Raw genomic sequence first — 72,089 nt, forward strand, 5'->3', positions numbered from 1 at the left:
TTGAAATGGGGGCCTAATATTTTGGTCAGGCCCTGTCTTTCCAGTATTAAGGTTTTGGTTCTTCCTGAAATTTGGATTTCTCCCAGTATTGCTTGGTTGACCATCCCAAGGGGATTTTCTCTCGATTGTTTCTACTCTATCTCCAAGTCTATCCATTCCTTTAATAATAGCATCTAATTTTTGTTCAAAGGCAGAAGGTTATTCTTTGAAAGGTGTCCTCCTTTCAGCTCTGGCTCTAGATCGTTTAGATATCAGGTTGGCCTCAACACTGATAGCTATACTTTACATCTCTTCTAAGTTTCGAGGAGCTCTTTCCCTAAGTTGGTATGCCATATCAGAATCAAATGCACCAGGGAATTTGATCAAGGCCAAATCTAGAGGAGGTATGAGATTTTGAGGAATATCATTATAGACATTATCGAATCTGGTACAGTAATCTTGGACAGTTTCTTATGTGCATCTTCTTAGGTTTTCATATTCTGATAAAATGTGGAGAGGATCTTTCTTCTTTTCCCATCTATTCAGGAAGGTCTGATAAAGATCTTGTGGGTCATTGATACTGTTTGTAGGGAGGGCTCTAAACCAGGTTCTAACATCTCCAGTTAAACTTTGCACAAATACTTTCATTCTAACATCATCAACATCAACCTCATATATTTCAAAATAGTCGGTCATTTTCTTGGCATGTTGTTGACCTGTGTAAGTGACAGTACCTTCAAAAGAAGTGATTTGACTTTGATAGTCTTGGGGCATAGCCTCTGGATTGGCATGTAAGTGCAAGGGAGTATATCGGTTTGCCATAGCTGCAGAAATAGATGTGACAATTGGAGGAGTAGGGATAACAATGGGAACGTGTGTTGTAGATGGAGGAGTGGAAGGGGTGGCTGATGGTGAACTTGGAGAAGTTGTAGTAATCAAGGAAAGGTTTGGTGTTCTTTCAGAGGTAAGCTCAGATTGAAGGGAGTTCTGCAAATGTCTGTCAAGGTGTGAAGTAACACCTTCAGTCTGCAAATTTTCAATGAATATTGGATCTTGAACTATGTGGGTTAACCCAAATTCTAAAAAGGTCTCAAATAAAGAGTTTTCAAAATACTCATCAAAAGGCTCGTCCTCAGGGTAGATCCACTTCATAGGACAAGATCTTGATCTGTATAGAGGCCAAGAACTAGCAGAATTTTCTTAGCTCTCTTGTCTTCTAAGAATCCTAGGAATTAGATTAGGATTTTCAAACACAAGTGGTGGATTTGGATCAGGATTTGATCTGGTGTAATGAATCCTTTCTGAAGCCAGGTTTCTAGGTGTAGTTTTGGTTTTTCCTTGAAATAGATTTGATAATACAACTTTAACAGTCTCTTTAAGAGGTTTTAGATGTGGGAGTTTTGAACTTTCTTAAAGACTTATTTGAAAAAAGGAGCTGATCAAGTATTGAAACCAACTGTCCAATCTATAAGATAGACCGGAGATAGACTGAAGTAGAATTCATTTACTTCTGCAATTGCAAAGCAAAAGAATTTCAAAGGCTACCTGGCTAACTTCAGGCTCTGTCTATAGCTTAGATAGAAAACAGTAGTAACAAACAAATTATTCAGGTCCTCAGTGGAGTCGCCATTGATGTTATCACTCAGGTTTTCCCAAAAGTTGTAAGAAAGGGAAAGGAAGCTGAGGTAACCTCAGAAAAATATTTTAGATACAAAATCTAGCCAATCTGTATCCAGAGAGGGCTCTCTCTTTATGATTTAGCTTTATTTTTAAAGGTATTAGGCTAGTTATGAAGTTCAAGGGTTTTGTTTGAGTTTGGGTGGTGAGATTCAATTGAGCAAAGAGGTAAGACATAGTAGTTCAGTCCATTGGGCTAATGGAGTCAAAGAAGATGGCTTTCTAGATTTGGTTTCTTAACAGAGGATGGTTTCACAGAGCAAGGTGGCCAAACAAGGAACAAATAAAGACTTGAAACAGATGGAATGGGCTTAAATTGGGTGAAGGGCAGTTAAGGATCCTTCAACCTATTTAAAGAGGGAAATTGGATGATTACTGATAAGGAGTAGTTAAGTATTCTTTAACAAATAATCAACATGAAAGAGTTAGGAAATAGGAGCAACTAAGATTTCACTGCTTATCCTAATTCTGAAGAAAACACAGAGAACAATAATGACTTGAAAACAGAGTGCAATCAAGCATATTCTAAAATTAAATCTTTTCTTTATCATTCAGATTGTGAAACACAGATAATATAATAAACTAAGAAAACTTTAAAACACAGGATATAGAGGACTTATTGATCCAGTAGTTGATTCAAGAAGTCTGTGACAAGTCCTCTGCTTCAATTCTTCATCCAGTAAGCCATGCAACAGTTGATTCTGACAGCTCTTTATTCCAAAAAATCAATATTATAGCAAACTCTAGGAATCCACCCACAATACTCCTTTTGAGGGGGTATTTATGCAGAAAATTATACACAAATATCTCAGTGAGTTAATATCTAGAATGACTAAAAATAGTTTACAAAAATAGAAACAGCTAGCCTTGAAAATAGGGAAAAGATGAACTGATGTTGTGTTGGTCCTGTTTTTGTTGAATGTGCTAGAGGCAGGCCCTAGGATTTGGCTTGCAGCTGTCTTCCTCAGTTACTTTGTGTTGGCTGCCTTGTCTTTTACTGATACTCTTCGACTATGATTTGATACTCTTTGACCGGTTTTGACCCCTGTTCATCCTGCTCTGGTAAAAAAACTCAATCTGGTAAATAGCTCCATTCGGTAGAATTTTCAGCCGAGAACGAAATTGTAGGGTTTCATGGCAGACTGGGTAAATACCTACGTAAAAGAAGAAAACCATACAAATGTAGGTCGAATGGATGGCTGTGGAGCTCATGCTGTAGTCTTTCTGGTCAGGTGGCAGTTTGAGACTGAACTCCTAGCCCGGAAGTTTATTATTATGCCCAGATCCCTATATGTAGAAAACTAGAGCGAAAATGGCAATTTTTTCAGTTTTATTTGACAAAATGAAGTTTTGGCGGGAATTTTTTGATTTGATTGGGTGGATGACGTAAGCGGAACCGGAGTGATGTCAGTTGGGTGGAGTGACGTGGCGGATGATGTGGTGGGTGACATGGCGGATGACGTCAGCAGATGACAGATGATGTAAGTGGTTTCTCGCAATGTGGAGGGTGGTAAGCGGTTTACCCCACACCGCTTTTGGGGTTGGGTGGTATTGAGCAAAGGGCGAGCGAGCAGGTTGGATGAGCGACGCGTGGCAGAGGTACGGGTGGAAAACTGCCGGCGATCGGGAGTTAACGCGTGGTCAAAAGGTGGTCGCGATATCGTTTTCCACTGTTGGATGTGAAGGCAGAGATCGGATGGTGGACAGGAAGTGAAGTAGGGCGGGGGTTTAATTGTGCGAGCTCGGCACGATATAACACGTTTTAATTATTTCGGGGTTATTTTGATTTGTCGGGATTCGTTGTTAATTAACCCAAATGGCTAATTAACTCCATGGTTGCACCGCGGGAAGGTTATTAACAGGTTTCGAATAAACCTATTAATCCATGTTTAATAGCGTTTAGGGTTATATTTAACCGAGGCGGGGATACATAATAAATCGGGGTCTTTTAATGTATTTACATGGGAAAGGGTAATAGGGCAGGAGTTATATAATAATAGTTAGAGTTAATATGAATTATGAAAATGAAAGAGCTACGTTATAATGTTAGGAATTATACATTAAAACTTAGGCTAAAGGGAAAAAGGGGTTTATATGAGAAATATGGCCATTTTCCTAAGTAAAATAGGGTTTTACTTAAAAGTGATCTTTATGAAATGGAATAAGTGGTTTAATGAGTGATATTAAGAACATATCTTAATATTTTAGGGGGAATTAGTGAATGACTAGGGAAAAGTATGAAGGGGAGTTAGTTATTTAACCTTGCCTCGCTTGAGCTGTATCAAGTATAATGTCTACCTGGCACTTGTGACAGAGATAAAGATTAACACATTTAGAGACATAATCAATCACAAGTATCATTCTGCAACACCATCTACCTACCCTGCCTACTTTGGCCTAGCATGTTTTCTTCTTTATTTGGGTGCACTTAGACTGGCAAGCCCTTTACAACTTTCCTTTTTTTTTCATGGTAAGCCTACCTAAGTCTGCAATTATAACATCCAAGGGCTTAGATTAAACTGTTGATCTGTTTTTTATTTACTCTACCTATCTACTTATCTGCCAAGATTAAACAGTTTGGTCAGATTTTATTCTCTATCTCTAAAACAGGAAATTCAAATATGAACTAGCCAGAATTAGGCTGTTTGGTCATTCATTAATTGTGGCATAAATTAACAAGCTACACATAATGCTTATTACAGAAAATGAAAAAGTAGTGGAATTTTGGACTTGCACACTTTCCTGGTCTTTCTTTGTTTGGGGTTCATTTCTTTCACTTTTTTGACCATTTTATTTATTTTCACCCTTTGATTTTTCTTTTAGGGTATACCCTCTTTACATTTTTTACATTTTTTTATTTTTTTGATAATATGGAAAACCTTTGCAACAAGGAAAGGAATGAACATATTACAGATCTCAACAAGTCAATCATGAAATATGACACCTATTGTTATAGGAGTATAACATGCAGAAGGAGCATCATCAGATCCCTTTCCTTTATCAGGAGCTTTAGATTTAGAGTCCCTTTTGTAGTGCCCTTCCTTTCTGCATTTCCAGCACACCACCTTTACAGGTTTTCCTGGAGATTTAGATCTCCCTCTAGATTTAGATCTTCCACTCAATGACTTATTTTTGTTTCTATTCTGGGACCGTCCTCATACATATAAGGCATCACCATTTTGGCTCTCCATATTTTTCTGTCTCATCTCCTCCTCTAGCCAGGATGAGACTATTTCATCAAACTGAAAGGCAGTTGCATTGCTACCTATTGCAATAACCAAACTATCCCACGAATTTGGTAGAGAACACAACAAGTTGATGCATGTATATTCATCTGAAATTTTAATATCAATAGATGCTAACTGACTTACCATAATATTAAATGCATTCAGGTGCTCTGTCACTGAGTCTCCATCTTTCATCCTCATATTATACCGCTTTTTCTGCAGGAACAGTTTATTCACCAGAGACTTAGATTGGTACAAAGTCCCTAACTTGTCCCACAAAGCCTTCATCGTAGCTTCCCCTGATACATTCAACAATACTAAATCTGAGACACACAATCGTATTGTGCTCTTTGCCTTCCAATCCAACTTCTTCCATTCTTCATCGGACACTCCCGTTGGTTTAGTACCTGGATCTATCGTGATCCACTGATATTTATCCACCAACAGATCCTCCATCTTGAATTTCCACAACTCAAAAATCTGACCATTAAATTTCTCGATCTCTATCTTTCCACTGCTCACCATCTTCTTTCACCACCAGAATCGATCTTGCAGATCTCCCACTGAACAGGGTCTACCATAGGCCCAAGCGAAACCCCTCAACAACAAAGGCGTCCCCTTGAAGCTAAAGCTACTCTGATACCAAATGTAGGTTTTAACCATATACAAAAATTACTTGCATAAAAATTCTAAAACACAGAAAATAAACAATGCGAGAGCATAACACATAAAACACATATACACAGAGATTTTCCCATGGATCCCAAAACCGGGACTACCAGCTTAATTTTTCATTATATTCCTTTCAATGTTACAATACATATTTATACATGTTGAAGCATCCAATACCATGGACTGAAAAACCATAGCGTCCAAAACCATAGACCGAAAACCATCACATCCAAAACCATGTGCGAAAATCATGCAGAAAACCATAGGTGGGTCCGCCCAACCTAACATATGGTCCAAAACCAAAATTTTCTGGGGCGCTGCCCCAGACCCCATAGAGTGGGGTTATGGGTACCCCTCAAACCCCCTATGACCCCCCCAGTTAACTATGTGGGCTAGTCGTGGAAAGAATATAACACAACCCAACAAGAAGTTTTAAGGTGAAGTAATCAGAGCATAATGGAAAAGGGCACAAGCCATATTTTTATAAGGGGCCTGACCTCCACTTATTTTTATCAAAGACATTGAAGCTGTATGGGATGGGCATGTTTACTCTAAGTGAGCAAACTCCTTCCTGGATGTGATCGATAGAGATCATCATCTCATTAACTGACCTTGGAAAATCTAAAGATCTGTCTCAGATCAGAAGGGATCTGCGGAAGTTCAATAGAGAAATGTCATTCGCATCAAATGCTTCAATGATCTGAAGTAGGACTTAGAGCTCACAACACTCATCCCTCTCTACAGAACCTCAGTGAAGCAGAGGATGTCTTCCTAGTGCTTTCAGCTAAATTCCACCTTGATAATCGCCCTGTCACTAGTGCAAATGATATGAAGATCAAAATTATGTTGATCGCTCTAGATTCGATGATCAATAGTCTGAATCAATATGAATCTAATTGAAGGAGTTATGCGCTGATGAAAACCTATGAGTAGCTCACGCAAGGAGAAAATCGCTCAGTCAAATCACACCTTCTAGCAACAACTATTCCAGGAAAAGAGGAACGATTCACCAGAATTGTTCCCTCTTTCGACACTCAGTTCAAACTAATTCTTAATTCGGCAGATTGTTAAAACTAATAATCTTCCCTCTTGTATTTTAATTGGCTATTGAAAAGCCCCAATTTGTAAATCAATGCCTATATAAACTGCCTAGAGCGATAGTTAGAAATTAATCAATTAATTACAGTAAGGAAGGAAATCGACCCAGCCAGGGATAGTGCACATCAGAGGAAGGTGCAAAAGGGAAGAGGAGTTGTCCCAATGTAGCCTCACATAATTCATCAGCTGTGGATCACTCCTCTGGTCTTGCTAGAGTTGAGGGATGTCTGCATAATGTAAACGTTGTTTCAGTAATTAATTGAAGCAATTTCCTAGCATGTTCCATTTATCTACTTGTTGTGTCTAATGATTTCTATTTCTGTGTGAACCAGGCACTCAAAGAGGGTGCAAGCTAGCTGGGTTGGCCTCTAGACCAACTCGACACTGCTCTCATCTTTTAAACTAGATAGCATTTCAATTCTTGTTTGTTTGCTGTGTGAATTTGATTTATTTACAGTTTCTTTCTACCTTCAATTAATGTCATTTAATTTGCTGCAATGTTTCCCTTCAGCTTTAAACTTCATTGATTTGTTGCATTAAGAAATTATTCCTATTTGTGCTTATGCTTGGGATATTCCTCCAGTTGTTCTTATTGACAAGATCTGCTTATGTGTTGATGAGCTGCAATTGATTTATACTCCAGAATATGAAAACGATGTGAGTGGGTGTGGTTTTGAGGCACTAACAGATCCATTTAAAACTCTTCTTACAAAAACCATATATTATTTGGATGTCACAAAGACAATATTAATGAAGGTAAATTGTGTCATTTACTTTCCATTAAACTTCTCGAGAGTTTGCAAGATTTATTTTTAGGGCAAGGAAGGCGAGATATTTACATTAATTTAATTTCTTTCATAAGCTATTTATGCAACATATTTACTTGACGATGATTTCAATTTAACCTTACACAAAATTAGTGCAAGCAGAATGGTTTTGAATTGCTTTTGAATTTATTCCAGCATTTACAATCTTTTTGTTATTATGTCGACATTGCTTGATTTCTAGTTTAGTTTTCCTTCTATTCAATTAGAATTTCCTTTCGCATTGCTAATTTCCTGTTATTTCCCACATGATTTAATTGTGTGGATTGATGTTTTCTTGAATTCTCTTTAGTGCAGGATTTCATTTATTGATGAGATTAAAACGCAAGAAAGACTAGCATTTATTTTGAAGGTTGTCAAGGGATTTCTTTGTCATTTCCAGTGCTATGTCTCAAAGTTCGTGAACTATCCGGATTGACAAATTAAATGTTCGTACATTTATAGACCCTATACTGCACCCAACATTTTGGTGCCATTGCTGGGGAGGAACTTAGTGGATTGACCTTGGTAACCTGCTGCAGTTTGGTTTTCTCTTTTTTCTTTTTGTAAATTTTATTTACTTTGAATTTGTTTCTTTCCTACATTATTTTCAAGTTGTTTCATTTCTTGGGTGCTATAAGAACCACCCCTTTATCTATTCAACCACGTGCTAACAATATATACCAACTAGCTTGTAAAGATAAAGACATGGTATTTCGAGGAATTTTTTTTTAATGAAGAGTTTTTAGGCTAATATGAATCATTCAATGAACCTATTTCACTTATTAGTTTCCAGGAACATTCAAAGAAGGAGTCTCGAATTGGTACATAGATAACCTCTTTTAGTTTGGTAAGAAATGGAATACATTGTTACTTTTGAATTTCCTATCAAAGATATAGAAGTGAATGAAATGCATAATATTTCCCCATCCGCACTACCAAAATTTCATGGTTTGGAAAATGAAGACCCGGATACATTATTGTTTGAATTTGAAGTACTTTGTAGAGGATATGGTTATTGTACTAATTCTCTGAGGTTGCAAGTGTTTCCTCTTACTCTTAAAGGAGCAGATATCCAATGGTTCATAAGCCTTGGTGGTAGCTACATTCAAACATGGGAAGACATGAAGACTTTATTCTTGGAGAAATATCATCACTATTGCCAGGCCGATGAAGATATTTTTGGAATCAAACAAAGGGAAAATGAGATCTTGGAGGATTATGTGGACCGATTTAGATACAACATCCAAAATAAAAACATAAGAATTTGGTAAAAGAGACCTTGAAAACACTCCTACTCAAAGGAATCAAAGATGAATTTTTAGAACCTTTAAATTTGATAGGAGCAGGTGATGTTTCTCACTTACCATATGATGATGTTTGTAAATTATGCATTAGTTATTCAAGAGGAATCTCCAATATTGGTAAGAATTCTAGAGAAATTTCTTCTCAATTTTTGGAATCTACTACAAAAATAAGAGCTATAAAATCTTTTCTAAATTTACAGTTGGATGACTTACAAGAAGAACAGAAGTAGTGTAAGGAGGATCATTCAAGAAATTATTTCCCATCACTTTCGGGGTTTCAATAGGTATTTAAGGAATCAAGTAAGGAAATAAATGGACTGCCAGGTATAACAAAAAACTCTTCATCATTTCATACTTGGAGTAATATTTATTGTCCCCAATGGGTTCCTAAACACAACTACAATCCCACAGTTCCATGGAATACTTATAATCCTCCTTTGATTCAATACCCCACCATATTCCCCCAATGGCCCTCTCCCTGGAGCTAGATATTCCCGCAACCTCAAGGATGGTTTGAAGCCTCCTGTCTAGGAAACTTTCCCATGCAAATTCCATTACCTGAGCCACAACAGTTGCAATTCCCATCCAATGTACCACCATGTTATCCCTCTCTATGGTCCCAAACATTTGTGCAACCAAACCATAATTTAAACAATCAAGTTGCATATCAATTTAAAACACCTGTTTTTCCTACTCACTCCCCTATCAAATGTAATGTTATATCTTTTAGAGAGGGGAGAGGAGTAAATGTAGAAGCTTCCCCTATTACCACACAACATTTACCTCGGGAAGAAACTTTAATCCATAAACCATTAGAGAAGCAATCCATGATTGGAACTTGTTCGGAAACTGTTGTTGAAACTCACAAAGAAGAAAACCCTAGAGTTTCCCTTAACCATCCTTGTCAATCTAAAGAGAGAAATCTTCAAGTTGTGGAAGACCTATACAAGTTGGAGAACCATGAATATGTGTGTCCTATTGAATCATGGTTCCAAACAATTTTTAGTACACCCCATTCCCTCATCATTCAAAAACTCTTGGTACCATATCAAGTAAGTAAGTTGGTTTCTCATACTCTGATATGGGTTAAAGTTTACATTTTAAACCTGAGTGTGAGTATATTTAGTATTTTGTTATGCACATGGCTTCATTGGAAGTATGCCTTCACTTAAAGGTGATATTTCTTTCTTTAAAAATAGGGTAGGATAATAGGATAATAATGAATAAAGATGCATAATAACACTCTCGAACTTGTGATTCTCTAAAAGCACAACTTTTGAAATTTCTATTATCATACACTCTCATGGTAAGAGTTGTCAGAATTTTTTTTTACACTTAATACCTCATCTCTTAAAGTGACTTTGATTGTTGATCAATATGTCAGTGAAGTATTGTTATAAGTTACATGTAATATTTTTTTCCTATTCTAACAAACTATCATCCAGAAAATCTTTTTAAGTTCCTCTTCGAAGGGACCAATGAAAAACCTCCTATGGTGGACCACGCCTACAAAACTCTAATAAGCTTTCATAAATAACCCTGGCATGATCCACTCAAGGAATATTTTTGGTCATTATCCGAGATGTCTTTTAAATAAGTTCTTAGGGTAGCATGACCAACCAGTAAATAATAGTAATTAAAAACTTTTCATGCCATCCTGCACTCTTAAAGAGTATATTTTCTTCCCCACCTATTAAGTAACCCATCTAAGGTTAATCATAATCAGAGTTTTTTTAAAAATTAATTGAGGGATAGGAGGTCTCATTGTGAGCCGACCTACTATGATCATGGGTCCTAAGGAGAATGACATTACCGCACTGGTCACCAAGCCAGGGTAATGGCTTTCAGTTGAAAAACTAGAAGACGAGAGGTCTCACCATGAGCCAACTCATTCATTCTTGTTAGTTCTCATGAATGGCACTGTCGATAACTGGTAACCAAGCTAAGATGACGACCTTCAATTAACTTCTAAAAAGAGAAAATGTAAAATGTTCTTAAGCGACTCTAAATCTATATCTAATAGGTGGGACAAAAGCATTTCATAAGGTTAAAAGGTACCCCTATCAAGGCTACGGATGCCTGCTAGCTGTAGGACCATGCTCGTGGTATTAAAGTTAACTCTACACTATAATTTACTTGGTTTTTTTTGCTTTCCGTGAACTCACTATCAATTTCTTTGAGAATGGCTTTAAAATCCTTTTGTTGTGATACCTTGGAGTTCTATCTTTTTAGAATGATTTTTATGGGCGTGGGGACCCTTAGTGCAGGTAATTCATTATGCCCAAGAAAGAGGAGCTTCAACTATACATGGATAATGGTAAAATGGTCACTATGGGAAGATATTACTATGTCTACTTTTAACACCATGCTTTTAAATCATGTCACTCATATTTACAATGAGGATTTTAAAGTGTAACTTCTGATCAAGGATGCCTGCAAGATATTCTTTTGGAAATTTGGAAAGTTAGCTATTTAATCAAACTAATAACACCATCCATGCAATTTAGTTTTTATAACAGTTTTCGTTTTAGGTTTTCTTGAAATTAGTTTAAGAAAATAAAGAGTCCAACAGACACTCTATTTTAGAGCAAGCTTTATCTAGCACAGGAAATGTGATCACAAAAAATTGTAGGAACATCATTTTGAACACCTACAAATATTCTAATTTTGTTTTTTGTGAGGAAGTAACAACACCGGATTTCCTTGCATGAGGACATGCAAGATGGTTAGCATGGGGGGATGTTGGGTCTCCATTTTGTCCTATTTTTTATCTATTTCTCTCATGCTATCGATTGGCTAAATTATTATTTTTGAAGATTATTTGCTACTTCTTTGTTTTAACATGATTAAAATAGCATTACTGTGAGTTTAATTAAGGTTTGTACGTTGTATGATTAAAGTTGGTTTTATTATACTTTGAGATGTGTCTGCACCAGTGCATTCACATGCCTGCACCATTGCAGTCACCTTCTTGCACCATGCATTGGGATTCTCACACTAGTTAGAGTGGGCTTCTTGCACTATGAAGAATTCCTTAACTACATTCAAATTCCTGCACTATGAGTCCAATGATTCTGCATTACTGCTCTTAATTTCTTCACCAGAACATCCTTCATTTTATTGAAGTTTCTTTTATCATGAATTGTATCTTCGGTGATGAAGTGATTTGGGTAGTAATATGTCTATGTATTGTTAGTTTGAAACAAGTGACAGTTATGTGGGATGGAAGTCTGGTTGTAGCTACAAATAATCATGGAACATGCTATGTTTGGAGGTTGATGCATGGAACATAGACAATGATGAACTTCGAGCCATTGCATGAGCTTCAAGCACATAATTCATACATTTTGTTGATGGAGCTTTCCTTGTTACTGATTCAGCTCCAAGACCATGTGGGCAAAGTAAGATCAGAGGTTCAATTCCATGGGCATTGTCGAGCCTGAGATTTATATTCAAGGAGCAGCATCTGGCTCTGCTCAACTGCACCTTGTGGGTGTTATACAACTTATTGGGATAATCCGCATTATATGCATTAATAAAAGTTTTAAGGTGAAGTAGCCGGAGCATAATGGAAAAGGGCACAAGCCATACATTTACAAGGGGCCCGACCTCCACTTATTTTTAACAAAGATGTTGAAGCTGTATAGGATGGGCATGCTCACTCTGAGCGAGCGAACTCCATCCTAGACATGATCGATAGAGATCGTCAACTCATCAACCAACCCTAGAAATCTAAAGATTTATCTCGGCTTGGAAGGGATCTGCGCAAAGTTCAATAGAGAAATGCCATTTGCAACAATTTATTCAATGAGCTGAAGTTGAACTCAGAGCTCACAGTGCTCATGCCTCTCTACAGAACCTCAGTGAAGTGGAGGACGTCTTCCCAGTGCTTTAGGCTAAATTCCACGTTGATAATCGCCCTATCACTAGTGTGAATGATATGAAGATCGGAATTATGGTGATCTCTCTAGCCCTGGCACATCAGAGGAAGGCGCAAAAGGGAATAGGAGTTGTCCCAATGTAGCCTCACACAATTCATCAGTTATGGATTGTTCCTCTAGTTTTTCTGGAGTTGAGGGATGTCTGCATAATGTAAACATTGTTTCAGTAATTAATTAAATCAATTTCCTAGCATGTTTCATTTATCTACTTGCTGTGTCTAGTGATTTATATATCTATGTGAACCAGGCACTCAATGAGGGTATGAGTTGGCTGGGTTGGCAACCAGACCAGATCGACACCGCTCTCATCTTTTAAACTAGATAGCATTTCAATTCTTGTTTGTTTGTTGTGTGAATTTGATTTATTTGCAGTTTCTTTCTGCTTTTAATTAATGTCATTTAATTTGCTGCAACGTTTCCCTTCAGCTTTAAACTTCATTGGTTCACTGCATTAATAAATTATTCCTATTTGTGCTTATGCTTGGGATATTCCTCCAGTTGTTCTTATTGACAAGATATGCTTACGCATTGATGAGCTAAAATTGATCTATACTCCGGAATATGAAAACGATGTGAGTGGGTGTGGTTTTGAGGCACTAACAAATCCATTTAAAACTCTTCTTACAAAAACCATATATTATTTGGATGTCACTGAGCCAATATTAATGGAGGTAAATTGTGTCATTTACTTTCCATTAAACTTATGGAAAGTTTGAAAGATTTATTTTCAGGGCAAGGAAGGTGAGATATTTACTTTAATTTAATTTCTTTCATAAGTTATATATGTAGCATATTTACTTGACGATGCTTTCAAGTTAACCTTACACAAAATTAGTGCAGGTAGAATTAGCGCAAATAGAATGGTTATGAATTTCTTTTGAATTTATTCCATCATTTGCAATCTTTTTGTTATTATGCCAGCACTGCTTGATTTCTAGTTCTGTTTTCCTTCTATTCACTTGTAATTAGAATTTCCTTTCGCATTGTTAATTGCCTTTTATTTCCCACATGATTTAATTGTGTGGATTGATGTTTTCTTGAATTCTCTTTAGTGCAGGATTTCATTTATTGATGAGATTAAAATGCAAGATAGACTAACATTTATTTTGAAGGTTGTCAGGGGCTTTCTCTGGCATTTGTAGTGCTACATCTCGAAGTTCACGAACAATCTAGACTGACAAATTAAATGTTGGTGCATTTATAGACCCTATACTACACCCAACACCCTTCTTTACCTTTTCCAACACTAGTTCATATCTTCTTGCATTATCCATGATCCTTAAGAAGGATCCACTTATCACATCTCATCAAGAAGTTAGAGGTATCAAAATGCTCAAATATACATGTAGGAAAGATATGTAATAATCAAAGCAATAGTCAAATCTAAACAAAAGTAAAGACATAAAGGAGCACCATAGATTGAAAAGTACTTATCCTCCATGAGAGGTGATCGTCTCCCTCTTGAACTAACCTTCAAGTGCTGTGACTATCCATTGTCCATATAACACTTGTTTCCTTCAATATATATTCATCAACTTCATCAATAACCAAGGTCAAATAGAGAAAATCCAATCTAGGGATTCAACAACTCTATCACAAGTTCTTGAACATACCCACATTGATCATGCTAGGGTCTCTAGATTAGATATCTCAAATATTTACCATAAACCAGTGTTTCTCCAAAACCCTAACCTCATAATATCCATCAAACCCTAATAACCAAATTTCCTAGGGTTTCCTTCAAACCCTAGAATTCTTTTAGGTCTCCTCCATCCTCTCTTGTATCCTTCAACGGTGTCATCATAGGGGTGGTCTCCATGACCTTTGGGATGATTTTGGTCCTCTCAAAAACAGGAATTCAATACAATCATCATCTCCATAAAATGAGTTTTACAAAGCGGAATTTGCCCGTATTTCCAATTTTAACATATGCTAGCCAGGTATACTCTAGCTTATACTAGCCTACTCTATCCTAACCTATTTTAGTCTAGCCAATCCTATCCTACTTTTCCCAAGCATAACTTAGCCTAGCCTACCCTTCCCTAGCTTACTTTGGCCTAACCTAGCTTAGCCTACTCTATCTTAACTTAGTCTACTCTAGATTAGCCTAGCCTAGCTTAGCCTATGCTAATCTAGCCTAGCTTACTCTAGCCTATCCTATCCTATCCTAACCAAGTCTAGCCTAGCCTAGCCTAGCCTAGCCTAGCCTAGCCTAGACTAGCCTACTCTACCCTAATCTAGCCTAGCCTATCCTACTCTAGTCTAGCCCGCCCTAGGCTAGCCTAACGTGGAATAGCCTAGCCTAGCCTAGCCTACACTACTTTAGCTTACCCTAGCCTACACTACTTGAGCTTATCCTACTCTACTCAACCTTAACCTACTCTAACCTAGCCTAACCTAGCCTTAACAAGCCAAGTCTAGCCTGGCTAGCCTAGCCTACCCTTTCCTGACTCTAGCTTAGCCTACCTACACTAACATAGCCTAGTCTACTTGAGCATATCCTAGACTAGCCTACTCTAACCTAGCTAGCCCACAGTGACTTAGCCTAGCCTACTATAGTCTAGCTTAGCATAGCCTCGCCTATTATAGCCTAGCATAGCCTAGCCTACAATAGCCTAGCCTATCCTACACTACCCCAACCTACCCTAAACTACTCTAGCTTAGCATATCCTACTCTAGCCTAGCCTACTTTACTCTAGCCATGCCTATCCTACTATACCCAACCGTAGCTTAGCGCTTCCTAGCCTAATCTAGCTTACACTAGCCTAGCCTAGCTTAGCCTACTCTAGCTTAGGCTCACCTAGCGTAGCCTAGCCAAGCCTAACCTAGCCTAGCCTACTCTAGTCTACACTACTTTAGCTTAGCCTACCCACACTAGCATAACCTAGTCTACTTGAGCCTATCCTAGACTAGCCTACTCTAACCTAGCTAGCCTACAATGACTTAACCTAATGAATTATAGTGTAGCCTAGCATAGCTTAGCCTACTATAGCTTAGCCTACTATAGTCAAGCCTAGCATAACCCAGTCTATCCTATGCTAGCCCAACCTAGCCTAAACTACTCTAGCTTAGCCTGTCCTACTCTATCCTAACCTACTTTACTCTAGCCAAGCCTACCCTACTTTACCCAAGCTTAGCTTAACCCAACCTAGCCTAATCTAGCTTACGCTAGCATAGCCTAGCTTAGCCTAGCCTAGTGTACCCTAGCCTAGCCTAGCCTAGCCTTGCCTAGCCTATCCTACTCTAGCCTATCCTAGCCTAGCCTAACCTACTCTAACCTATCCTAGCCTAGCCTAGCTGAGCCTACTCTAGCCTAACCTAACCTAGCATAACCTAGCCTACTCTAGCCTAACCTAGCCTAGCCTAGCCTAATCTAGCCTAGCCTAGCTTAACCTAACTTATTCTAGCCTATCCTAGCCTAGCCCAGCCTACTATAGCCTGCCGTATCCTAGCCTATTGTTTTTATGCTCTTGACCTGCGAGAAGATGCCATAATACCAAATATACGAAGAAATACAACCAAGAAGACAAAACAAAATAAAAAAAAACATCAAGTATTTTATTATTCATAGATGAAAGCAATGTTCACTTGCCTCTTCAAGGGGCAACCTCTAGCAAAGCAGAGCTCAATTACAAAATAAGACACGACGCCCCTCAATGGGGACTCTCTATCCTTTATATAGGATTCATACTTGCAATACCATGGGTTAGTACCATGGTTCTCTCAATACCATCTATCTAATACCATGGCCCATTTGCAACTAACTATGGTCTCATTCTTAAATGCGGGTCAACCACTTACATTTATTAATACGAGTTTTATTGACTCTTTAACTAACTATAACTATGACTCGACCCTATTACATACACAAAGGGGTTAGGGTTGGACCCTAGCATGCCCTCCCCCATAAAATATAGCCTTGTCCTCAAGGCTGAAGCTGTGGAAACTATTGAAGAATAGTGGCTAGCTCCCAGATCGCATCTTCTGGAGAGGTGTATTTCTACTTGAAAAGGACTTCCTTGATCATGCGGCCACGTAGATCTCATTCTCACGTGTCGAGGACCTATTCAGGTTGGAGCCAGAGTGAACCTTCTTCATCCAATTCAAGTAGGCTGGTTTTAATTCAGCAATTGTTCCCCACCACTTTCTTGAGGCATGATACATGGAAGACGAGATGGATTTTTGAAGTTGGTGACAAGGCTAGCTTGTAGGCCACTGATCCAATGCGTTGAAGTATTTGATAAGGTCTATAGAATCTTGGAGCTAATTTTAGACAACCCTTGTATTTGAGTGATGTTTGCTTGTATGATTGTAGCTTCATGAATGCCTGATCCCCTTCTTGAAATGTGCACTCTAAACGATGTTGGTCTGCCTGTTACTTCATGTGATTCTGAGCTTGATGGAGATTATCTTTGAGACGAGCTAGCATGGTTGTATAGTTCTGTAGGAGTTGATCCATTGCTTGCACCTTAGAGCATCTAGGGATATAATAAGTAGGTGAAGGTGGGAGTTGACCATACACTACTTCATATGGAGTCATCTTGGTGGCTGCATGATAGTTAGCATTATACCACCATTCAGCTAGAGGTAACCATTGTACCCATTGATGTTTCTTTTCTAAAGTGAAGCATCTTAGTTAGGTCTCCAAACATGCATTGAGTGCTTCAGTTTGACCATCCGTTTGGGGATGATAGGAAGTACTTAGCAGGAGTTGGGTGCCTTGTAGCTTGAAAAGTTCTTGCCAAAAGTTACTGGTGAAGATCGGGTCACGATCAGACACAATGGAAGAGGGCATGCCATGCCATTTGAAGATATGGTCCATGAAAGCTTGAGCCACCAAAGTGGGGGTAAATGGGTGGGGTAGGGCGCAAAAATGAGAATATTTAGAAAGTCTGTCCACAACCACCATGATGACTGTTATAGGATAAAATTCATGGAGTATGGAGAATGGAGATACCCTCAAAGGTCTTCCTAGGACCTTTGGCAGACTATAAGATTATCTGTAGCCATCAAAAAGTTACATGCATGTCCATAAACATTGACTAACTATCAAAGAAAAACAGATGGATTACCTCAAGCCTCCGTGTAGATTGTTGGAGAGCACAATGCAACTAGGTGGAAGTCCCCTAAGCTGGCTCCAGATCAAGTCTTGCACATAGAAGAGACAAACATTATCATAACATACAACCTTGATAACTAACACATGAATACATAAAAGACATCTAGTTACACACAACTAAGCTACTCATGTTAAAAGGTATTGGACAAAGAAATGAATGAATGATAGTACGAACACCACGGAGTAGACAATACAACTGCAGTTCGATATTAATATCAGAAGAGTGATTACAACCATCTGTTGCATCAACCTTCCCTTACCCCTCCAGCTTCTCTCTCTCTCTCTCTCTCCCTTCTTACCAACTTCTTATGCTTAGATTTGAGACTATGCTCAACAATCAAGTAAGCTATCCTTTCAAATGATCTGACCTATATCACCATAGCCCTAGCTTTGCTTGCGTAGCAATTGAGTTAGGGTTTCCAAGTTCCTCCATGAGTCTCTTAAGGTAAAAGAAATCGTGTTGCCATGCTTTTCAGCTCTTTCCCATTTGCCTCCTTCATTAGGATTTATAATTCCCACAAATAGGTTGAACTTGAGATGTTTCCTTACTTTTTTGAGTGGATTTAGGAGAGAATATAGAGATATTTATGAGTCAATTTTCTCCTTTAACCTCTAGATGCTCATTAGGATCCACTAATTTTGTTCCTGAACTAACAACTAGAGTTAGTAGGGTCACTAACACTCCCTTAGGCTTACAAAGAAGCTCTATAAAGCATGTTGTCAATGTTTAGCCAGTGTTAGTGTGGAAACAAGGCTTTTGATGTTGGTCTTTGCTTCAGCTATCATGTCTTTCCCCTCTAAGCTGATGAGGGGGTGATTTTGCTGTATAACAGATGCCCCCTAAAGTGTGAGATTAGAGGCTGCAACGATGGCTGAAATACTTTACTTAACTGTAATTTTCCTTCTTCGACAAAAAGAGAGAGAGGATTAGAGCTTCGGGGTGGTATGGGAAACCTGATACAACACATATATATATAAAAAATAAAATCATGTCCTCAGTTGGGCATTCCCATGCTTAGTAGCTATGTCATATTGGTTTTCTCATAAAAGTGATATGACGATGTTGGCCGCCGATAAGCACAATTTGGATCTGGTGTCATAATAGGATCAGTCTAATGAGCTGTCTCTAGAAAACAATATACACAACTTGGGAGAGGAAGAAAGGTTGAGTGATGCAAGCCTCTACCCAAGGTCTTGATTTCCGCTTCACTGAATAGCATAGATTGATACATGTGAATATATGCGTTGATTTTGAACATGCAGGAAATCATCTAATTACCAGTCAATAATGGAGACCGTTAACAGATACGAGGAAGACCACAAATAATGGTGATGGTCTCTAAGATGCACAGTACAATCTAACGAGTGTGAAAGATTCTTTTGTCGTCAAAAACCCATAGAATCGCTTAACCAGGAGCCAATAATGAGAACCCCTGATCAAACACAAGGTGACCTGCCACTAATGTCTACAACTACCAAGGTACTGAATGTGTTTCTAGGTTGTCTTCCTAGATAGAGTGTTGAAGTCGATAGGAAGATACCTGTCAAAAGGTAGCCAATAATGTGTCCTACATCAATCGACATGAAATGGGACAAGAATGATTTTTTTTTGAGGAATCTTTGAGCATTGGGTCTAAACGACAGAGGGCATGATGAAAGGATATGCTTGATGGGTTGATGGAGGAAACAAAAGGTTAACCCTTGAAAAATAGAAGGCACGACAACGCTTTTAACCATGAAACACTAGACTCATGAACACCAAAGAGCGTTAGGTTATAGAGATGCAAGAACATCAAGGTCTTTAGGCTAAACTCATAGGATGGTAGGATTCATATTGAGAGGCCATCACAAGGAAGGTTTATTTGATGGAGTGCCATGTTCAAGGGAACGACTGCTACCAAACCATGCTTTCTAATACTGAATGTAGTTATATTGTCTACTTTTCCCATCTGATTAGTTTAGTGAGTCTAGACGGGTAAACTCGTCGATCTTTTCATATTTTAAGAGTCTAAAAAGGACCACGAAAAGAGTGACTCTATGCCCTATCTGATTAATGAGTCCAAACAGGCAAACTCATCGATCTTTTCATGTTTTGAGAGTCTGAAAAGGATTGTACAAAGAGTAGCTCTATACCTCATCTATTTACTTTAATGTGTCCAAATGAGACAACTTGGTGGTCTTTTCATATTTAGAGAGTCTGAAAAGATTGTAAAGAACGACTCCAGGGTGGTCCCTTTGTCATAGTTGTTAACTAGGTGTGACAAAAGGTTAATAGTATACCCAGATCGGTTACTTTTCTATGATTTAATCAATGGAATCTAGAAAAAGAGAAACCTATGTTCAATAGATGTTGACCTCATTTTGTTACGAGTACAAGGAGATGGACTAAACTCATTTTTCGACATGAATTTTTAATGAGTTGCACGACGATAAACTCAATACCTTCATCAAATTTTAACAAGTCAAATGAAGAAAACTCAAGGTATCTTTTTAAGTTTATTGAGCAAGGAAAAAGAGGTAAAATAACTACTCATTCTTTCTTCGTAGATTTAACGAGCTTGAAAAAGGGGAAAAACTCGGGGATTTTTCGATTTTAAGAGCAAGAAATGGTCCCAAAAAAGCAAGTGCTCTTGTTGCTGCCGTAGATGTTTTAACGAGCCCGGTGACAAAAAATCGGGCTTTTTCAGTTTAACGAGCAAGAAAATTACCTAAAAGAATCATTGGTTCATCTTTATAAATGTTTAATGAGCTTAAAGAAAAAAACTCGGGATTTTTTTTTTCAGTTTTATGAGCGAGAAAAAAGCGCCTAAAAAGAATGCTCTAATGATCTTTTTCAGTTTAATGAGCTAGAAAAAGAGCGAAAAAGAGTTGCTCGGACCATCATCGTATGTGTTTAATGAGCCCAATGATGAAAAACTTGGGGATTTTTCAATTTTTGAGAGCGATAAAATATCCCATAAAAGAAAGCGCTCATATCTTCTTTGTAGTAGTTTAACGAGCCCAAAGAAGGAGACTCGAGGTTTTTTGGATTAACGAGCAAGAAAAATACCATAAAAAGAACGCTCGCTCTTCTTCATGGTAGTTTAACGAGCCTGAAGAAGGAGACTCAAGGATTTTTTGGATTAACGAGCAAGAAAAATACCAGAAAAAGAATGCTCGATCTTCTTCATGGTAGTTTAACGAGCCTGAAGAAGGAGACTTGAGGTTTTTTTTGGATTAACAAGTAGGAAAAATACCATAAAAATAATGCTTGATATTTCTTGATCTCATTCTTGACAATAGAAGGGTCTATGCCATGCATTTCCTCATAAGACCAAGGAAAAACATTGCAGAAGTCCTTAAAAGGGTAGGTGAAGCTCACAATTTCCTCAGGATTGTGATTGGCTCCAATTTGTATGTTTTCCACGATTCTTATCGTGACAAAAATATCGATGAGAAATGTTTTTGAAATATTTCCCATGTTTCCTTCTGAGTCCAAAGTTTGGATAGTCATATAGGGGGAGGAAACGATTTGTGGGACATCAAGGGACAGGATCTGAAGAGGCATTGTCTCCGAATCAGATATTGAAACACGATGGTGCGAGTCCTCCCAAGTTCACTCTTCTAAACTCATGATTTCTCTAATAGCTTCATCCGTAGGTAGGACCTGATTGAGTGGATCAAAAGGAGCGGTTATGGGAGGGGAAGTGGTACCGTTGGCTGTAACTAAAGTGACCAGAGATGCAGATGTAGATTGAATGGATTGGTAAGCCAGTTCAGCTGGTGACAGTGGCATTTGTTCCTGTAAGTGTCAATATCTGAAGGAACCGGTAGGATCCATGGATTGGTCTATTCATGAGGAATATATGAAAGCATATTGACCATCTATGAAACCTTGGATAATATAAGAGGGAAACAACCCATGAGGGAAGAAGCCTTAAGTAGACTAATACCGACACTAACATAAGGGTCAGGTACACCACCTACTAGGGGTACAGAGCCACTTGGTAATGGGGAATAATTAGGGGTGTAGAAGAACAACTGGTCCACTATAACTACCTTTCCATCCAATGGAAATAGGATGATGCGAAAGATAGTAGATACAATGGCTTTCATGGCATACATCCAACTGCGACCCAACAAGAGATTATAGTCGAGTTTTTTATCTACAACTTTTATGTCCACCATTACCTTTTTCCCATACAAAGTGATGGGGTAGCTAGCTAGGTAACCTTTTGGGATGAAAGTGTGTGTTAGGCCAGATAGTAACTCCACAAAACAAAAACTGATTCGTATTGTCTATTCCATCAGGTAGGTCTGTTATATACATGAGGGAGAGACTGTTCAGTTCATCTCCCGATGACTATTCACATTTCTCATTTATTTATTTACATATATTTACCCAATCACAAGGATTATGTGTCAACATTCCCCCCCTTAATCTGAAGGGATGTTGGTGAGTCCAAGCATCATTCTGAATTGTTCAAGCTTTTCTCTTCCAAGCGCTTTGGTGAAGATGTCTGCAATTTGCTCATTTGTGGAACAATGATGGAGATGGGTTGTTTTGGCCTCAACATGATGTCGAATCAGATGATATTTAGTATTGATGTGCTTCGCTCGATCATGGAACTTTGGGTTCTTGGCCAACTTTATTGCAGAGGTATTGTCAATCATGAGTGGAGTTGATTGTACTTGTTTTACCTGCAAGTCTTCAAGAATTTTCTTGAGCCACACAATTTCTTTTGTTGCTTCAGATGCTGCCACATATTCTGCTTCTGTTGTGGAATCTGCTGGAACTGATTGTTTGCGTGATCTCTAGGAGACAGTTCCTGATCCAAGACTCATAGCATATCCTGAAGTAGATACCCCAGTTTCTTTATCTCCATCAAAGTCTGAATCAGAGTATCGAATCAAGCTGAAGTCGTCCACCTGCGTATACTTGATTCCAAAGTCTTGAGTTCCCTTCAAGTACTTTAGAACTCTTTTTGCAGTAGATCAATGTCCCTTACAGGGCTTTTGCATAAACCTGGAGAGGATTCCAACAACAAATGAAATGTCTGGTCTAGTAGTAGTTAGGTAGTTGAGACTTCCAACAAGTTGTCTATAATTTGTTGCATCCTAAAATTCCTTTCCTTCAACAGATGTGAGCTTTAAGTTTTGTTCCATTGGAGTAGTAAGAGGATTGCACTTTGTCATGCCAAACCTGTTCAACAGATCTCCAATGTATTTCTTTTGAGAAAGAAATATGGACTTTGGATGTTGGGTTACTTCAATGCCAAGATAGTAATGAACATAGCCCAAATCAATCATTTCAAAACTTTTCCCCAATTCCTTCTTTATGGATGCAATGTAGCTTTCATTGTTCCCTGTCATCAAAAGATAATCTACATATACCACAAGATATACAATTGTTTTTCCAACTTTCTTGACAAATAAAGTTGCATCATCAAGATCAAAATGTTTGAAATTGAGTTTCAGAAGATGCTCAGTTAGTTTTTCATACCAGGCTCGCGGTGCTTGTTTGAGGCCATACAAGGACTTCAGAAGTTTGCATACTTTATGTTCATGTCCTTTCATAGCAAATCCTTCAGGCTGGGACATAAAAACATTCTCTTTTAGATCTCCATTCAAGAAAGTAGTTTTTACATCCATTTGATGGACTTTCCAACCGTTCTGAGCTGCTAGTGCAAAGAGTGTCCGGATGGTAGCCCATTTTGCTGTGGGGGCAAAAGTCTCCTCATACTCAACCCCTTCCTTCTGTGCAAAACCTTTTTCCACAAGCCTAGCTTTGTGCTTGTCAAGTGAGCCATCAGCTTTATACTTGTTCTTGTAGACCCACTTGCAGCCAATTGGTTTGGTTCCAAATGGAGGATCAACCAGCTTCCAAGTGTCGTTCTTTATGAGGGCATCATACTCCTTTTGCATCACTTCTTTCAATTCATCATAAGAAGCAGCTTCTTTGAAGGAATTTGGTTCAAAATCTGGAGACAAGTTCAATTCACAATCATAAGAAACATCCAAATCAATAGGTGAATTAGAGTCATCTACATCACCTCCATTTTGCTGGTTTGAATTTCTGGTTCCTGTCTTTCCAACTTCATCAGGATGAACACTTTCAAGTGTCTTTGTCAGCCACTTTGGGGGACCTTTCTGAGATGGTCCAGGCTGCTCCATTGATTGAGTTGGGACTGAATCAATATTGAGTCTCCCAATTCTATCAATTACATCACTTAAAGCATCATCCATTGTTGGAGTTTCATGCAGGGGAGAGTGTTCTTCAGAAGAAGATTCCACATGTTGATCTAGTATAGGAATCCCCCCTTCAAGATGTGGAGTTTGATTATCAAATTCTTGAAATGATTTTGTTTTTGTGAATCTATCCAAGCGATCAAGTTGCCACTCAACAACATTGTTAGTTTTGGATGATTCAAGAAAAATTACATCTCTAGATACAACAAACTTCTTATTTACTTCATCATAGAGACGGTATGCTTTGGAGGTGTTTGAATATCCCAGGAAGATACACTTACGACTTCTAGCACCAAGTTTGTTTCTATGTACCTTTGGTATCAAAGAATAACAGGTGGAACCAAAGACCCTGAGATGTTTTATCGAAGGAACATGTCCATACCACATTTCATAAGGAGTCTTGTTTCTTATAGCATTAGATGGACATCTATTCTTTATATATGCAGCACATAGAACAGCATTAGCCCAAAACATTATCTTTACATTTTTGAAGAAAAGCATGGATCGTACCATATTTAAGATTGTCCTATTCATTCTTTCAGCTACACCATTCTGTTGGGGATTATAAGGCACAGTTGTTTGATGTTTGATCCCATGTTGGCGAAGATAGTTTTCAAATTCATTTGATGTGTATTATTTTCCATTATGAGTGCAAATAGACCCAATATGATATTGTGCATCATTTTCAATCCATTTATGAAAATTCTTGAATCTTTGAAAAGCATCAGATTTGTTATTCAATAAATAAACCCAACACATTCTGGTGTAGTCATCAATAAATGTCATGATATATTTATTTCCATTTGCAGAAGGAACAGGCATTGGACTACATAAATCTGAACGAATGAGTTCAATTTTCCTATGTGCTCTTGAATGTGAATCATTAAAAGACGGTTTGCTATGCTTTCCTAGAATGCAAGCATCACATTGCTTAAGTTTCCTAGGAATTGTAGGCAAAGCAACAACACCATTTTTCTTCAATAAGCGGAGACTGACATAGTTCAAATGTCCAAATCTAGCATGGCATAATAAACTTGATGGAAGTGTACCTTCTTCATGATGAGAATTGTATGAGAAATGTTGTGCATGCACAAATGTTCCTTGCAGTTTGAGAAGCCTTTCTTCTTTTATTCCCCTCATGACAAGTGAGTGGTCAGATGCTTTTCTTACCTCAAGCTTGCCATCAAACATATGAATGGAGTGACCTTGCTGGCGGATGTGGACCAAGGACAACAAGTTTCTCTTGAGCTGTGGGAGATATAGAACATGATCCAGAAGATAGTCTGGAAGACCAGGTAGTTTAAGCCTAATTGTGCCAAGCCCTGATGGCTTGATTTTTGATTGATCTACAAAGTATACTGCTCCATCAACATTGTTAGTGAAATCTTCAAAAAAATATTTTCTATGAGTCATGTGGCAGGTTGCTCCTGAATCAAGCAACCAATCAATTTTCCAAGAATCAAGTGAAGCATTAAATAGATCTTCATTTACTCCAATGTTACATTGTGCCACATCATAGTGAGCGGATTCAGGTGCTTTACCTTTGTCTCTATCATCATCTTTACCTTTCTGTTGGTTTCTTTTCTGCTCAATTTTGTCCCATGGTAGCTTGCATGTAGAGGCATCATGTGATCCATTTATTTTGTAGCGAATACAGTGCAAATCTTCCTTTTCTCCTTGAGAATGTCTGCCCCCCCTGCCTCTGAAATATCTTCCTCTTCCTCTTCGTCCACCTCTTCCTCTTGTAGAATCTTGAGCGGGATGCTTTTCTTTATGAGCAAGGCACACAGTCTCTTCAGAAGATTCAGGGGCTGTCTACTTTCCAAAAGCTTTCTCTCTTTCAGCAAACTTTTTCACAATAGAGTCAAAGGTTATATCTTTGAGATTTCCATTTGCTTGCAATGACTCAAGATAATTGGAGTAAGTAGGATAAAGTGCCTTGAGAAAAGAAATAAGAGGAATATCCAGCTCAACCTTAGTGGATTTGATATCATGCATTATAGACTTTACTTCAGTTGCAAGAGCAAGAGGATTGTTATTTTGCAGTTCAAGAGTGAAGAGTTTAATCATGAGTTGAAAAACTTCAAGTGCAGAATGTGAGTCATAGAGTTCTTTCAGCTTTCGTAAGGCTTCAAAGGAAGTTGAATATGACGAAATATGACGACTCACCTCTTCATTTACAGATGCTATGATTAATGCATAAGCTTTTCTATTCTTGTTTTCCCAAATGATGAGTTCTTTGTCTGAGGTAGGCTGTACTAGGTCATTGTCTCCTTCTCTGACACACACTCCTTTCCACAACTCATTGAAGATGAGGGTGTGTTTTATCATCCGGGACCATTTAGGATAGTTCTCCTTGCCAGTGAGAACTATTCCCACCATGGATATGATTGAAAGCATTATGTAAAAAAAATTACTTTTGCTGATAGAAAAATACTTCTGCCAATATATAGTAAAATTATACTCAAAAAGGCATTCTCAAAACATTTCAAATCCACAATGTGATCCATATAAATCCATCATTATATAAATCCACCTCCCATAAACCTCATAAAAATCCACCATAAAAATCTCATAAAACATCCCCTATAAACTTCATATATAAATACCATGGTCATGACCATGTAGGTCAACGCATTCTTCAAGACTGGAGTATGGTGGGGAGTGTTCAGAAAATAGCGTATATATGAAGTGGATATGAAAACCGTGTATATATAATAGAGTTTATGTAAATCAGCGTTTTAACACATAGCATTTCTGTAAAACAGCGTTTCTGTGAAGCAGCATTTAACACATAGCATTTTTGTAAACCGCATATTAAATGGACTCCACACTCACCGCATCTCCACGATACCCTGCATATTCACTCAGCCTCGCATCTCCACCAGACTCCAAATGGGAATGAGGTTTGGGGTTCAATACAAGACTCGATAAGACTATCTTAGCCACAGAGGGTAGGCAACCACGGAGTAGGTCGGACCAGCGATAGAGCAACCTAACCAGGAGTGCGTTACTACAGTTCTGTCTGATCTGAGTTTAGGGTAACAACCATTATGGATATAGTTGTTTGAGCTCTCTTAATAGAGTTGTAAAGATGTTGGCAGCGGGTTGGAAGGATGAAAAGAATGAGAAGGTTCTGAAAAATCACATGGGTCACCCCCAAACAGGCAGAGATTGCGCATTTACACTTCTCGGCTCTCCTATCACTTATACCCAGTATCCATATGTAACTGGTACATCAGTCATGGGGTATTAAATATAAAGAAGGTTTTTTGCGATATCACAGTTTGGAGGGCGGACAATTCAGAGAGAATAAAACGTATATGACACTGTATGGACGGTTGGAGTAGGCTTCAGACAACTGACACCAGGCAAAGGTGTGAGTGCTGCAAAATAGGCACAACATAGGCAGGAAACTGACACCAGGAGTTGCACAAAGGCTAATTTTGGGAGCTAGCTCTGATACCATGTCAGGCTAGGTAGTAACTCCACAAAACAAAAACTAATTCGTATTGTATATTCCATCAGGTCGGTATGTTATATACATGAGGGAGAGACTGTTCAGTTCATCTCCCAATGACAATTCACATTTATCATTTATTTATTTACATATATTTACCCAATCACAAGGATTAGGTGTCAACACTGTGGCCATCGAAGCTTTAGGGGAATTCGATGGTAGGGATAGCATTAGAGAACCCAAAGCAAGCCAACATGAAGCTGACATGACGCAGGTAGAAGCATCTTCGTTGATGACAGTTCTATATATACATTTACCTTTCGGAAAAAATTGCACTTGAAATGCAAGCTGGTGGGAAAGGGGAGGTTTACACTTTTCCATGTCGAAAATTGCAAGAATGGAATCCCATGGGTCGATACCACCAATATTTGAAAGCAAATATTTCCTTTGTGTTGGACATTTTTGTAATACTTCAAGCGTCGACATAGCCGACGACGCTTGCGCCAAGTCTTCTACAATGCTATATTTTTGGGTAGCACGTACAGATGTATTGTGCATTGTGCATCGAAGTGTCCTTTTAGGGGGATGAATTACAAGGTCAGCAACCGGCCTTTCGATATGCAAATCATTGGCCGGTGGTGGGTTTTGACATGAGGAAGGTTCCTCTACATGAGCGACAGGAACTCCATAGGATTTGGCCCTTGTTTGTAGATCTACCATTTCAAAAGTGTAAATGGTAGAAGATCCTTCACCAGCTGAAGGATTTTGCAAGCCACCATTTCCCCCTTGTGAGGGTTGAGGTTCGTTTGCAATGAGGTGTTGCTGCTGCTGAGTGGGGAAAGGACTATTAAGGACAATGGGGGTCCTATCAGTATCCTTTTTAGCAATGAAATCTGTGCATTCTTGAAGACACGAGCAACGATAGGTCATGTGGTCTTCAACAAAGATTTTGTAAGGGAATCTAGCGGGTTTATCCTTTGCATCGTTAGGAGGTGCAGCGGCCTTCTGCTTTGGGTTTTGCTGCTTTGTTGACCGCTCCTCAGAGGGAGCGGTCTTTTTCTTATTCTTCTTATTCTTACCACCAGGTTTTTGCATAGACTACATAGAGTTTATCGGGATGGTAGGAAGAGTAGTCAATTTGGTAGACAGGTCCATTGACATCTAGGTAATGTGACCACTGAATTGTTTTATAGTAGTCCCAGAGGTTGTGCCGAAAATCCCATTGGCGTGCGCTCCGGGGTGCTGTGTAGTGAAAGTATTAGATTTGAGAGGGGCATTGGGGATTATGCCATAAAGAGCCAGAGTGTGAATATATCATATCTAAGTGTTGGGCACAATGTATGGATTGATATTATGTGACCATACCACCTAAGGTGACATCAATAGAGATTTGAGGTGATATTTGTTAAAGTCTTAATGATAACACTCGGGTACCTAAAAATATAAAAAATACACTAAGTTGATCAATTAGCAAACAGAGAGAAGTGACCCTGTCTGATAAGCACCAATCACTGGAGATGAAACACAGTATCACAATGAATAATAGAGAGGGCTTGCCAAATATACAGTTACGGTTACTCTAGAGCTTCACCTGAACCTCAGATTGAGGGGCCAAGTACTCTCATGAACATGAGCACCCTGCCAAAAACTGAGGATAGAGTAGGTCTGTCTATGTTAGGTACCAAGGCAGCCCTCCCCAGTCACCTAGTGTAAGTCCCTAAAAGTTTGGCCACTACGGATTCCTCAGATCATAGACACTATCGTGGGGGACATAGTCATAGACAACACACTGTGTGGGCAGGATACATGAGTCCCCAACTTAGCTCCAAAATCCCCGAAGGGATCCCTAATACAAAGAATACCCAAAGGAGTTGCAAGCGAAGGCGGGCTACCTTCACTTACAGTCCAATATTGTCTCATATTTAGCTCCACTTTGACTGGAGTTGTCCCAGTAGTATGAGTGTAGAAGGAATTTTATCTCTTTTAATGACACTAGTTTTGGTTTTTGATCTTGGGTAGTTTACTCACACCGCCTATCCCAAGATCCTAGGCTAAACTAATTTTTGTTTGCTCAATAAAGAGTTACTGATTGATTTTAGGTAAATTTTATTTGCACTTTTTTAGTTTCTTCAGTAGGGGAGTTGATGTATGAAATGCGATGGGACTTTGACTCAAAAATCATGCAAAAGACAATGCTTAAAAAAAATAAAAAAATTCAATTTGATGAAACAAGTCGTATTCTATAGGTGAGAGTCTTTCACATATTCATATTTGTTCCATGCATCCTAGTCATTATAACAAATGCATAGCCAACATAAATCTTTCCAATGATTTCTAACAACTATGTGAAACACAAATAAAGTAGATTGTAACCAGCTAAGCAGAAGAATGAATAAAAAATTGTTGATTTTTGTTTGATAAAAAATTTTTAAGAAAGAAAAAAAAATTATTTCCTAAAACAAAATCTTTTAGGACACCAATCTTGCTAACAAAATGTAGCTACAGATCCTTTTGAGTCCATGATCAGGCTTCCCATCCCTTTGAGTTTACAAACATAGCTCTATGTCAAGATTTGGGGGACTAACACTTTGTAGCAGTGGCCACAGATAGTTATTGGGTCCACTAATGCTCTGTTCGTGTAGACACACAACTTTATAAAGAACTATTTAGTCTACTAACCTACATTAGTGTGCGAAAAGAGTGCTAAACAGGGTTTTTAGGATCAAATTCAAGGCTGAATATATGAAGGCATAATGGAGCAAGGTTTTGGTGGGTCAGAAAGGGAATGCAAAATTATAGGGAGGTCATAGAAGGAGGAGAAAACTGAGAACTATCCAGGTGAACTGTGAGCTAGATGTATAGTCCCCGGCAGAGTCGCCAATTCTGCTATAGGATAAAATGCACGGTGTATGGAGAATGTAGATACCCTCAAAGGTCTTCCCGGGACCTTTGGTAGAATGTAAGATTATCTGCAGCCATCACAAAGTTACCTGCATGTCCATAAACATTAACTAACTATCAAAGCAAAACAGATGTATTAGCTCAAGCCTCCGTGTAGATTTGCTGGAGAGCACAATGTAGCTAGGTGGAAGTCCCCTGAGCCAGCTCCAGATCAAGTCCTGCACATAGAAGAGACAAACATTATCATAGTATACAACCTTGATAACTAATACATGGATACATAAAAGACATCTAGTTACACATAACTAATCTACTCATGCTAAAATGTATTGGACAAACATTAATGAATGAATGGTAGTACCAACACCACGTAGTAGATAGTACAACTGCAGTTATATCTTAATGTTAGAAGAGTGATTACAACCATCTGTTGCATTAGCCTTCCCTTACCCCTCCAGCTTCTCTCTCTCTACCCCTTCTTACCAACTTCTTATGCTTAGATTTGAGACTATGCTCAACAATCAAGTAAGCTATCCTTTCAAATGATATGAGCTCTATCACCATAGCCCTAGCTTTGCTTATGTAGCAATTGAGTTAGGGTTGCCAAGTTCCTCCATGAGTCTCTTAAGGTAAAAGCAATGATGTTTCCATGCTTTTCAGCTCTTTCCCATTTGCCTCCTTCATTAGGATTTAGAAGTCCCACAAATAGATCGAACTTGAGATGTTTCCTTGCTTTCCTAAGTGGATTTAGGAGGGAATATAGAGATATTTATGAGTCAATTCACTCCTTTGACCTCTAGATTCTCATTAGGATCACCTAACATTGTTCTCGAACTAACAACTAGAGTTAGTACGGTCACTAATGCTCCCTTAGGCTTACAGAGAAGCTTTATAAAACATGTTGTCAATGTTTAGCCAACGTTAGTGTGGAAACAGCGCTTGTGATGTTGGTATTTTCTTCAGCTATCATGTCTTTCCCCTCTGAGCTGATGAGCGGCTAATTTTTCTATATAACAATGACTGACTTGTTGCCTAACTTTGGAGGACTAGTAATGAAATCCATAGAAACATTTGTCCATATTGAGGCAGGGATGGGCAATGGTTGTAAGGTGCCTCGAGACTTGGTTGTTTCTCTTTTATGGCATTTACACACATCACATTCAGTTACAAAAGTAAGAATGTCAGTTTTCATGCCTATCCAAAAGAAAGAACGACGAGTGCGAGCATAAGTCTTTTGAAAGCCTGCATGGCCTATAGTGGGAGATGAGTGCAACTCTGCCAAAATGCGCATTTTGAGGGTAGATGCCGGTGATATCACTATTCTATCCTTGTAGCGAAGAATCTCATCCTTCCAAGAGTAGCCCAGTGTAGAATTAGGATCTTCTCTCAAGTTATTAATGAGTTGGGAGAGAGAGGGATGTGAAAACCATTCCTTGTGGGCTGCTTCAATCCAATTTGGTATGGGAAGAGAGATTGATAGCAGGGTGCTTTCATCCTCAAATTGGTGTGATAAAGCATCCACTACTACATTTTCATGCCCTTTCTTGTAAATTATCTCATCATCATATTCTAGCATTTTGGTTAGCCATTTATTTTGCTGGGGCGAGGATAGACATTGGTCCAAAAAATATTTGAGGCTTTGATGGTCTGTGCAGATTTGGAAATGCTGCCCCAATAAGTATGGATTCCATGTACCTAGTGCATGTAATATGGCCATCATCTCCTTCTCATAGGTAGATTGTCCCAACTATTTCCCTCTTAGTTGTTGGCTGGTGAAAGCCAATGGTAGACCTTCCTACATTAAGACAACACCAATACCAGTACCTAAAGCATCACATTCAATCACAAAAGATTTGGTGAAGTTGGGTAGTGCCAATATGGGAGTGGAACACATGGCCTGTTTGAGATCCATAAATTCCTATTGTGCTTCATCAGTCTAGAGGAATGAATTTTTCTTGAGAAGGTTAGTGAGGGGTCTAGCAATGTGACCATAATTTCAAACAAATTTGTGATAGTAGCATGTGATACCCAAGAATCCCCCCAAACACTTCAAGGTTTTTGGTTAGGGCCAATCCTACATTTCCTTCATATTTTTGGGATCCACCCAAACACCTTCATGACCCATAATGTGGCCCAAATACTCGGCTTCTTCCATGCCAAAAGAGAACTTGGACATTTTGACAAATAATTTATGCTTCCGGACCAGTTGCAAGAGCAGGTCTACATGCTGAAGATGTTTTTCCTAGGTGAGGCTGTATATGAGAATATCAACAAATAAAATGAGGACAAATTTTCTCATATATGGTTTGAGCAGGTGATTCATGACGCTTTGAAATTTGGATGGGGCATTACAGAGACCAACTGGCATGACCAAGAATTCATAATGGCCTTCATGAGTTCAGAAAGCAGTCTTGGGAATGTCTACTTCTTTCATGCGTATTTGGTATTAGACTGAGTGAAGATCTAGCTTAGTAAAGAACTGAGCACCATGTAGTTCATCCAGAAAATCATCAACAACCGGGATAGGGAATTTGTCTTTGACCGTGAGCTTGTTGAGGGCCCTGAATTTTGGACACATGTGTCATTCCCCATCTTTATTGAGCACGATGACCACTAGTGATTAATAAGGACCGATGCTAGGATGAATGACATCACCTTCCAGGAGTTCCTTGATGATTTTTTCAATTTCGTTCTTTTGGGCGAAAGGATATCTATATGGGCGCAGATTCAGCAGTTGTGCCCCTGGGACCAAAGTGATGTTATGATCATGTTCCCCTCTAGAGGGTGGAAGCTCTTTAGGTTTGTCAAAGACCTGCTAGTGGTAGTTCAAGACCTGTTGCATCTCAGGATGAATATGAAGAGTAGTGAGCTCGATGGCCTTGATGGAATTAAGTTCGGAAATAACTCCATGGTGGCCCTTTTTCAACAACTTTTCCATTCGATGCGAGCTAATGATAAAAGGAGCACCTACTTGGAGTCCACAGAGGGTATGCATGATGTCATTCTGCTTAAACCTCATATATAACTCCTAGAAATCCATTGTGATTAGGCCTAGTGTGCGAAGCCATTCAACACCCAACAATGTCACAACCACCCATGTTGATTGCAAACATGTGGGTCTTTAGGTGGTAGTCTCCCATCTAAAGTTTGATATTTTTGCAGTGGCCTTCACATTTCATTGTCCCCGCATTAGCAATCTAGACATGGAAATTAGAGACTACCCTGACAAAACAATGAACAACTTTAGAAACTCTTAGATGGATAACGTTATGAGTGCTACCACTATCAATCAATAATACTACAGGGCGATGTTTAATAAAACCTCTGATTTTGAGAGTTTGGGGTGCAGAAATGCCTGCCAAAGAATGTAGCGAGATAACTGTTTCTTCTGGCATAACTGGGAGTTCATTATCTTGCTAGATGTCCTCAACTTCCTCCTCTGGTCCCTCAAAGGGTGGGGCTTCCTCATATGAGTTGTGATCAGTAACATCAATTTGAAATAATTAGGGTTCCTTGCATTTATGCCTTGGGGAGTATTTGTGATCACAGTAGTAGCACAATCCTTGTTTTCTTCTTTCATACATTTCTGCTGGGGACATCTTTTGAACCTTAACTGTTTGCATAGTTCCGTGAGCTTGGGTTGGGCATCCCTCGGCTATGAAATTTGGACAAGGCGATTGGGCAACTAAAGCACATTCCACTTCGATAGCCTTTGTGCAAGCGTCCATCCATGTAGGTGAGTGGTGCATCTGGACATGGGCTTAGATGGATTCTTTGAGACCACTTATAAAACATTCCAAGTAGAATTCATCTTCCAGACCTTCTGTGCGAATGGCCAATGTATCAAAGGTTGCAATGTATTCTTTTACTATTCCTATCCGCTGGAGCTTAGTAAGATGACCCAAAAAATAGATTCATGGTCAAAGTGGTCAAAAATGGATTTTGAGAACACCTGCCAAGTAATTTTCCTGGGATAGAATTTCCAATGCCACTGCCACCATTTCCATCTCTCTTCGTCCAAGTAAAGGGCTCCCACATATAGTTTAGTTTCATCATCTAGGATATCATTCAGAATGAAATGTTGGTCTATTTGTGCTACCCATACTACCGGATTACAACCATGAAATTATACGTGTCCAGCTTGGGTGGTCGAGAGTGGGAATGTTGGTGATTTCCATGGAAGTGAATATGATGGCTAGATTCTCCTTCAAGATCTTCATTAATACCATGTGCCTCTGAATGCAACCCCGAAGTTCCCATTTCGAATGTGCCCATCAATTGTTGCATCTGGTCCACTAGGTTCTTGAAATAAGCCAACTGTTTTCAAGGCTCTCGATCTTCTCGTTGGCCATGGATTAAGCTCTTGTTTCTACCATATGAAAATCTTGGTCATTTGTCATCACTTTGAAAAAAATTAGGATCACCTGAAAATTGAAGCTGAAAAGTGAATGGTACCATGATGATCAACTCGTCATCCTGATTCTTATGGGCTAAGTCTCTTATAAATGTCTCAGGAAGGTTTTTTTTTTCCTACTCTGAATGGAGTTTTACGCCCCGCTTATCAATACTGCAGTGGCCAATTTCCAAAAAGCATAATCTTGCCCAATTTCCTGCAAGAATCACGCAGGGTATATGAGCCACAAGTCTCACTGCACAAATGATCAGATTTGCCTGCGAAACCCCCAACCACTGAATATGAGTTGGACTATGGCGGTGATAGAACCCCAACTACTAGATCTGAATGGTACTGCGGTGATAGAACCACAGCTGGTGGATTTGATTTTTGCAATGGCGAAAGAACCCCGACTGCTAGATCTGATCTGGCAAAGAAGATAATGGGCAATTTTGAGAGATTTGAGGGAACTATGGTCTCAAGGAGTGTCAGGAGCTATAGATTGCAATATGCATAAGGGTCCAACAATAGTACTAAGCCCAATCTTTCAGGGCACTAACTAAGGAGGATCAACTTTATCCTTAGATGTACTACCCTACTACCCTATAATATGCGTGAGTAATCTCCCTGAGCATTGTTCTTGGTGTACTGTAGTAGTAAAATGATTGACGGTTTATCTAAGGTGAGGTTTAGAGTGAGCCTAGGGGGCTTTTGATTTACCCAGAGGGTACGTGGAAGACAGTCTGTGCACAGCTCTATCTAATGCGCTACTACTTGAAGGGGTACCCATAGGGGTTACAAGGGATCCCAACTAGCATGACCACCTCTTGTATTTCCTGCATGCATGCCTCCCGAAATCTGCAGGTTTATGCTCTCAATGACAGATCTCGTGGTTTAAAGAAGTCGGACCAAGTCTCTAGTCTAAAAGACATTCTGCCAAAAATGGAGATACCACCAACCCTGGAAAGTGCTCTGATACAACATTTTATGCTCTTGACCTATGAGAAGATGCCAGAATACCAAATATATGAAGAAATACAACCTAGAACACAGAACATAATGAGAAAAACAGCAAGTATTTTATTATTCAGAGATGAAAGCAATGTTCAATTGCCTCTTCGACGGGGCAACCTCCAGCAGAGCAGAGCTCGATTACAAAATAAAACACGATTCTCCTCAATGGGGAGTCTCTATCCTTTATATAGGATTCATACATGCAATACCATGGGTCAATACCATGGTTCTCTCAATACCATCTATCTAATACCATGGCCTGTTTGCAACTAACTGTGGTATCTTTCTTAAATGCAGGTCAACCACTTACAATTATTAATACGAGCTTTACTAACTCTTTAACTAACTATAACTATTACTCGACCCTATTACATAAATAAAGGGGTTAGGGTTAGACCTTGACAACTATGGAATAGCCTACTCTAGCCTAGGTTAGCCTATCCTAACACACACTACCCTAGCCTAGCCTACCCTACACTGCTCTAGCCTAGCACATTCTAGCCTAACCTTGCATTGCATAGACAACTCTAGCCTATACTAGCCTAGCCTATTCTTTCCCTACTCTAGCTTAGCCTAGGCTAACCTAACCTAGTCTAGCCTACTCTACCCTAGCCTAGCTTAGCCTACTATAACCTACTAGTGTACTAGCCTACTCTAGCCTAACTCAACCTATTATAGCCTAGTCTACTATTTCCTAGCCTAGAAAATCCTATCTTACTGTATCCTAGCCTAGCCTACTCTATCCTAACCTACCATAGCCTAGATTATCTTAGCCTAGCCTAACTTAGCTTAACCTACTATAGCCTAACATAATCTATCTTTTCCTACTCTAGCCTAGACTACACTAGCCTACCCTAGCCTACCTTAGCTTACTCTAGCCCATGAATAGAGGCCCATGAGTTGAGGTGGGTGTGCTCACTCTAGCTCAAACTAGTTAGGTGACCAGTCAAACTGTCATACTCAAACCATGGGAATACAACTCCTCATGCCATCATCAGTTGTTTCCCTCAGCATCTTGTCAGAACATTAACTTGATCAAGAATCCATCCCATCTCCATCAAGGTGTAAAGTAAGCCATGCCGAGGTTGATGAAGTAGTCTCCATCTCATCCGCAACATGTTGTCCATGATGTTGGTGTCGATGTGTTGTACGTCAATCAATCACATCTATCCAAGAATAATCATTCATATGTGTGATAAAATCATCTCCTCAAATCAATGAAGAGCTCCTCCCATCAATCCAACTCTTAATGTGCCATATCCAGGTCCATGAAGAATCCTCCATCCCATCTGCAATATTCCATCCCTGAAATTTAACAAAGGGGAAAGTAGACACCTACCTCATCATCCCATCCATGTGCTGCCTATGGTCATAGACCAATCAACCACCATGTCCCTCCATTATGTCTGCAATGCTTCATCTATCCAACTCGATGTCCAGGAATCTAGTTGCCCATGTTGTCTATCTGAGTAGACTCATCACAACATTGATCATCTCATCCTAGTCCTCAACCAAGTTTAGTGCCCTAAGTCACTCAAACCAAAAATCACATCATATCATGGGTTCCTTTCATCATCACTGCCTCCCCCACTAAATTTCTACCAAGACTTCCTCTTGGTCTCAACCATGAAGAAGTCAACCCAAGTGTCATATCATCATAACTCTGGTGTGCCCTCTCTCCAATCTGTCCATGAGTCATGCCAGGCACTTAGCCAATTCTCGATATGGCTAAAGCATGACTCATCCTCCCTAATAATCATCACATTACTCCCTTGTCAAGAGCATTTTCACCTTCTTCCATAAGGTCAAAAAATGCCCCAACAAGCCCTACAAAAATCAATGTTCCTTGCCTAAATGCACAAGGTCTCATTGTAGTCATCCATGGTAAGGTTGTCCACTGTATTGGAAAACTTTCTTTGCCCTTCCCTACATATGGCCCATCCTCCAAAATCTTCAATGAAACACAAGTAACAAAAATACTTACTTCACCATGACACTCCTCGATGTGAGTGCCTTCATCCATCAATGCTTGCATTATGTATGATCCTAGTCCAACTTGGTCAAGTGTCATCACACCAAATTTTTTCTCCATTGTTATCATATCTGCAACATCCTCTCCTTCATACATCACGATTTCTTCTTCCTCATCACAATCTACAACTATATCCTGTTCCATTTCCCAACCAAGTTGAAGAAGCTCTCCGTCAGCATTCCCTTCCAAGACTTCTAGCTCATCTCGATTCTGTGGGTTCTCCTCTTTCATATGGCTCAACCTGTATAAGGTTAGCAAGAGCCTCCCATGGAATTTTTCCCAACATGCCATGTCTTATCATTCTCTGTGGCCCAAGAACAGTGCTTCACACCTGCTCAACTATTCTGCACATAAGTGATCAAGCATCAACACCAATTACAACCACTTCCTTTGTATCTCTGCTTCAAATCTTCAATTTACAAAGCCCTGTGAAAATAGGGCCCTAATACTTAGGCCCATGAGTTGAGGCAGGCATGCTCACATGCGATGAGTTTATGTATTAATCGACATGGGTGATGTACGACAGTGGGAATACTTCCAGTTAAAGGAAACCGAGTTAAGTTAGGTGTGACCATGTGTGATGGGCGCTCGTACTACATGACTCAGGTGGATGTGCAACGAGAGCATGTCAGTTAAAGGCGACAGTTGGGTGCATGCCCATAGTGGTGGGTGAGACCGATGAGCATCCAGTAATATGTGTAGAGGTCGTGTGATAGTGGGGGGTCACATGGGCGACCTATACGACCCATGACCTGGATGTGCAACCCGCGACCTACATGTGCGACGAGTTAGCTGAAGTGTGATGGAGGTCGTGTTTATAGACTGGCTGGGCATGCAACGATGGGTAGGCTAACATGTTAGAATGGCTAGGCTGACTTGAGTATTTGCGTTGAGGTCAACCCACACATAGGTGAAGGGTTGTGACCCTTGGGCGAGTTGGATGAGTTGGCACACGTATAAGTAAGAGGTGTGTCTAAGCACTTAAATGCAAGAAAGTATCAACACATTCAATCATTGAGTGAAGAACAAGAGGAAGAGGATGCAACACGATATGAAGACAAGAAAAAGCGAGGGCTAAAGTTAGACGAGTTGGAAGTTTTGAGCTTTCTTGGGTGAGTAGGAGTAGCGAACTGGTGGTCGAGAAGACATAGACTCATGAGCAGCAAGGCTACGGATAGAATGCAATGTGCAGACCCAACATGGCAGGGCGACCGGACCCGGCGGGTGACCCAACCCGATGGGTGACTCAACCTGGTAGGCGACTCGACCTGGCGTACGACATGACCCGGTGGGCGACCCGAAGTGTAGAACTAATGCGGGTGAAGTGTGACCTGGGTTGTAGTAGCGTGCGGAGAGGGACCCAAAACGTGAAGTTTTGGGGATGGGGAAGTTCCAGAAGGATGTGTAGCAGTGTGGTGAACTGCAGGGCACGGGTAGACCATTACAATGGGCAAAGGCATGGCAGTGTCAAGTAGGCCGAAGTTGGGTGGATCATCCATGACACGATTGATAAAACTGTAGAAACTTGTAAATTGAAATGTGTTGGCCCTGCTGGCAGCACGACTGGTGTAAAATATTGTAAAATTGAACTTATATATTATTTGGGAAAACTTCAGCATTGGGAGTTTCCCCTCCCATTGAGTATCATGTATTTTATCCGTTGTGCATATATAATTATGAAGTGATGAAGTATGAATGAATGTTTATTTCCATTGTGACATAACGCTTGAAGAATTGGAAAATTGACTAAGTGCTGAGAGTTGGACATAGTCTGTATAGTCAGGTGTTTGTGAAATGAAAGAGTGTTTTCTTGGTTGACTTTGCTGCTCTGTTTTCTTGAAAAATAGGAGTTATGATCTAATGATGTGGAAATGGTTGTGACTTGTAACCCATGTGATTTCCCTGTTTTCTGATGCCCAATCAAAATTTATAATGTAGAAAAAAGAAGTTTGACAGTTTCATAGAAAAATTTGGTAGCAAGCTACAAAACCATTCTTCTGGTACTTTTCTGATCATTCTGAAAACTCTAAAGTGTACTCTCATGTATTTTATCTAAACTCATGCCATTATAACTCCTTTAAGTAAAAAATTTCCTTGCATTTTCCTCAATTATAAGCTACAATTGGTTCGTAGAAATTTTTTAGCTTAACTATGAGGAGTTGCTACTAAATTTGAATTTTCTGAGTTTTTGATTTTTATGATTTCTTCTACCTTCTTACCACTCCTTATAGCTTATTTAACCATGTATATTGCTGAAACTATTACTTTTGCATAGTATAGGAAAGAAAGTGAGGAATTTACCATACTTAAGGGGTTCTTGTTATTTCAGCTATGCGCCCAAGATTTCTTTTTGAGAGTTCAACTTTGATCATCTCTATTTGAGTTTCCAATTCTTTAACTCACCTATGCAACTTATTTATGTCTTCCTGTAGCCAACTGTTCTTTTTGTACATATGAATTAACATCCTGTGGAAAGGTAGAGTCTCTTTCACATTCTTTTTGGCCTCTTCCACTACCTCTTCAGATTCTTCTACAACTTTATCATAGAAGTCTATCTATTTTGACAGCTCCCTTTGCAAATTCTCAAACTCAAGTTTAGAATTGATCACTTCTTATCTAGCCTCTCTCAAGTATTCCTATATAACTTCTATTTGGATTTTTTCTTTCACATGCTCTTTTCTTTGTCTTCTCTTTGGTGGTTCCACTTTTTCAAAGGGCTCTTCTGGCATCTGTTTTGTTTGTTGTGTTGGTATTGTTATAGTCTTTCTTGGTCTGAATAAAAAAACCTTGTTCCTCTTTTGCAAAATCAAGTTTCTTGGCCATCTTAATTTTTTTCTGAGTTTTTGTTTCTATTACTTGCAAAGGCTACAAACAGAACCTTCTTCAATTTCAATGGCTTCTAGAATATCAGCTAATTGACCATTCCCTTCACTCTATTTTCTGGTCAACCTTTTCCTAGTGCTTGTGGAAGTTTTTGCTACATCTTCTACTTTTGTGGAAGTTTGTGCTACAGGTTCTATTTCTGGTTTCTTCTCTTCCCTAGGAGTTGTTGATTGAGATTTTGGTGTTTTCTAGAAGGGGTGGCCTCTTCTAGCTCATAACCACTTGAGAATAAGAAGGTGAGCCAATTTTGTTTAACATATTTAGATCTTCTACAAAAAGCAATTTGATGAGGCCATGATGGAAAAGGGAAGTGTTACTAGCATCAAGTTTAGACTGGACTTTGTTAGCCATCTTTCCGAAACTTGTATGAAGATAAATCTGAGGTTGTTTACCTGTGAAATGTAAGATAAATCTGAAGTGATACTGATAAACCATATTGAACCTACCTTCACATGTAAAATATTTCTGGATGACCATTAAAAATCTGGAAAAATTCTCTTTGAGGTAAACCCTAGAAATTCCAACAGTCATGTCAATTCCTTCGTATTCAACCTTGAGAAAATCATCACAATTGAGTTTCTTGAACGTCTGAACCTTGAACCACATATCAGAAGACCCAGGAATCTCTATAGAATTGAAAATTATACCAGGGGATACTATAAAGTTCAACAAGCCAACCTTCGTTTATGTTCCTGTGAAATTTATGGCTAAATTTTTGACAATCTTCCCATGGAAACCCTGCAAGAAAAAAGATAGGCATCCCACACTAGAAAAGGATTGAAGAGAAACAGGGTCTTTCTCCAACAAATTCATGTCTGTGGGTTCATAGTGTACCATAAAGCCTCCTTTGTATTGTTTCTTTTGTGCCATGGATGCAACACATAGAAATATCCTTCTTGCCACTTGCAATTTCTCTTAATGACAGCTAGACCTCCCTATGACAGCAAGCACAACTCCAAACATAATGAGATTGATGGTGAATGAGCCTTGGCGGTGTGTATCATTTGGGGATAATGAATAAAAGGTCAACCCTGACACATAATCATGATCCATCAAGACTCTAACCCATGCTTAAGAAAAATTTAACTGTTGCTAACATGAGCAGAGTTTTGTAGCAGGATAAGTGGCAAAAGTGATGGATTCGCTACGAAATATGACAAAAGTAGCTAAATCCTAATCATGATCAAATGAGCCTAACAAAAATGAAAATTTGGATTTTAGCTCCTATTATGGACCCCACTTAACTCATGTTGACTCTACACACTAACTAGGTGACCACATTGATATTTTGTACATCTATTTTTATTTTCAAAAAAAAAACAAAACAAAGAAAAAAACTTAACTAATTTGACAAACCGACTCCAAAATATCTCTAAGTGTTCTCAAAGATAACAGAAGGAAAAGCTGGGGAAGCTTGGGTGTACACATGAGGAGATGGTTGTTGTGCATGAGTACTTGAAGACATAGTATATGTCAGATACATGGGTGGATGGGAGCCAGGGAGGCAACTTCTTGACCCTTCTCACGAGATAGACCTTTGGAGGTGGGTATGTGTAGTGCCTCGGTGACGAGGATAATTGCACCACCCTCACAAAGGAGCCTTTGGGGATGAGGCCTCTCTTGGACACATTATGATGATGTTTGGATGGATGCAACTATTTTGACAACACATTGGTATTAACATCATGGGTAACATGTTGCAGATGGGATGATGGATTACTTCATGGACCTCAGCAAGGCTTATTCTACACTTGGATGGAATGGTGAAAATATAGACACTTGTAAATTGAAATGTGTTGGTCATGTTGGTAGCATGATTATTGTAAAATATTGTAAAATTGAAGTTATTTATTATTTGGGTAGACTTCAGCATTGGGAGTTTCCCCTCCTATTGAGTATTGTGTATTTTATCCATTGCACATATATAATGATGACGTGATAAAGTACGAATGAATGTTTATTTCCACTATGACATAACACTTGAAGAATTGAAAAATTGACTAAGTGTTGAGAGTTAGGTGTAGTCTGTGCATTCAAGTATTGGTGAAAAGAAAGAGTGTAGTGGTGCCACACATGCCTATGTTTGGTTGAAAGTCTACCACTAGGATAGGGGTGTGACCATTGGTACCAGAGCACACATTCCATAGGGCTTTGATTTTAAGAAGGAGGCTTGATTCAGGGTGAGTTAAGCTTGATGAATATTGAAGGTGAAGCATGTAGTGAAGACTTGAACTTGTTGAATAGATGAAGATGGTAGAAAGAGACTTTCAAAATCTTGGACACATGATAGGTTATTGGGAGGACACGAAGAAAAAGCACTATGAGGCTCTTGTGCAAGAGTGGGAACTCTTGGGGTGCATTGGAGATGAGATAGTGGACATGCAAAGGGCCTTGGGTAATCTTCATGGAAGGGTTGCTGAACTTGATGAGAAGATATAACAGGGTGACCAAAGACTCCAAGAAATCATGGATGAACGAATTCAATGAAGGGAGAGAAGTATCAAGTTGTAGGCTAAAGTCAAGGGGCTTGAGGATGAGATCAAGAGGGACTTTCTTGATGGTAAATATATTGTGATAGAAGAAGCTGAGATTGATTATATTGACATATTTTAAGCTTATCATCGAGCCATGAAGGAAGATATTTGGATGGCTGGGTCACTTTGAGTGGAGGAAGTCAATGTGTGCCAAGTAGGTGCACTTGAGCAGGATGCGATGAAGGAGATGCTTGATGGCGCTCAAGCTAGACCATGATCAAATTGCTTGAATGAACTGAAAGGGGAGATTTCATACCTTAAGAGGACAATCAAGTTGAAGTGAAATTCGAAAGACCCCTTTGAGGTTGATTTTTTGAAGAAGATCGCTGAGATAAGATGCAAGATAAATCCTACGGAGGATGGAAATTCCTTGAGGTTGAGTTTTGTGTAGGTAACTGTACATGGCAAGAAGTTTGTTGCATTGGTTGACATGGGAGCTACAAATAGTTTCCTTAGTAGGAAGGCAATGGCATATTTTGGGAAAATCGCTGAAGTGGAGAGGGAGTTGAGTGCTTTCAAGGTTATAAACTTTACCATGAAAGTTGTGGCGGGTGCTTTGAAGAACACACAAGTAAGAGTGGGTTCGTGGTTTGGCAGGTTGGATTTTAGAGTGGTTAATATGGATGATCTTGCTATGGTGTTGGGGCAAGATTTCTTGATAGCTAAATAAGCAATAACGATGGTACACTGTGACATACTCTTGATTACAGCTAGAGGACAGACCATGATTGTTCTGATGACAAGGAAGAGTCACTTGGGATATCAACTAAGGATTACTTCAATGAATTTGTATCCTAAGATCTTGATGTGAAGCATAATTATGTGGAGCAAAGGGTACTTGGATGTATGACTCAAGAAACCAAGCAGAAGAGGATGATTGATTTTTTTGTGAGAGCTAGGAAGAAAGATGGAGGTGGAAAGGCAGTTTCACATATCTCGAGGAATATGACAGGTGCATCTTCTACTGAGGAACTTCACCATGGAGTTTTGATGAGAGGGGGAGTCCAATTAATTATTCTAAAGAAGTGTTTGGGGAAGGTTACACAGGTAGATATCCAGCTGATATTATGGACTTTTGTAGGTATGCCATGGGCATATATGACTTTCAGTTGACAAAGGACAAGCTGGGCAAGCATGGGTGTACACATGAGGAGATTGTTAATGTGCATGAGTACTTAAATATGTAGTATTAGTCAGATACAACAGTGGATGAGAACTAGGGAGGAAAATTCCTTGCCCTTCTCACGAGATAGGCCTTTGGAGGTGGGTGTGTGCAGTGCCTTGATGAAGAGGATAAATGCACTGCCCTCACAAAGGGGTTGTTAAGGCTTGGTTTTGCCCAATTTTGACACCTTTTATAGACTTTACCTCTCCCATTTTGAACTATCCTTAACCTCTACTATGTTTATTTCGGTTATAATATCTAGGTTTTTGCCAAAAGGGTGCTATATGATGGAAGTATGCAAATTAGCATGAAAACATGTCTTTTACCTTAATCTTCAACATTCCTTAAGCTAGTTATTTCATTATTGAATTATCATGCCAACTAATCTAGAGTTCTTGTGCACATTTTTTTTATTAGAAAAAGTCCTGCATTTCTTGCAGATAGCTCATGTGATCCTATTTCCTGCAGATGATATGAAATTTAGGTAGACACAATTTTTCTACAACCACCCAGATTTCCTATAGAAAAATCGGTAGTTAGCTATGTTCCACCTATTTCTAAATCAAATGCGAGCATGGGTTTTGTGGGGAATTCATCATACATGGATGATGTCCTATTGGTTGTTTCAAATCCGCCAATGAAACCACCCAGATTTGCAGACCTCTTCTCGTTGGTCGTATGAAGGGAAACTACAGCTATGTAACGAATTTTGTCTAATCCATGCTTTCAGTCATGGATTAGACTCAATATAGCTAACTTTGATACTTTGTACTAGTACTATTAGCTGATGGCTTAGATTAGTAGTTTTCCCTATTTCAAGCCACATATGGCTTTCGCATTTGTATAAATTTGACTCTATTTCATATTGTAAGGGGTTGCTGGGTTGGCTTCGACTGATACTATATATCATATTGTACTCAACTGTGATATTTTCAGATTAATATAATATTATATGTTCTGTCTATCTTACTGAGCAAGCTCTTCTAATTTTGAAGGGGTTGTGAGTGAGGGAGGGCCCCCTTTTCTCACAACTCCCTTAGTGTAGTGTGTGTGTATTCTAAATATCTTATGCAATAGTAATTTGTTCACACAACTAATGTACTCTTTCTGATATATCAACAACAAATGATTTAATGATTAAGTTTTAGGTTAATGTGTGCATTTAATTTAATCAAGATTTTATTTACATTTTTGAGTAAACTCCTTAAATTGTTGTAAGTTTGATTTCTTATCTTTTCTAATGAACATCAGCAATACTAAGAGCTGTAGTGAGATTTTTCAATCCACTCCATAGTCTTTGCTACTAAATGTTGATGTAGAAAAAAGGCATTAGTTATGTGTATGGTTGATTGGTTAGATTAATAAGCACTCACAGTATTAAGCCTGCATATATTTTGCGCAATGTATTATAAGCTTACCTGCCCTGGGTTGATGATTTATGTTAACCAAATTATAAGTCTATAATTTGACACAACATTTTGGCACCATTTTTGGGGAGGTGCTAAGGGATAATATTGAAGTGTTTTAGTATTATATTTATTGTTTGAAAATTTCAAGACTAGGGGAGTCAAAGGAGTAAGACGAAGGGAAAATCCTATGCACCTGTAAAGGTCAAAAATTCGCCAAAGTTGTGTCTTGATTGTTTGATAAGTATTTTCTTTGAATTCTTTTGCATAGTAGATGGTAGGGTCCAACATCTACAAATGTCTTTTGTGGTGGTGTGAGCACCACTTCACTTACTAATACACTAGCAAGAAAAAATAAGTTTGCAAGATATAAGGCAACAAGTGAAAAGAGTCTGGGCAGGAGGTCTATGGTCCTGAGAAGAGTCCAAAGCATATTCTTACTTCCATAGTAGAAACTTCTGTAGGAAAATCTTCTGTTGCTTCCCATTTCGAATATCCCCTTACAAGGAAGACAAAAACTCTTCTCAGTGGTCAGCCTAAAAGGAATTCCTCATTAATCATATTCAAGAACTAGAATTTTAAACCATTGATTCTGTAGAATCCATAGTTTACAAAGGTCCCACTTCTTTTTGGTCTAGAATGGCTCATTAAGAGGGAACTGGCCATACAGATAGATATGATGAGAAGGAAGAGGAATTGGTCACATTTGAATTCTCTATCAAGGAGGTTGGTGGAGCAACTCATATGAAGAATATTTCTCCCTCGGCCTTGCCTAACTTTCGTGGAGTCCCCAGTGAAGACCTTGATGCCCTTTTGTTCGAGTTTGATGTGTTATGCAGGATTTATGACTATTCTTCCAATGCTTAAAAGCTGAAGTTGTTTCCTGCAACATTGAAGGATGCAGCTCTCAGGTGGTTTACAGGGTTAGTTTCAAACTCCATTACAACCTGGGATGAAATGAAAAAGGTATTCTTGAATAAATATCAATATTATTGCAAGACTAGGGACCTCAGAGAAGAAATTTTTGGCATGAATCAGAAGGAGGGGGAGAGTCTTGAGGATTTGGTGGAAAATTTTTAGTACAATCTGTAGAGATCCAAGATGAATCAACTAGCAGAGACACTAAAGAAACAATTTTTCTCAAGCAAATCAGACTAGAATCAATGGAGATTTTGAACTTAATGGGAGTAGGTGACATATCAAAGTTGAGATATGATGAGGTATGTGAGATATATCGGTGATATTCAAGAGGAAATTCTAAAGTTGGGGGAGGAACAAGAGATACTTCTTCTAGGCTTGTCAAGTTGATTGTTGGAGCTGGAGTAACCAGAGCTGAAATGGGTAATCTATTTGAAAATTTTAAAACTAATATTCTTATCACTTTATCTACACAATTAGATGTTTTGCAGGCTAAGAAGAAACAAGAGAAATAGGAGGAACTGGAGAAAGCCATGGCCATGTTCTATTCGAAATGCAGGAAGAAGCATGTCTTGAGGGAATGTCCTGCAGATAATATAGATGTATGTCGAATATGTGAAGATGAGCATTCCACTAATCAATGTCCTTCACTTCCTACAATTAAAGCAAAATATCTAGTAGATCAGGGGGTTGTCAATGCACTTTATGTAATGGCACCTGAAAGACCATGAAAACCATGTTCTACAGGTATGTCTCAATGCATTATCAAGTTCCTTATACTCATAATCAGATGTGGAATATTCCAATGCCCTAGAAGCCTTGGCCTCCACAACATCCTTGCCAGTGGAACTTCTCTTACCCTATTGCACAGAATTTTCCCTCTCAAAATTTATTTCCATTTCAACCCACACAAAAACAAATGATTCAACCTCAACAACAACAAATTTAGTTTCCTGCCCCACCAAATCAACCTCATCCTACAAATCTTCCTGCCTAGATAGTGTCCAACTCCAATAATAAAACTATCCAATTTGCTCACAATATTGGATTGGTCGCTTATTTCATTTTTCCTACCTACTGTATTGCGCCACACTCGCTGCAAGAAATTTATGTTCATGTGTTGCAGGAATTTCATGTGTCGCTGTGGGAAATCCAGCTTAGATCCGGAAAAGTGGTGATTCAACCTAGAAGAATTGAAGAGATTATGGAGGAAGATACTCTAGAAATGCTTGCAGTTGAAACCACACCTAAACCAGCAGAACAACCTAATTCAAGGCCACAAGAACCTTCTCCATCCCATACTGCTCAACCTCCTTTTCCAAAGAGGTTGGAAATCAAACTAAAACAACCCGAGTTTGATCTTGTATCTGAATTAAAAAATGTGTGCATTAAGATCCCATTACAACAAGCAATTATGGATATTCCAATTTATGTCAAAATTGTGAGGGAAATATGTACCAAGAGGCCAAGAAGACAAAAGAGAGAACTCTCTATAATTCAAGTAGGTGGAAAGCTTGTAACTTTAATTTCCACTGAATTTCTTAGTGAAAATTATGTAGACCCCGGAATCCCTGTGGTTACTGCCTTTATCAATGGAAATCCCATAAGGAACACTTTGATTGATTTAGGTGTAACCATTAATGTGATCTCTATGGAGACATTGTCTCATATAGGATCCCTTGACTTATTACCTACTCCTACTATGTTAGAACTAGCACATAGGTCTAAGGTAAAGCTAGAGGGAGTATTAGAAGACATTGTCATCTCATTAGATTCTTGGAAGTTTCCTACAGAATTTTACATTCTTCAACCCAAAAACAACCTAGGAGGGCATCCATTGATCTTGCGGAGGCTGTGGTTAGCCATGGAAGATGCTTATATAGGGTGTAGGTCTGGAAACATGACCATCATTCATGGAGCTGAAACAAAGAACATTAATTTGTATCCCCCTACTCAACCCCTATTAAGATCAGAAAAGACACATTGGGTTGAAGAAGAAGATCATGATTTAGAATGTAACCAACCAGTTTTGAAAATATCCCAAGCTATGAGCCTCAAAGAAGATTCAGAAGAAAATTTGATAAATTGTTGTATTTCTAATCCTGATTTTTCACAGCAAGAAGAAGGGCAGTCTAGTCATAATTTAGATATCATTACTAATCTGTAGGATTTTCATGAACATAGTACAGCAACCGAACTACATTCAGCCCTATTTTCTACATTTTCTTCATATTCCATGACTAAATTGAGGAGTAAGGTAGTTGAGGTTCCTCCTGAAAAACCTTTAAATATTGATTCTACCTTAACCCCTGAACATGCAAAATAGTTAATTCAAGCATTGTAAACTTTTTCAAAAAAATTTGCTTGGGAATATACAGATATGAGAGGAATTCACCCAGACACATGCATTCATCATATTTATAAAGAAGAAAATGCTAGGCCTGTGAAACATCCAAAAAGGAGGATGAACCCCGCTTTAAGGGAAATTATGAAAGATGAATTGAAGAAATTTTTAAATGTAGGGTACATCTATCCTATATTAGATAGGCAGTGGGTATCTCCACTGGTTATTGTCCTTAAAAAGAATGGTAAATGGAGAGCGTGTGTAGATTATAGGGAACTGAACAAGGCTACCTTAAAAGATCACTTTCCCTTGCCTTTTATAGATCAAGTGCTGGACACTTTAGCAGGGAAAAAGTATTTTTCCTTCCTAGATGGGTTCAGAGGTTACAATCAAATTAGGATAGCTCTAGAGGACCAAGAGAAGAAAACATTCACATGTCCCTAGGGTACCTATTCATATAGGGTATTACCATTTGGTCTATGCACACACCAGCCAAATTCCAGTGGGCAGTCCTTGGTATTTTCTCTGACCCTTTGCATGATTGCACAGAGGTTTATATGTAATATTGAGAAGGTTTTGTAGAGATGTAGAGAAACTAATCTTTCGTCAAGTAATGAAAAATATTTTATGATTATGACTGAAGGTATTGTTTTGGGTCATCATGCTTCTTCTACAGGAATTAAGGTTGATCTAGCAAATATTGAGGTTATTACAAAGCTGCCTCCACCAAGCAATCAAAAGGGAGTTTGAAGTTTCCTTGGACATGCTGGTTACGATAGGAGGTTTGTTTCAAATTTTACAAAGGTAGCCTCTCCATTGTTTAATTTATTGACTAAAGAATTTGAATTTCATTGGAATGATGAGTGTCAAGCTACATTTGATACACTCAAGGAAAAGATTTCTTCAGCACCTATTTTGAGAGGCCCAGATTGGAAATTTGCCTTTCATATCTCCACTAATTCCTCTGATTCAGCCATAGGAGTAGTATTGGGTCAAAAGGAGGATCCTGTAACCCATGATATTTATTATGTTAGTAAAAATTTAACTCTTTTAGAACTAAATTACATGTAACTGAAAAAGAATTCCTTGTTGTGATTTACATTATTAATAAGTTTAGACATTACATCACAGGCTATGAAGTTTTTGTACACACCAATCACTCTACCATTCGATAGCTCATGAACAAACTAGTTACTAATGGAAATATTACTAGGTGTCTTTTGTTGTTGTAGGAATTTGACATCATAGTATTGGATAGGCTAGGAAAAGAGAATCAGGTAGCTGATTTCTTATCTAGATTCAACCATGCAGGTGAGGATGTTCCTGTTAATGATAACTTTCCTGATTAAAATTTATTTGATATTTCTGTCAAAACACCTTGGTTTGTAGACATGGCCAATTACCTTGCTACAAGAATGTTGCCCACTTATTTTTCATCTAATCAGAAAAAGAGAATTATTAGGACAAGTGATGAATACTCTTGGATTAGGGGAGAACTCTTTTTCACTAGACCTGATTTGATTATCCACAAGTGTGTCAGGCAAGATGAGATCTACGACATTTTGAGGGCCTGTCATGATGAACCATGTGGAGGACACTTTGCATACAATTGGACAACTTATAATATCCTTCGCTCAGGTTACTTTTTGACAAGTCTTTTTAAAGATGAAAAAGAGCATGTCCAAAAGTGTGATAGCTGCTACAGAATGGGGTGGCCTATACAATCAGACGAGATGCCTTTGCAGCCAAAGGTTCTCATAGAACCTTTTGAGAGGTGGGATATTGATTTTGTAAGTCCCATCAACCCTATGTCGAAAGTTAAGAAGTATATTTTATTTTGTATTGATTACGTTACGAAGTGGGTGGAGGCAAGAGCACTATATAGAGCAACATAGAGAGTAGCGGCAGATTTTATTTTCTCTGATATTTTTGTAAGATTTGGGGTACCTAGGGAGATAGTTACTGATTAAGGTACTCATTTTGTGTCAAATATCAAGTAGGGAATTGTGCAGAAATATCATATCACTCATCGAAAGTTCACCCCTTAACATGCACAGGCTAATGAGAAGGTGGAATCGACAAATAAGGTGTTGGAGACAATCATTACCAAGACAATGCAATTACATAAGAAGGATTGGTCTGACCAACTTCCTGAAGTGTTGTTGGCTTACAGGATCACATGGAGAAATATCATTGGCTTTTATCTGTATGAATTGGTGTATGGAAAGAAAGTTTTATTTCCCATTTAATTTCAGATCAAAACTTTCAAGATGGCTACAACAAATTTTGGTATAGAACTTGATGAAGCTTAGCAACATAGAATCTTGCAGCTCAATGAGTTGGATGAGATTAGGTAAGATGCTTTTTAGCATACTAACTTGATTCAACAACAACAGGCTAAATGGCATGACATATACATTAAAAATAAGTAGTTCAAGGAGGGAGACTAGGCATTATTGTATGATTCAAAATTTAAGAACTTTAAAGGGAAATTTAACACACATTGGCTAGGCCCCTATGAAATTTAGAAATTTTTTTATAATGGATCTATTTGGTTTAAAGCCATTAATGATGGGAATATTCCATTATTGGTGAATGGGCATTGACTCAAGGTGTATCAAAAGCCACAATCTAAGGAGGAATTTGTGGAAGAAATTGTGAAGAAAAGAGAGCTGGAGATGGTGAGAGAAGGAGTCGTTCCATCCACTATCACTTTCTGATTTCCTATTGATACAATGAGCTAACTATGTTCCTCCTTGTACTCAGTAAACCATGAGAGGAATTTCTATTGGGTATAGATTTATTCCTTTTTTTGGGCCCAACGGACTAATTACAGAGAAGAAGCTCCCTTGGAGTCTTCTTTTCCATGTATTTCAGACTCTAAAATTGAAATCTAGCGAGCATGGACTGCTCTGGACTCGCTAAAACTATAATTCAGTAGGTCCTCTGGTATCCTATCAATTTTTGTTTTCTTTTCAGTTAATCTTGGATTGCTTGTGTTGGATTGATGTGGGATTTCTTAACACCCTCCTTCCAACAATCTTGGCCCATCGACATCAACATATTATTTGGGTGCAAGATTAGAGTCTTATGATGCCTTGAAGCTTGTATTCCCTAATGATAGGCTGTCTCAACAGTAGCAATGGGGAATCACTATGCCTCCTTGACTATTGAAACCTACAGGGGGGTTCAACGACAACTCATCAATTCACACCCAATAGGATGCATTAGGGTGCCTTGCTCCTCACTCTCATTAATGATGATGGGCCTCGCATTGGTTAACAGTTGACCTCAATGGCTGGTAATATAATGAGGTCATTTCATATTCAACATCAACACCTTTACTCATGTGCAATGAACTGTACACAAATGTGGGAGAAGCATTTTTCTGGTGGTTCGATTTCCTGCAGAAGTTCCACAAGTCATGGTTTGATTTCCTATAGAATGCTCAGCAGTTACGGTTCCATTTCCTGCAGAAGGCTCAATAGTCATGGTTCCATTTCCTACAGTGACACCCTGGTTTTCTGAAAAGAAAAAGTCATAGACAGAACATTAGTTTAAATTATTTGATAAATTAATGACAAATTTTAATTACTGGTCGAGGTCATGAATTATGAGATCATACATTTGATTTAATTATTAAGTGGGTTATCGTTTCAAGGACAATAACACGTCATACAAGGACTAGACCATTGGAACGTAAGCTCGGTAAGGTACAACCGGTGACAGGACACTTGAGGTAAGAGGTAATCGACGCTTTAATTTTAAAACATTTGTATGGCTTCAAGCTATGGTTACCCTTGTAGAAAAACGTGGTCAAAAACCATTGCATCATAACTCTAGCTCGACACCTGATAGGCTGATTATCATGATTTTGACATGACTAGTGGACGTACTCTCCATATCCTTCCATAGGTTAGATCATGATGATAATCATGATCACGACCTGTTTCTCAAAATCTCCGTGCTTTCTGATATTTCCCATATTAAGCCTTCCCTTGTCACATGATCCTTTGCAAAATCTTAGCACGATATTTTTGAAGAATGCATGTGTCCTGTCTTCCCCATTTTTCACCATGTCAAAGTTGCATGCTCCTGTCTGCTTCAAGCCGCAAGGCCTTGAACTGTTGGAAGTTGACCCTCACTGTAAGGTGAGAATGGAGAAAGTAGGGTGGCTACCATTGTTTCAAAAATTTAGCGGCCACAATTTTGAGGTAATGAAGTCTTTCACCCTAAATTTGAATTTTGACAAATCTCAAGTCAGGGATGTCTAGTTTAGGTTAACCGAGGGTTTGGTGGCTCAAGAATGCAAAATTCCATAGCAGGGGGAGTGTTGTTTCAAAAATCAGCATTTCAACAAGGGTTTGTGTGCATCCTTTATTAGGAAGGATGATTTAGACCTTGACTAGAGCAAAGGGATTTCAAAAGACTTCCTAAAAAGTAAGTATTGACACCTATTATTTTTCCTGTAGAAGTATATAACATGTGAAGGTCGCTTTGGGCTCGCATTCTTGTTTCACATTTGGCTCCTCGCACATTTTCATGACAAGCCATTGAATTTTTTGTATTATTTGAGAATGTCTTTGATGAAGATGTCAATGACCACTAAGGAGAGGGGGGAAAATTTGGAGGAAAACCTCTATCACCATGGGCTGGTGAAAATCATCCTGGTAGAGGTTTTGAAGGACAAAAAGAAGACATGGGAGGAATTTCTGGTAGAGAATTACTTTGCGGAGAATGAAGACTCTGATTCTTCAGAGTCCATAGAGGAAACACCAACAAAAAAATCCAAGAAAAAGTCATAGACCCATGGACTACAGATAAAGGAGAAAGAGGAAGATAAAGACTCTGACCCTTCAAAGTCTAGAGAGGAAAAACCAGCAAAAAAATCAAAGAAGAAGCCACAGACTCATGGGCCACTGATAAAGAAGGAATGGAAATACTACCCTGACTCTTTGGAGTCCACAGAGAAGAATATTATAGAAAAACCAAAGAAGAAGAAGCCTCAAACCTGTGGGATACAAATGAAAGAAGAAGAAAAAGACGCAGAAGTGGTGGTGACTGGTGAGATGGTGGGTAAAAGGCCTAAATCGAAGAATGGAACTTCCACCTCTACTAAGAGATTTACCAGGAGCCAGGTTGTTCAACTGGTTATAAAGGATACTACAAAATTAGAGGTGTTTCCTGAGACACCTGACAAAAGAAGGAAAAACATCACGGCCTACCCAAAGGAAAGGAAAAGATAGAGTTAGTTGAATTCATTGGTGAGGAAGCAATGTCCTTCCAAGATTCCCTGCTGCATGGAAGCGGAAATGATACAGCAGGAGAACAACAAGAAAAGGAGTATTATGGTTCATCCCAATCCCTTCAAGGACATCATGAAGGGGAGGTTACTCCCTAGAAAAAGAGGTCTCTATAGGAATTGGTGGAAATTATCACTGAACTCACCATTTCAGAAAGAGCTTTGATAAAGGAGAACGAGACCCTGAAAGAGAACAACCCACACATGCAAAAAGAACATGAGGAGTGGGTTCAGAAAGCGGCCTAAATCATGAAGAAGAACCAGGCTTGGATTGATCATCTAAAAAAGAAGAATGAATTATACAAGGGTCAGATTCATGCAGAATGTATTGGTAAACAATTGGACCAGTTGGCAGAGGTAGCAGATGAGTTGGTAGTAGTAGTTGTAGCCTAGGACAAGGAAGGATTTCCTTTTTATTTTTATTTTTGTGGATTAAGCGACATTTTTTCTTGCATAACATACATGCAAGAAGCTAGGTGTGGGGGAGATGTTGAGGCTTGGTTTTTCCCAATTTTGACACCTCTTCTAGACTTTACCTCTCCCATTTTGAACTATCCTTGACCCTTACTATGCTCATTTCGGTTATAATATCTTTGTTTTGGCCAAAAGGGTGCTATATGATGGAGGTTTGCAAATTAACATGAAAAAGTGTCTTTTACCTTAATATTAAAAGTTCCTTAAGCTAGTTGTTTCCTTATTTAATTAACATGCCAACTAATCTAGTGTTCTTGTGCAGATTTATTTTTATTTGAACATCCTCGCATTTCCCACAGATAGCTCATGCGATCCTATTTCCTGCAGATGCTTTGAAATTAAGGCAAACATGGATTTCCTGCAGTTGCCTAGATTTCTTGTAGCAACATCAGCGGTTAGCTATGTTCCACTTATTTCTAAATCAAATGAGAACATGGGTTTTGTGGGGAATTCATCATACATGGATGTTGTCCTATTGGCTATTTCAAATCCACCAACGAAACCACTCGTATTCGCAGACCTCTTCTCGTTGGCTGTATGAAGGGAAACTATAGATATTTAGGGAATTTTGTCTAATCCATGCTTTAAGTGATGGATTAGACTAAGTATAGCTAACTATGATACTTTGTACCAACACTGTTAGTTGATGGCTTAAATTACTAGTTTCCCTATTACGAGCCACATATGGCTTTTGCATTTGTATAAATTCGGCTCTATTTCATATTGTAAGGGGTTGTTGGGTTGGCTTCGGTTGATACTATATATCAGATTGTACTCGACTGTGATATTTTTAGACTAATATAATATTATATGTTCTATCTATCTTACTGAGCAAGCTCTTCTAATTTTGAAGGGGTTGTGAGTGAGGGAGGCCCCCCTTGCTCACAACTCCCTTAGTGTAGTGTGTGTGTATTCTAAATTTGTTATGCAATAGTAATTTGTTCACACAACTAATGTACTCTTTCTGATATATCAGCAGAAAATGATTGAATGATTAAGTTTCATGTTAATGTGTGCATTTCATTTAATCAAGATTTGATTTACATTGTTGAGTAAATTCCTTAAATTGTTGTAAGTTTGATTTCTTATCTTTTCTAATCAACATCAGCAATACTAAGAGCTGTAGAGGGATGTTTCAATCCACTCCATAGCCTTTGCTACTAAATGTTGATGTAGAAAAGAGGCATTAGTTCTATGTATGGTTGACTGGTTAGATTAATAAGCACTCACAATATTATTCCTGCATATATTTTGCGTAGAATCTCATAATCTTACTTGCCCTGGGTTGATGATTTATGTTAATCAAATTATAAGTCTATAATTTGACTCAACAGGGGCATTTGGGGTGAGGCCTCTCTTAGAAACATTATGATGATGCTTAGACGGATGTGAATATTTTGACAACACAGTGGTATTAGCAACATGGGAAAAATGCTGCAGATGGGATGATGGATTACATCATGGACCTTAGAATGGCTTATTCTACACTTGGGATGGATTCTTGATCGAGTTGAGATTGTGATAGTATGCTCCAAGAAACAACCGATGGTGGGATGAGGAGGAGCATTCTAATGGTTTGGGCATGGCAGTTAGATTAGCTACCCAACTAGTTCGAATCATGGGGGCATGAAGTGCACCGTGTTTTGTCAAAGATATGTCTTGGTTATGGCCAAGATGTGTTGTGTTGGATGAAGTATCATGGAAAGAGTCCACATGGTGATGATACATGATAAGTCGACACGATATATGTTCCAATGTTGACATGTAGCTTGAGTTGCATGGGACTAGCCTCTTCATGGTGGAGTAGCATGGACTTTGTGACAGATGTGGTTGATTTTCATGGATTGAGGAGACTTTCTTGATTTTTGAGACATGGACCTTGATGGAGGTTTGTGCAGTAAAAATAGAGCAGAGTTGGGTAGCATGGGCAGTGGATGTTGGAGCTAGCGACACTTTGCAATGATGTGATGGTGTTGTCGAGGATGACAACATTTTTAGAGTGGTGGAGGATGTCAGGCCCACAAGTTGAGGTGGGCATGCTCACGTGCGATGAGTGCTCATATTGACCAATTGAGTCAATCTACAATGATGGGAGGGCTTCCAGTTAAAGGTGACCGAGTTAAGTCAGGTGTGCCCATGTTCGATGGGTGCCCTTACTAGATGACTCAAGAGGAAGTGCGATGAGGCCACGTCAGTTAAAGGTGACAGGAAGGCACACGCCCATAGTGGTGGGTGAGACCATCGAGCAACCGGTAAGACGTGTGGAGGTCGTGTGATGGTAGAGGGTGTCACGGGTGACCCAGATGTGTGAAAAGTTGGACAAAGTGCGACAGAAGCTGAGTTTATAAACCAACTGGGCATGTGATAATCGGTAGGACGACATGTTAGAATGGTTGGGATGACTTGCGTATTTGCATTGAGGCCAACCTACACATGCGTGAAGGGTCATGACCCTCAGGCGAGTTGGACGAGTTGGCACACATAAAAGTAAGAGGTGTGTGTGAGCACTTGATGGCAAGAAAGCATCAACACATTTAAGCATTGAATTAAGAACAATGTGGAAGAGGACGTAAGGCAACAGGTGGATAAGTAGAAGTAAGGGCCTAAGTTAGCCGAGTTGGAAGATTTCAGGGGTTTCTTGGGTGAGAAGGAGTTGTGAACTGATGGATAGGTAGACACAAACTGACAGGTGGCAAGACTGCAGGTGGACTGCGACTTGGAGACCTGACCTAGTAGGCGACCCGACCCGGCTGGAAACCCAACCCAAGGGCATCGCAGGGCATGTAGACCCAACCTAGCAAGTGAACCAGCTCGATGCGTGACCCGACCCAATGGACGACCCAAAGTGAAAAATGGGAGTGGGTGAAGTGTGACTTGAGTTGCAGTAGTGTGTGAAGAGGAACCCAAAATGTCAAGTGTTGGGCATGGGGAAGTGTTGAAAGGATGTGCAACAGTGTGGTGAAGTGTAGGGTGTTGGTAGACTACTATGACAGGCAGAGGCATGACAGTGTTGGGTAGGCCGAAGTTGGGTGGACCGTGCATGACACGATTGGTAAAACTGCAGACACTTGTAAATTGAAGTGTGCTGGTTGTGTTGGCAGCACAACTATTATAAAATATTGTAAAATTGAACTTTTATATTATTTGGGCAAACTTCAATATTGGGAGTTTCCCTTACCATTGAGTATTATGTATTTTATCCGTTGTGCATATATAATGATGAAATGATGAAGTATGAATGAATGTTTATTTCCGTTGTGACATAACACTTGAAGAATCGAAAAATTGGCTAAGTGTTGAGAGCTAGGCGTAGTTTGTACATTCAACTATTAGTGAAAATAAAGAGTGTAGCGGTGCCGCACCCATCTAAAAGTGTTTCAAATACTACCACTAGGATAGGGGCATGACACTACGCTACCCTAGCCTACTCTACCCTATCCTAGCTTAGCCTAATATAACCTACTAGCCTACTAGCCTACTCTAGCCTAGCTTAGCCTATTCTATCCTAGTTTACTCTTACGTAGCCTACCCTAACCTAGCTTACTGTAGCCTAACCTAGCCTAGCCTCACCAACTCCATCCCAACCTACCATAAGCTAACATAACTTATCTTAACTTACCATAGCCTAACCTAACATATCTTAGCCTACTCTATCCTAGTCTCCTCTAACCTAACCTGCTCTGGGCAAGATTAGCCTAGCTTAGCCTTATATAACCTAGTCTAGCCTACACTAGCCTAACTTGCTCTAGTGAAGCTGAGCCTATATTAGCTTTCTCTAACCTAATCTGGCCTACTCCAACTTATCCTAGCTTGGACTAGCCTAACTTAGCATAGCCTAGCCTAGTCTACTCTAACCTAACCTAGCCTGGGAAATCTTAGCCTAGCTTAGCCTTGTCTAAACTAGTCTATCCTATACTACTATAACCTCCTCTAGCCAAGCTTAGCCTAGCTTGGATTTCTCTAACCTATTCTAACCTACTCCAACATCTCCTAGCTTGGATTAGCCTAGCTTAACATAGACTAACCTAGTCTACTCTAGCCTAGGCTACTATAATATAGCCTAGTCTAGCCTAGCCTACTCTAGCATAACCTATCCTAGCCTAACCTACCTAGCCTATCCTAACCTACCTAGCCTAGCCTAATCTAACCTAGCCCGCTCTAACCTACTTTAGCCTAGCCTACTCTGGCCTAGCCTAAACTGTCCTAGCCAACTCTATCTTTCTCTAGCCTAACCTAACATACTCTAGCCTAGCCTACCATAGCCTAGGTTACATACTCTTTCCTAGCTTTGCCTATCATATCTTCACCTAGATTACTCTAGCCTAGCCTAACGTACTCTACCTTAGCTTAGCTTAGCCAATTGTAGCCTACTAGCCTACTTTATCCTAACCTAGCTCAATCTAGCTTAGTCAAGTCTAGCTTAGTCTACTCTAGCCTAACCTAGCCTGCTCTAGCATAGCCTATCCTGGCCTAGCTTGCCTAGCCTAGCCTAATGTAGCCTCCTTTACCCTAGTTGGTTCTAGCCTAGCCTAGATTATCCTGTCCAACTCTATCTTACTCTATACTACCCTAGCCTAACCCACATTACCCTAGCCTAACCTACTCTAGCTTAGCGAAATTTTTAGGGGCTAATATTCACAAGTGGGCTAATTTTCCATGCTTTTTCTAAAAAAAAGATTCATTAATTTCCATTTTTTCTAAAAATGGTTCGCCCAAATTTTATAATATAAAATCATTTTACTTAAAAAATCGCCAAAATTATATATATATATATATATATATATATATATATATATATATATATATATATATATATATATATATATATATATATATATAGATATAGATATATATATATATATATATAGAATTATTAGAAGCTCGAATATTATTACAAAAATATCACCAAACATTTTAGATATTGCATATTATGGACTTGTGAGATTCGCTAAGGTTTCTAAACATTAAAAAAAAAAAAAAATCATTCTTAAAATTTTCCTTGAATTCTAGCCTTCTCTAGCCTAGCCTACATTAGCATACTCTTTCCTAGCTTTGCCTATCATAGCTTAACCTAGCTTACTCTAGCCTAGCGTATCCTACTCTACCCTTTCTTAGCTTAGCCAACTATAGCCTACTTGACTGGAATGTGGATTAGGGGCAAAAATTTGCTCAAAAAATCGAAGTGTCAGGAATCTCTTGAAACCTAAACGACCGCATCCATCTCTGTTGCACGATCGCTACATAACTCATTTTAGTCAAAACGGAGTTCGTATGAGGAAGTTAGAGCCCACTAATCATTCTACCAAACAACAAAAATATTTGCAGGTACTGCCAGTCAATAGTCTATACTGCTAATGTGGCAGATTACAGGACAGGTGACTGTGCAGGTCAATGGGGCCAACCCGCAATGAGGGCTCACCAAGTGTCACTATTTGATTGGTTTGCAGCTTGGTGATGTGGAAACTTATGATTGGTTGTGGAAGAACTAATCGGAAGATGACACGTGGCAAGCCTGGAGGCCGCCACGTGTCCCTCCCATAGGCCAAATGGAAAATAAGCGTATGGAGAAATTTTTTTATGAGGCCTTGGGGTTTGACCCTGTGACCTCCTCTACACAAGTTCCATGACTTACAACTACACCGCCACATTGATTCTTAACATATCATAGGCGCACATTGTATTTGATGTGTTAAACTTTGGAGTTGAAGAGTTAACCGCTAGCATTAACGCTAGCATGTGACCAACCACAAACTTAACCACCATGATTAACTTAACCACCAAGCAACCATTAATCGATAGCATTAGCAATTAGAGTTAACTGTGCATGTGACCACCACTCTTTAACCACTATCATTAAACCTTAATTGCACGGATTAGTTGGAATTTAGTGCTAATTAAATTGTGATTAACTCCTAATTAAGCAGGATTAAGTTGGAGGATTTATGGCAGACACTCCAAATTCAGCAGAAACTCCAGTTTTGGCATAGTTAACTAGAGTTCCTCCAGTTTTGGTGGAGATTTCCTAAGAGAAACTATTTTGGCCATAATGTTTGCAATTTTCAACCAAATTGGGATCATAGAAAGGTGTTCCTAGATGATTTTGAGGCTCTTAACACAATGGAATAGGTTTCAGAGGCAATGAGGCACTTTTGTACATGATTTTTCCACGCTGCAGTTTAAGGAAGCATAGTGCCACTAGGAGAGGAGGTCAACCCTACATCAACAAGAGGCCAATTCTAGAGCTTGGAGAGTCATATTTGGGGTTTGTGGATGCTCTTAGTCCATTGAAGTAGGTTTCAAGAGTTTTAGAGCATTGCAAACTATACGTTTTTCCATTTTGAGCAAATAGAGAGGCCCAAGCCATGGAAGATGGACTAAAGAGATGTAGCCCAAGAGGGGTGAACTCCTTTCTCAAAACACTGTGCTAAGTGTTATTCTTGATGGTTTTCTATTTATTTACTTGTTGTTGTTCAACACTTCTTTTTTATGTTATTTTGCTTATGAATGTCACATAAAAATTGACATAAATTTACCTATTTTGAATCACAAACACCATAAGGGAACCATGCACATGAATCAATTGACAAGCATATTTTTACAAATATGGAGTTGAAATTAGCACAAAAGAACTAACATTTAGTTAGAGATAAAGTTGGTATCAGAGGAAAGGTTTATTTGCTTGATTGCTTGAGATTTGTGCAAGGAGAATTACCAATGTGAAAATTTATGTGATGGCAACTTCAATAAGTGATGTCTCTAATCTCTCTTCCTTAGCATGATTCTTTGATGAAGAGATGTTGCAAGAGTTTTTCATCATGAGAGACACAGTGCAAGAGATCATTGAAGATAGCAAGGAGAACACTATACTTCAAGAGTAGTGGATGACCATGAAGGAGGAGAAGCAAGATCTTCTTGAAAAGATGTATGAGATGGAGATTTTCCTCTATGATGCCAAGGAAACCCTAGCCAAGTATGTGCATGAACATGAGGCATGCAATTCAATATTATCTTAAATTTCCTCTTAAAATGCATGTTTTGGTTCTTTTGAAAAAAGCACTAGAGGAATAGGGTCCACATTATTGATGAATATGGGCTATGGAGGTAAAGGGTTAGGAAAACATGCACAAGGCATAGCTGAGCCAATTGTTGTTGAGGAGAGGCCTAGGTATTTGGGTCTTGGTTATGGAAAACATGATGGAGAATTCTCCAAAGCCAAGGAGGCACATGAAGGTGTTCCAAGAGGGAATTTCATTACACGTTCATGTTGGACCTCAGAATTACTCTCTCTTTGACAACTTTTCTCACTTCTTTCTCTTGTCCAAAGCCAATGAGGCACATGAAGGTGTTCCAAGAGGGAATTTCATTACATGTTCATGTTGGACCTTAGAATTACTCTCTCTTTGACAACTTTTCTCACTTCTTTCTCTTGTGTTTCCATAAAAGACACATCCCCATCACTGATAAGTGATACATTTTGACTCAAGGAAGACATTAAATGATTGACATGTTATACTTTTATGTTTTTGCTATTTGAAATAAGTTTTTGCAAATTAGATATAGAACGTAGCCCATTCTATAGGTAACCATGTGTTCCGTAGCTACTTCCATGGTTGAATAGGTTATAGGTGTCAAAAGAGGAAACCTGCCACATGGGAATCTCTGGAATTGTCTCGACATGGATCCTATCCTAGTCCCCCAACCCAAACCGAAAGAAAAGATAGCTCAAGACCACAGGTAAAGGTGAAGTCAAATGAAGAAACCTAAGAGCTATAGGACTCTATGTCCACTCTTCGTGGCTAATTAATAAATCCAATAGCTTTCTTCGCAACATTAACTCAAACCAACCACCGGTGATAATAGTTTCATGCAACCATCTTGCTGACTTAAAGTAACCTATAGCTGATCAACCATTTACGCAGATCTGTTGTAATACATGGAGACCACTTGTCACTAAATTCTCTCAAAAGATAGTTAGGAATGTTTCTTTAAATATTAGTTGTACAGAACTAAGAAGGAGTTTGAATTTTTTGTATGTATTAAGCTCAGACTTACAACTCTGTAATTTTGGAACTTATTTTCCTGCTGATAATATGAAGCCATGTTTGACCAAGTGTTCATTTGAAAGAGTATCTTCAACTACTTAGCAGCTCAACTCAGTCAGTTCCAAAGGGCCCCTGCACTGAAGGAGGGTTTTCTCTTTTATTATTGTGTTTACTGTTCAGTTTAGTTTCATTATTTACTTTTAGCAGTATTTGTAGTTTAGGTTGATTCCCTGTAGTTTGTTTTCTTTTAATTCTATTCAATAGCATAATGTTAGAATTCAATGGTGCAATCTTGTTTCTCCTATCTATTTCATAAATGAAACTTGTTTTGTTTTAACAGGATAAGGTGTAAAAGTAACAAGGATGCATTGTTGATTAGTTTACTTACTGTTTGTTTCCTCTGTTATTTATTTCCTAGTTTGGATTGCCAATGCACTATGTGAATAAATGTTTTTGGTCACCATTTCAAGCTGATATCCATCCTAAACTAAATGGTTAAATATTCACTTCACACAAGGATTGAAATCAATTAGTTACTCTCTACATATTTGATTTAGTTCTCTGAACTATAAAGTACAATAAGTTGCTTGTTTTCCATCTCAAGAAAGTTATCTTTCAAAATTGAAGGCTTGGACAACTAAAAGTGCTTTAGTCAGCTTCATCCTCTGTAATTATTTCAATTTGCCTTACAAATTCACCTTTTAATGTTTGATTTAGGATTAAATGACAAGGTAGGATAGATGCTCCGTTTTTCCTTCCTTTAACTTAGATTTTGATTAGTTCACCTTTAGGAAATTTAGACTCAGTTTCTCATCATTTAGACTGTACATCATTAGGAATCAAGGAAATCTCGAAAACAAAACAATATAAAAATACAAAACAACGAAGTAAGAAGGGTTAACTAGCACATACAGTGCACTACACTTCATCAGCTTACGATCCTCAGTTGATAATTTATGCAAAGCAATTTAGGAAACTAAATTGACCAAACATTTTGGCGCTATTCCCATGGAAGTGTAAGTAGGTAACTTTATCTCTTACATTTAAAAAAAAATGATATGCATAGAGAAAGAAACTTTAGGGGTATATTTATAGCTAAAGGCAGGAGTTCAATTCCTACAACACCACCTACTCCACCAAGAACAAGAAAAGATACACCTCCATCCGAAAAACATACTCCCAACCATAGAACTTCTGAAACTCCAGGGGCAGAAATCCAATCAAAAGAATCTCCTACTTCATCTACCAAGTCAGTCCTAGAGGAGAAAAATCTTGAATCTCCAATAGCAGGAGTAGCCTTTTTTACCTCTACAGGGGAGCACATTTTAGCTGAAGAGTTAGGAATACCTGGTGAGGAAGAAGAAGTAGAACCTCTCTCCCATATCCCATTAATAGAAGAACAAGAGGAGGAGAAAGTAACCTTGAAGGTTGAACCCTATATTGACCCTGAAGAAACTATAATGGCAAAAGAAGGAGAGGATGTAGAATTCACACTGTTTGGAGGAGGGGGTAGAGGAAGAGGTAGAGGAAATAATGGAGGAGGTAGGGGAAATAGGGAAATAGATAATTCTTTTGGATTCCCTATAGTGGATGAAGAAACAAATGCCATAATGAAAAATATCTCACCTTCTGTCCTCCCAAACTTCCATGGGTTAAAAAGTGAGGATCCTGAAACATTTTTATATGAGTTTGAAGTCTTGTGTAGAACCTATGATTATCTAGAAGACTCTCAAAAACTTAAGCTATTCCCTTCGACACTGAAAGGAGTTGCTTTGAAGTGGTTCATGGGGTTAGTCACTCAGTCCATTAGAACATGGAATGACATGAAAAAAGTGTTTTTGGATAGGTATTTGGATTATTGCATGCCTACCAATCACAAAGATGAAGTGTTCAAAATGATGCAAAGAGAGGATAAAAATTTATAGGATTTGATTGAGAGATTCAACTATAATTTGAAAATAGCAAAGATGGACAATTTAGATGAATATACCTTAAAAGCTATTTTATTAAAAGCCATTAGAGATTAGTGGATAGATATCATTAACATGATGGGGACGGGAGATATCTCTCAACTCCCATTAAATGATATAGGAGAATTATGTGTTCATCTCTCAAGAGGGAAATCCAAAACTGGGAAAGGTCCAAGAGATCCTTCTCTTGTGAGTAAATAAATCTGCATCTGGATTAGTGAGTAGGGTAGAAATTGGTAATATGCTTGATGAATTCAAAACATATATTCTAGGGAGTCTTAGTGAGAAAATAGACACCCCTAAGTTGCAAAACAAGCAAAAAATTGAGGTTGATGCTTTAGCTATTTTCTGTCCAAAATGGAGAAAAAAACATGCTCTAATAGAATGCCCTTTAGATGAAAAAATTATAGAAACTTGTATGATTTTCTCTGAGAATCATGAAACCAAGGACTGTCCTTCGATTCTAGGTCTTAAGGTTGTTTTTCAAGAAGAAACAGTTCCAAATTCAGTAGAACCTCTTTGCTTTGTCTCTAGAAAACCTTGGCAGGGGCCACAAAATTAGGGATTTAACAATCAGATGTATTTCCAGCCCCCACCAAATTGGAATTCTTGGTAGCAACCTTGGCCTCAACCTCAACCTCAATCTCAACCTTGGGCACAAGGAGTACAAAATCCTTATGGGAGAATTTATCAATATTATCAACATCCTCCATTATATCATAATTATCCTCCCCCACACATTCCACCTTAAAATCAGCAACCACAACTTCAAATCAGAACCCTCAACTTTCATTACCATTTCCACAACAAAATCCACAATAGAAGAAAAGTCCTCAACACTTACTGCCATTTTAGTAGAGACCAAATCAGCTACCTACCAAACCATTACCAAACCCCAACAATAAAAATCCTCAGAATACTTACATGGTGGAAGGACAACAATTTCCAATTTATATGATCACTCCTTTAGATCTCAATGATGTTCAACTAAGATATGGTAGGATATTAGAAAAGGACAAACCTTCTATAGTTATTCAGGAACAAAATAATTCTGAGGAAGATTCTCTACAGCCTAATAAAAGTTTTGAGGGAACATCTCTCCAAAACCAAAATACTAAAAATGAAAAACAAAAAGAACCATTGAACTCAACTCCTATCATTGATCATCCAATATCTACTTTTGCACCTCCTTTTCCTGAAAGATTACAAGTTGATAGAGGAGTATAAAAGCAGATCATGTTGCCTAATTATGACTTTCTAGATGAATTAAAAAATGTGTGTATCAAAATTCCTTTGTTACAAGCCATTAAGGAGATTCCAATCCTAGCTAAAACAATAAAGGAGTTGAGCATAAATAAACCAGGAAGAAAAGAAAAAGAAACAAAAACAATTCACCTGGTAGGAAAAATAGCAGATATAATGATGGGAAAAATTGCCATACAAAAATATGTAGATCCAGGATGTCCAATTGTGAAAACACATATCAATGGAGTTGAAATTCCAAATACATTGATTGATTTAGGGGAAAAAATAAACATCATGAGCAAACAAACCATGGAATAGCTCAAGCTTCCTAATCTTCTTTACACCCCTACATTACTACAATTAGCAGACAGATCTGTAATCAAACCAGATGGAGTGTTAGAGGATATTTCAGTATCCTTAGATTCTTGGGCATATCCTGTTGATTTTATGATCTTAACCCTAAAGAACAATCTAGGAGGAAATCCACTCATATTAGGAAGACCTTGGCTAGCCACAACTGATGCTTTCATTAGTTGTAGATCTGGTGATATGTATATTTCTGATGGGAATTCAACAAAGAAATTCACTCTATATCCTCCAGCAAGAACAACCACAGACATAGATGACAAAGAATGGATTGATGATGAAAATGACATTCAACCTCTCTTTACCATTTCAAATATTAGTGAAGATAGTAAAATCTTAAATACAATGGAAAATTTTGAATCATCTTTAGAATATGAACATGATCAATTTCAAGAAAAATCCAAATATTGAATATTTTTCATCTAGGCAGATGTATCTTTATTCTATGGAAGAATTTGGTAGCTCTGAAATTGAAATCTTTCCAGGGAGAACATTGAACATAAATAATAACTTGGAGAAGTTACAACAGGAAAAGCTAATCAAGACATTACAAGAACATTTTGTTGCATATGCACAGGAATATTTGACATGAAAGGAATTAGTCCTAAGACTTGTATACATCACATACATTGATGAAAATTGTAGATCTATCAGACAACCTCAGAGAATAATGAATCCAAATCTTAGGGAAATTGTGAAAGAAGAGCTGCAAAAAATTTTGAATGTAAACTTCATTTACCCAATTTTAGACATCCAATGGGTTTCCCATTTAGTAATTTTTCCTAAAAGGAATGGTGAATGGAGGGTGTGCATCGATTACCAAGAATTAAATAAAGCTACCCTTAAGGATCATTTTCCTTTGCCCTTTATAGATCAAGTGTTAGATACATTAGCAAGTAAGAAGTATTTCTCATTCTTGGATGGTTTTAGTGGTTATAGTCAAATTCATGTGGCACCTGAAGATCAAGATAAAACAACATTTACTTGTCCAAGGGAAACCTATGCCTACCAAGTACTTCCTTTTGGGTTATGTAATGCACCTGCAACATTCCAAACAACAGTACTAGGAATTTTTTCTGATCTAATACATGATTGTGTAGAGGTATATATGGATGATTTTACAGTCTATGGGAATACATTTGAAGAAGCTTTGGAAAATTTGGAAAGAGTTCTTAAAATATGTAAGGAAACAAACCTTTCACTAAGCCATGAAATTTTTTTTATGATGTTTACAAAAGGTATTGTTTTAGGGCATCACATTTCATGGGATGGGATTAAAGTTGATAAATATAAAGTTGAAGTCATCTCTAAATTATGAATTCCAAATTGTCAAAAGGATGTTCAAAGTTTTCTAGGATTCACTGGATACTATAGACGATTTATAGAAAATTTCACTAAAATAGCATCCCCACTCTTCAAATTACTCACCAAGGATTGTGAATTCAATTGGAATCCTATCTACCAGTTGGCATTTGAGACTTTAAAAACAAAATTTTCTGAAGCACCCATCTTGAGAGGTCCAAATTGGAAACTACCTTTTCACATTTCAACAGATGCTTCAGATACAGCTCTAGGAGTTGTATTAGGACAAAAAGACTTGATTCCCTATGCCATCTACTATACAAGTAAGAATTTGATTCCCACTGAGTTGAACTATATTGTAACTAAAAAGGAATTTTTAGTTGTTGTTCATGCAATCAACAAGTTCAGACATTATATAATAGGCTATGAAACCTTTGTTCATACAGATCACTCTGCAATTAGATATTTAATGAATAAACCTATTACTAATGGCAAAGTTACAAGATGGATTTTACTCTTGCAAGAATTCAATATTACTGTGCTATATAGATCAGGAAAACAAAATACAGTTGTTGATTTCTTGTCCAAAATTCAGAATATCAAAGATGACACTCCGGTTGAAGATAAGTTTCCTGATGAATATCTTTTTGCAATGACTACTCAAACTCCTTGGTTTGTAGATATTGCTAATTACTTAGTCACAGGGAAATTTCCTTCACATTTTATTCCTAGAGAAAAAAGAAAAATCATTCAGATAAGTGAAAGATACTCATGGATTAATAATGAATTGTATAAAACAGGACTAGATCTTATGATCAGAAGATGTGTTAGGGAAGATGAAATCCCTGATATTCTTAAGGCATGTCATGATGATCCATGTGGTGGACATTTTGCTAACAAGAGGATGGCCTATAAAATCCTTTCTTTAGGATATTATTGGTCATCCATCTTCAAAGATGACAATGAATATGTCAGGAGGTGTGACAGCTGCCAGAGGGTAAGAAAACTTGCTCCTTCAAATGAAATGCCACTACAAATTCAGGTACTCACTGAACCTTTTGAAAAATGGGCCTTGGATTTTGTTGTACCAATTAATCATTCATCTAAGAAAAATAAGTATATATTGGTATGGATTGATTATGTCACTAAATGGGTAGAGGACAAAGAATTACCTTTTTCTAATGAAAAATCTGTAGTTAATTTTCTTTTTGAGGACATCTTCACTCGTTTTGGTGTTCCTAGAGAAATTATGACAGATTAGGGATCTCAATCTACATCTAAAATGTTGAAGGGTCTTGTGGAAGATTACAAGATCAAACATAGGAAATCTACTTCCTATCATCCACAAGCAAATGGTCAAGTTGAATCTACAAATAAGGTGATTAAATGAATTCTCACTAAGACTGTGCATCTACATAGAAGAGATTCGGCAGAAAGGCTTACTAAAGCCTTATGGGCCTATAGAACTACATGGAGAAACACAACGGGACATATGTCCTATGAACTTATTTATGGGAAAGAAGCCCTGTTCCCTATAGAATTTCAAATCAAAACCTTCAAGATGGCAGTCCAATTGGGACTGGATTTATCAGAAGCACAAAAAGATAGATTGGAACAACTCGATGAACTTGATGAAATCAGGAAAGATGCAGTCCAAAGAACCAGTATAGTCCAACAACAAAGGGCTCATGGCATGATAAATATATTAAGGAGAAGAAGTTTCAAGCATGAGATTGGGCACTATTGTTCAATTCAAAATTTAAATATTTTCAAGGGAAGTTTCAGACTCATTGGCTTGGGCCATACGAGATTAAAGAAGTCTTTAAAAATGGAGCAGTGAGAATAAGAACAATAGATGATGAAAAGGTACCTCTTCTTGTGAATGGTCATTGGTTGAAGATATATCAAAAACCATTTTCAAGAGAGGATTTTATTAAGATTTTTCAGGATAACTTTGAAATGAAGCTAGTGAAGAAGAATCCTTCCTCTCCACTAACTTAGTATTTATTTTCCCTAAAAAAAATGATGTAAAAAAAATGATAATAAAATGTATAAGGTCAAAAACCAATCATTGATTGGCATACTTATACAAAAAACACACAGTGAAAATCAAAGATTTTTGACATCCTATATTTTCCATTTCCTTTCTGTAATAAGTAGTGACAAAAAGCTACATTTATTTGTAGTATAGAGTCTACAATTTCATAATCTCATTCCATCTCATTCTATTTTCATTCAGTTTTACAGTTCCACTTCATCTCACTGTCATCTTTCATTTACATTTTATTTGTATAGTTTTACTCCATTTCACCCTATTTTTCATTTTATCTTACATCTCATTCCATCTCACTATCATAACTCATTTCCATTTTATTTTTACATCCATATTTCATAAGACATATTTCACTTTTCCTTATTTTCACAGTCTGTAGCTGACTCCATTCCGTAGCTAATCTAATTCTGTAGCTACAACTTACTTATCAACTCTGGCACAATTGTATAGCTTACAAATAAATCATGAATGCAGGGAAATTGAAGAATCAAGTTTTGGAGATCAACCATGCTCAAAGTACCTACGGATCAACACCAAAAGAATTATCAAGTAAAAGGTTAAGTTCTAAACGTAAAATGCAAATTTATTTCAAACAACAAGTCATTAACATAAGTCATGTATAATATGAATGATCATATGTCTCCTTAACAAGTCATCATTTGATTTGACTACCACTTCATGATACCACATCTTCGACACATCTTCCACATTCGATACCAAATGGTCAATAATGATTTCATCATACTACACCTCCGCTACTCTGTACTTAAATAGTATCTAATAACTCCATCTGTTAATGGTCAAAAATATGATGTGACCAATGTATTCACATCTCTCCAAACCCTCACCATCTACTTATTCCATACAAACCCATAGTTTGTTTTCACCATAACCGTTGTCAGTCCATTTCATAGACCAAGAGAGTAATTTTGAAGGTTAGAAAATTCTACGAAACAGAGACCATGGGACTCATTGTTAGGGCAGAGCCCATAGGGGAAAATTTTATGGAAGGGTACCCACAATTCAAGGAAATGTTGTAGAAGACTAGATGGCTCAATTTCATTAAAAAATTTCATGGATATCACAAGGAGATCATAAAATATTTTTCTAGATCATTCGTTGGTACAGAAGTAGAGATTGGAGACATTAAGTTTGTAGTAACAGAATCTTACATAGCATAGGCTATAGAACTGCAGAGATAGTTCAAGAACAAGGAATTTCACAGTGAATAATGGAAGCTAATCCTATTTCAGCACTTAAAAATAAATGGAGAAGCATGCTTTTGATATTACAAAAATTTATTACTTGTGAGGGAAGATTCATATGCATGTATGTTTATCATATACGTTTATTGACGAACTTTCTAGAAAACGAAAACATCAACCTCCCTTTCTTCCTTCTAAAAATTCTAAGGAGGATGGGTTTGAATGTACAGAAGAAAATAGAATCCCTGGAGACAACCATGTACCATCATGGATTGGTCAAAATATTGGTTGAATATCATCTGAAAAGAATAGGAGATACCTGGGAAAATTTTCTAATAAGAAACCATTTCCAAGAGGCACTAGAATCTCATGAAGAAGATAATATCAAAAAGAGTAGGAGAAAGAAGACTAATCTAGCCATTCAAAGGAACCCTGAGCCCTCAGTACAAAAAAATGATGAAGAACCAATCTCTGAAAAATTAACAGAGAGCAGGGAGAAAATCAAACAGAAGAGGAAGATAAAAAAGAAAGCTGGTGGAATTACTGAGAACAAATCTGAATCTCCATTACAACAAGATGATGAACAACTAATCTCTGAAAAGTTGATAGAGATTAGGAAACAAATCAAGAGGAAGGAAAAGATAGGAAAGGAGAAAAAGGTTACAAAGGAGGAGAACATAAACCCCCTACAACTTAGAAGGAGCTCTAGACTCCGAGGTATGGTAAAGAAGGTATCATCAAAGGGAACATAGTTCATAAATCTAGAAGAAGAAACCCCAGTACCATCTCTTGAAAATGTTCCATTTACATACAGTCCTCAAAACTTTCCGAAATAGTATTTTGAATGTAGCCCCAACAGAGGGTCCCCAGGCATTGACCCATTGCAACAAAAAATTTATGATTACATAGAATCACTGGAAAAGAAAAGTGCCTCAATGGATCCAGGAACCTCAGCCAATCCAGGAAAACCTGTCAATCCACAAGAACCTCTGACTGAATCTCTCAAACAAGAAATCTATGAGTTAGAGA

Source organism: Pinus tabuliformis, chromosome 1_2 (genome assembly GCF_031772625.1).
Source record: "Pinus tabuliformis cultivar Carrire ecotype Pingquan chromosome 1_2, CPIR1, whole genome shotgun sequence".
NCBI classification, from domain to species: Eukaryota; Viridiplantae; Streptophyta; class Pinopsida; order Pinales; family Pinaceae; genus Pinus; species Pinus tabuliformis.